At 34.7% G+C, this 72,089-nt stretch overlaps 4 protein-coding genes and 1 long non-coding RNA gene across 5 annotated transcripts; 2 read left to right on the top strand and 3 right to left on the bottom strand.

Moving 5' to 3' along the window:
• Positions 1–9,765: 9,765 nt before the first annotated feature.
• On the top strand, positions 9,766–11,949 carry LOC111996025 (putative disease resistance RPP13-like protein 1). Its single transcript, XM_065778387.1, is given in 2 exon segments — positions 9,766–11,093; positions 11,096–11,949. Coding segments are annotated over 2 exon segments (1,980 nt in total). The 5' UTR covers positions 9,766–9,967.
• Positions 11,950–15,167: 3,218 nt separating this feature from the next.
• On the bottom strand, positions 15,168–16,276 carry LOC136069636 (uncharacterized). Its single transcript, XR_010630871.1, has 2 exons — positions 15,918–16,276; positions 15,168–15,525 (listed from the first exon to the last, which is right to left on the bottom strand). It is a non-coding gene; the product is annotated as an uncharacterized LOC136069636 (long non-coding RNA).
• Positions 16,277–21,072: 4,796 nt separating this feature from the next.
• On the top strand, positions 21,073–54,630 carry LOC111996722 (DNA polymerase epsilon catalytic subunit A). The gene is made up of 41 exons (XM_065778386.1): positions 21,073–21,389; positions 21,806–21,871; positions 22,007–22,066; positions 22,149–22,244; positions 24,128–24,288; positions 24,465–24,553; positions 24,641–24,858; positions 25,770–25,856; positions 26,071–26,205; positions 27,377–27,499; positions 28,891–28,974; positions 30,196–30,360; positions 30,476–30,652; positions 31,275–31,388; positions 31,669–31,773; positions 33,993–34,111; positions 34,210–34,351; positions 34,430–34,524; positions 34,662–34,767; positions 34,856–34,935; positions 35,041–35,217; positions 35,435–35,522; positions 35,662–35,742; positions 35,826–35,969; positions 36,203–36,298; positions 39,946–40,146; positions 41,455–41,509; positions 41,594–41,736; positions 41,827–42,266; positions 43,043–43,190; positions 43,269–43,463; positions 43,577–43,651; positions 45,090–46,246; positions 46,326–46,374; positions 47,313–47,473; positions 47,551–47,617; positions 49,770–49,880; positions 50,024–50,194; positions 50,296–50,508; positions 51,786–51,892; positions 53,849–54,630. The coding sequence occupies exons 1-41, from the start codon at positions 21,231–21,233 to the stop codon at positions 54,207–54,209; spliced, it is 6,621 nt and encodes a 2,206-aa protein (XP_065634458.1). The 5' UTR covers positions 21,073–21,230; the 3' UTR covers positions 54,210–54,630.
• Positions 54,631–56,866: 2,236 nt separating this feature from the next.
• On the bottom strand, positions 56,867–58,110 carry LOC136069643 (flagellar radial spoke protein 5-like). Its single transcript, XM_065778394.1, has 3 exons — positions 57,715–58,110; positions 57,366–57,485; positions 56,867–57,262 (listed from the first exon to the last, which is right to left on the bottom strand). Exons 1-3 carry the CDS (start codon positions 57,811–57,813, stop codon positions 57,080–57,082), a joined length of 402 nt encoding a protein of 133 aa, XP_065634466.1. The 5' UTR covers positions 57,814–58,110; the 3' UTR covers positions 56,867–57,079.
• A 33-nt stretch (positions 58,111–58,143) lies between these two features.
• LOC111996723 (flagellar radial spoke protein 5) lies at positions 58,144–62,733 on the bottom strand. The gene is given in 10 exon segments (XM_024028723.2): positions 58,144–58,372; positions 58,476–58,595; positions 58,825–58,936; positions 59,255–59,334; positions 59,434–59,522; positions 59,612–59,676; positions 60,504–60,620; positions 60,757–60,841; positions 62,492–62,576; positions 62,578–62,733. Coding segments are annotated over 10 exon segments (978 nt in total). The 5' UTR covers positions 62,620–62,733; the 3' UTR covers positions 58,144–58,189.
• Between the last annotated feature and the right edge of the window lie 9,356 nt (positions 62,734–72,089).

Raw genomic sequence — 72,089 nt, 5'->3', positions numbered from 1 at the left:
GTGGTAGGTTATTATTAGCTAATATTTGTATGAAAAAAATAATTTTTTTAGAAAGAGAAAAAAATAATTTAATAGTACGTTAAAATTAAAATTAGTATCAGTTTTTATCACAATATTTTTACAATACTTTCACAATAAATCTTAAGTGGTAGGTTATTATTAGCTAATATTTGTATAAAAAAATAATTTTTTTAGAAAGAGAAAAAATAATTTTAATAGTACGTTAAAATTAAAATAAATATCAATTTTTATTACAATATTTTCACAATACTTTCACAATAAATCTTAAGTGATAGGTTATTATTAGCTAATATTGGTGAGAAAAAAATAATTTCACAATATTGATTTAAGTATGAAATAAACTCTCTTATATGTGCATTGTCCTTTTTGGTAATTTATCTTCAAACTGCCACTTTTATAAATGCTAGTCAAACACTCAGCTTTTTCAAAAAACACTTTTTAACAGTTTTTACCAAACACTCAGCTTTTTGAAAAAGCACATTTTCATTATACACTTTTTGAAAACTCCACTTTTTCGTTATGCACTTTTTTAAAAAGCTGAACCAAACTCACCCTTATTAATGCTTACAAGATGTGTGCTAGTTATTTTAATGGTAGAGTTTTTTTTTTTTTTGGTTGAAATACACATTTATAAATTTATATTAAAAAAAAAATCATTATTGTTACACATTCTATCATTCTATTCCATCTCAAAAAAAAAAAAAAAAAAAAAATCATTTTACTACCATAGATGTGCTGCTATGAAAGAAAGTTTCTAGAGGTTTTTGAGTTGATTGGAGGTTCAAGTCCTAAGCATGAATGCGTCATTTGTGGAGCATTCAAAGGTTTTGAAGCTCAAGAAGCTTTCTAAAGTAAGTTCATCTATTGGGTTTGTAGAAATTAAGAAAAAAAAATTGTACTACATCTTAAACTTCTCTTTATTATAGTAAATTACTTTGGGAAGGTTTTCCCTAATAACTTTTACTTTTGGAACAAATTATTCCATTGGTTTCTCTAGTTATCATATTGTGTATTCTGTATGTAGGGACTCAATTTGAATTGAGTGTTGGGTTTTCAGCCCAATAAGCCCAAACAATAAATTTATAGAGAGTGGGTTTACAGGCTTAGGTGCTAGCCGGCGATCACATGCACAAACTTTTTCTTATAAACAAATGCTAAGTGTTTCCTTCCAAATGGGGGAATGCTCCTCAGCCTGTGGCCGAGGAGGCCTTAATGTTCTCTCTCTTTTTTCCCCCACTCTTTGGCGTTACTCACTTTTCTTTTATAGTTTTCATCTTCCTATCTCCTGCTCCCATCTGTTGATCGTCTATTCGCTTTTCTTCTGTTGTCCTCCCGTCAGAGGCCTTATCGGCACTCAAGTGGCTCACTTTAACCAACGTTATCCTGCCAAGGGGTTACCTCCCATTAATGCGCCAGGGGGGTTAGTTGAGCGATTAAATGGATAGTGACCGCTTACCTTGGGGTTAGCCTCTCCCAAAATCACCTTTGTCAGGCCGAGGACAAGGTATCCTCGGCGTGGATTTAGGAAAATAGGCTCTCCTCCCCTTTCCCTCAAAAATAGCTTGAGCTCCTCGGCATGGGCCTTGGCCTGCTATATGATGGGCCGAGGCTATCAGGCCCATGGGCCCCACAATAGCCCCTCAAAACTCTGCTGCACGTTCCTCGAACGGGAGGAGGGTTTTGATACATGCGGATCCACTGGGCGAATGGCCTTACTTCAGTTTATACTGATGCTGGCGGCTTCTTGACTGCCCGATGCGCGTTTTTAGCATTTCGAGACTTAATGGGTGCACACATTAAATTTTGGCGGCACCACGTTTCCTACTTTCAACGGCATGATCTTCTGCTTTTATGAGCAAGCGGTTTCATTTGGGGAACCTAAGGGGGAGTATAAATACCTGTTTGAACCCAAGGGTTTCATCATTTTCGCGCTGACAATTATTGACGCGTATAGTTTGAATCTGGCTCGACTTGCACACTATCTGAAGGGTATCGTCATACTCTTGTAAGTCTTCTTTTTCTAGTGACTCCAAATTTCCTTGATTTCATTCTTCTTTTTCTCGTTTAGAACTTTTAGTTGTCTTTGGGGAATGGGTAAGTTTAAGAAGTTGGTCGAGTCCGATGAGATGATGAACAAATTCAGGGTTGACTATGGAATACCCAATAATGTGAATTTGAAGTACTGTGAAGAGGGAGAGTGGTACCTCAGGAGGAGGGAAGGTGAAGTTGTGATCCCGATAGTTGCTTTCGTAGAAGGAGGGATGAGAATCTCTATGAGCCGGTAACCCTTAATTACCTTAGCATTTTCGCCTGGCCCCTACTCAGTGTGCCGTGAATGTATTTAGGATATTAGGGTGTGTAGATACCCTGAATGAGAAAATGGGCTGAGACTGACTCACCACGATGTGAACTGGTGTTATAACCTTCATCACCTGAGGGTAAGACATATTATATGAAGACAAGGGACGATAGGGTTCGTCTTATCCAGTGTCTTCCTGATTCCAATAAGGGTTGAACCAAGATTTTCTCATAGTGTCGGGAGAGTGGCACGACGGCTTTCATTGCCCAACGGCAGAGGAGAGCCAGGTAGGGCATCCGAAATACAAGATAATCTAGGTCTCAGCATTTTCAAGTTCTATACCTGTATACTAAATTTGGTTGATTAACCATAGGAATTTCGCTTTTCTTTTCACAGATCCACACGCCTTTGCACGTCATTTCCACCTGGTTAATAAGGCGGATTGGAAACTGTTCTCAGGTTGGACCTTTTCTTGAACGAACCTGATAACCAAGTCAGAGCTGCTCATAAAATCCTCGGGTGCGACCCAGCTCAGATGTCATTCCCAGTTCCTCAGCACGTAATTAGAGCTCGTGACCCTCGGCTTACGCAGATTACCGTGGTGGAGAGCGTTTTTCTTTTACTGGGGGGTCTTACATACTTGAAGGTATTCCACTATCAGGTCCTTCTTCATCCCGGCAAGTAACGGTGGCCGAGAAAGGACCATTTAAGAAAGCAAGGGAGGTGGTTGAATTGAGTTCCTCGAGGACGAGTATAGTGTATTTGACTTAGCTGATCAGCCCGAGATCCTCCCGGTGACCTAGGAGATCCTCACTTGTCCGAAGCCGATCTTCAGTCCTTAAAAGTTGGTACCCAGGCTGAGATGGGTTTAAAGAGACAGCCCCAAACCAATCTTCTTGACCTTTTTTTTTTTTTTTTTTTTTTTGCTGCCAAATCTTCTATACTATCTATATATATATTTTTTTTTAAAATGAATACTTAGAACTTAGAACTCTTATCTTATTCAATCTACTGTAAAACAAAGACTTAGAACTTAGAACATTATCTTTTTCAATCTACTGTAAAACAAATACTTAGAACTTAGAACATTATCTTATTCAATCTACTGTAAAACAAATACTTAGAACTTAGAACACCTACCTGGTGCACCGGCCAGCACCCTAATCCTTCCCACAGACGGCGCCAATTGTAGGGACTCAATTTGAATTGAGTGTTGGGTTTTCAGCCCAATAAGCCCAAACAATAAATTTATAGAGAGTGGGTTTACAGGCTTAGGTGCTAGCCGGCGATCAACATGCACAAACTTTTTCTTATAAACAAATGCTAAGTGTTTCCTTCCAAATGGGGGAATGCTCCTCAGCCTGTGGCCGAGGAGGCCTTAATGTTCTCTCTCTTTTTTTCCCCCACTCTTTGGCGTTACTCACTTTTCTTTTATAGTTTTCATCTTCCTATCTCCTGCTCCCATCTGTTGATCGTCTATTCGCTTTTCTTCTGGTTGTCCGTCCCGTCAGAGGCCTTATCGGCACTCAAGTGGCTCACTCTAACCAACGTTATCCTGCCAAGGGGTTACCTCCCCATTAATGCAGCCAGGGGGGTTAGTTGAGCGTATTAAATGCGATAGTGACCGCTTACCTTGGGGTTAGCCTCTCCCCAAAAATCACCTTTGTCAGGCCGAGGACAAGGTATCCTCGGCGTGGATTTAGGAAAATAGGCTCTCCTCCCCTTTCCCTCAAAAATAGCTTGAGCTCCTCGGCATGGGCCTTGGGCCTGCTATATGATGGGCCGAGGCTATCAGGCCTATGGGCCCCACACTGTATTTTCCGCAACACTTAATTTTGATTACACAATTAGACCTTGCATAATTTGACCAGTAAGTACTTGACCTTAAAATTGGTTAATATGTACTTTTGAGGGTCTAAAAAAAATCTCTATTACACATACACTAATACACTCATTCTTGCACACACAAAAAATGAACTGAAATCGTGAGAGTGTGTATTAGACACTGCTTGTATGTGATATTAGTAAATGACTTGGGCAAAATACTGCACGCTTTTTAATTTCAGGTAGATTCTCAGGAATTTGAAGGTACTGTTGCTTTGTACCATCAAAAAACAACTGAATTTTTTATGCATGAGAATACTTTTATTGAGTGACTTAAAATGTTTTCCCATTCATAGAAATATTGCCCATGATTTTTGAAAGATTTTTAGATATAATTTGAGTAGATGCTAAACCACACTACCAATTAAAAACTCATTATTAGAATATTTATATTTTATTCTATCAGATTCTCTAATTGGAGACTTTGCTTATAAGTGATAATACAAGATGTGGAAAACAATACTTCAATACGAGAAGTCGTTCTATAACACACACAAACAACTTTAGATAAACGATATGTCGCAGATGTCTACACTCTCATTACAAAGTGTAGCTCTTTTCCTACTTTACCAGGTCACCCTCACGCCTACTCTGCTGTTGTATAGTGCTGTATTAGTTTAGTAGTAACTCCTTTTTTTTTTCTTTTTTTTTTTTGAGAAACTACTCTTATTGTACATGTGTCTTATTTATATGCTCTTAAAAAGAAAATCTTTTTTTTTATATAAAATAAAAAAAATCCTCTTAAGATGAATGAAATAATTATAAAAGAGCAATTTGATTACAATTAATAGTAGATACCATATAGCTTAGGAAAAAAAAAGGAGAAGAAAGACAAAAAAAGAAAAAAAAAATCTAAAGTTGATATAATGGGTCAATCTTGGCTGGGCTCTTAGGCCTTTACTAGGTTGTTAGATGCCCCCAAAGGCCCAACTGCATAGGCATGGCCATTAAGACTTCCATTGTCGTGGTTCCTCTAATAAAGAAAACCAAACTATACTATTGAAATTGTGATTATAACTTTAGAAGCTTGGGAGCTTGTGCTCATGTATCAATGTACCAATTACCAAGTGCCCATCAGTGCGTACATTGTATTAAAATAAAGCAACGAAAATAGAGAGAGAGATCAACAATTAATTTTCCTGCATGCATGGCTCCATTTGATTTGATCGCTTAGAAAATAGGAAGGCATATCAATTGTTTCTGCCTATATAAGTGAGAGCTTCTAAGTATGGTGACCTTACAATCCGATTCAAGATCTCTTGAAATCTTAAATTGTTTAGTAATTAAGTGTTCCTAAAAAAGTTGAAATGCATAAAACAAAGAAATTAAAATAAATAAATAAATCGAATCTCAAAGTGCCATGACAAGCATGCATTTTTGCATAAAATGTGTGCATAATAATCCAGGAGGCAATATATTATTTGTGCCATAATCAATCCCCTGGACTGGAAAAACCACCTCCCTCTGCCAGTAGGCTCCCTCAATATGAACATATATAAGGAATAGATTGATGTGGGTCATGAAGTGGATCGTACACCTAGAGAAATCAAACGAAAAGGCATGCACTTGCAAGTTGCAATTAATTTATAACATTTCTGCTACATTATTTCCTCGAGTCCCCTCCACAATAAACAAGCATAAAAAGTGGTTTTCAGTAACGTAAGCATGTAGAAAGATGCTGAGCATGATATTCATGAAAATTTCCAAGAACTTTCTTCCAACGAATTTGATTACTTCTCTGATTATATCATTTATTCTGTGCTAATCATGTTGGCCATATATGTCTCCACCAACCATTACTACTTTATTAATCATTCAAGAATGTTAGGTGAAGTCCAGCTGTTTTTAGTCTATTTGGTCCACATCAGTCCAATTCAGACTATTAAGTCCAATTTGGTCAATTCTGTTTATTTTGGTCCACTTCGATCCATTTGTATTAAGTCGGTCCAAATCAGTGTACTTACTTAAGAATAAGAAAAGACAAGTTTGGGGTGAAAGTACTATCAATTATTTGAGTAATATCAATTTTAATTATATAATAAATTTTGATTATTATAATAATCTACTTAAGAAAATGAGAATTTGAATAATATTTTTAAAACTTAAAAATTTTAGATGTATCAAAAGAAATTAGGAAAATATAATGCATAAAAATAATAGTTAGAAGAATATAGAACATTTAAAAAAAAGAATAATATCAATAAAAAAAAACATTTTAGATGTATCAAAAGAAATTAGGAAAATATAATGCATAAAAATAATAGTTAGAAGAATATAGAACATTTAAAAAAAAGAATAATATCAATAAAAAAAAACATAAAAAGAAATTATAAAATTATATATTTGTAAAAATAGAGTGATGGAAATTACTTTTTGAAATTGTTTAATTATTAGAGAGAACAAATTATCTACAATAAAAGCTATAGATAAATTATACATATTCAATGTTATGAGTTTTGATTATCATGTAAATGTCATTTTAAGATAATGAAGAATTCAAATAATTATTTGAAACTTAAAAAGTTTATTTGTAAAAAAAATTGAAAAATATAGAATACTATAACATAATTTCAAAGAATATAGACTACCTTATAAGGAATAATATCAATCAAATACACCCAAAATAATATAATGATATATTAGTATAAATAGAAAGATGAAAATAATTTTAGAAATTGTTTTATTTTAGGAAAAACAAATTATCTTCAAAAAATTTTAGAAAAAAAATTATAAATTATATAACAGTTATAAGATAATTATATATTCTTATACATCTCATGGTCTGCGACTAATATTTTACATAAAACATGTGCATAATTTGTCCCATAATCAACCCCCTGGAGTGGAAACCAACTCCCTCTACCAGTGGGGTCACTCAATGTGAACAAATTATTCATTGAATATATAGGAATAGATTGATGTGGATTGTGGGTCATGAAGTGGAGGTGGATCACCTAGAGAAACGAAACGAATAAGCATGCACTTGCAATTATACAATTTTTGCCACGTTATTTCCTAGAGACCCTCCTCAATAAATTAGCAAAAGAATTGTTTTCAATAACGTAAGCATGTAGAAATTAAGATGCTTAACATGATATTCATAGAAATTGCCAAGAACTTTCATCCATCGAAATAGATTACTTAGTTGACAGCCAATTTCGAGTGTTTCGGCCGGTACCAGGCGTATCGGCTAGTAGAGAAATAAATATTTTTTTCCAGTTTTGTAATTTTTGAATTTTTGCAAAGGCAGAATGGTAACTTATTTGTACTAACTTATTAGTATTATTTGTTTTCCTAGCCATGAATAATATGTTCTAAATTGAGGAAATGTTTTATGGTAAACTTTTATTTTTATTATAACATATATATATATATATTTATAAATATAAAAAAATAGTGGTAAATCCAAAACGGTACACCAGTATTGACTAATACCAAAATATATTGTTCTATTAGTCAAACCAGTACAACATCCCGTACGAGATTGGCTTTCTTTACTCATAATCAACTCCACTTTGCCAAAATTAAAAATTAAATTAAAAAAACGCCACTATGGTTAGGGAATCCAATGTTTAAGACAATAGGTTTTCTAAAAGATGCTTCTACTGTATAGTGGACCACTCGTTGAATAGTAGAGTCCCCTTTATGCGTCACCATTCCGCTCGTTTTAAAGACTTTTTCTCTCTAAGATAGACAAGGGTTCACATTTTTGAGATTTTTACTACTCAAACCCTTGAATACTAGATTTCTTTGGGAGAAATTATTCTTTGAGGGTCTTTTCAATAAAGAATCAAATTTTGTTTCAAGGTCTATGCAATTGGTTGAAAGCTACTTCCACTCACCGACAAAGATGAATCAGGATAAATTTCACTTTGGCAAAAGTAAAGGCTCAAAGGGATGATGCCTTACACCTAGCCTAGCCAAAAGTGAAGTCTTTCTCTTTTCTTATCCCACTTTTTCTTAATATTTTTTATTTTTTATTTTTTTCATCTAATAATCTAAACTTTTACCGGTTTGTTTGGATATCAACATTTATCGATATCAACATTTTCTTAAAAATGAATAATTTTCTAGAAAGACTTTTTATAAAAAAATATCTTATTTTCTTAGGTTTAGGAGTGACCTTAAAATGAGTTTGAAAATAAATTTGTAAATTCTCTTACTTAGTTTTGCGTGAAATAAAATTGTCTTTTTTTATTTAGTTTACAAGAATTGTTTTTCAAAAAAAATTTGAAAAATAGTCTATCTTATGCTAAGCTAAATAAAATAAATTAAGAAAGAGTTTTTCACTTTTTCTTTGACCAGTTTCTTTTTGTACTACTAATGTAAGAAAATTCAAAAAACAATTTTCACATAAAGTTTTTTATTGAAACAAATTTTTCATTAAAACAAATTGAGAATAACTTGACGGTTTAAAAAAATGATGCTCATTGCTATCACAAAGAAATAATAGTTTGAGTAATAAATTAATAACGTAAATATAATCCATGTGATTACAATCTTTGTATTTGTCCTTTTTATCGCAAAACTTTGGTGAGATTATGTAGAGACCATCCGATAATGAGTTATAACCTGAAACTTACTATTTTATAAGAATTTCTCTTCCTAATAATCATATGGTGTTTCTTTTACCTTTAACAGTTGGTGGGATCTACAATAGCCCTCACTAATGAGGCATCTTTGTGAATTATTGACCCTCCTGGAAGGTGCTATGGTCGTGTGGGGATCTACCACAACGTGCAGTTCACGAACACAAATGAATCAAAAATTCATCCGTAGTGTTTAGTGATGTAAATAAAATGATAAAAAATTTTTTTGCAAGGAATACATATAAATTAGTCAATAATGAGATAATGGATGCACAAATTTTCAGGGCAGTTGTCAAGTTGTATCTTTTCTCCTATGAAAAACTAAGCAAGATCTGTGAATATCTTTTTATAGATTTTTTGTTTTTGTCTTTGTTTTTCTTATTCTTCATTGATTTTATTTTTCAATTATAAATGTCTAAATTAAAATAGATAAACATGTAAAAGAAAAATTATATATAAAGTTAAAATTGCTCAAGATTAATATATTCGACAATTTTTTTATTGATTTATTATTTAATTATAATATCAAAATTAAAGAAGATGAATATGTAAAATTAAAACCACATAAAATAAGTTTGTAAAGCTAATATATTTATATATTTAATATTGTAAAAATAATTAAAAGTAAAATAAATTTAAGAAAAAGAATAATCATATGGTCAATGAGAAATCTACAATAATATGCAGTTTAGTAAGAAGTGAACTTTACATATATATATATATATACACACATACAATTAAATTAGACTAAAGTGAAATTTATATTTTAAAAAAAAAAAAAAATTCATCTATAGGGTGGTAAATGGCCCTTTTTCCTAGAGACCCTCTTTAATTAATTTGGGGGGAAAAATTGTTATCAATAAAGTAAGAACGTAGAAAGATGCTGAAAATAATTTTCAAAGAAATAGCCAAGCACTTTCTTCCAACGAATAGGATTTCTTTTTTATTATATATTCACTCTGTGCCAATCATAATCGCCATGTCCTCACCTGCCATCACTACTTTTTGATCATTCACGCGTGTTGAGTGAAGTCAAGCTGCCGAATAGATTGAACCTCTGTCTATCTAAATCTGCTAAGAAGTTAGTCTTCTACACCATAAACTGTTTTCTGCCTTATTGCACTTACTTCTCTTTACTCTTTTATTCAAGCTTGTTCAACCAAGAACAGAGACTATGGCTGGGGCCTTGGTGGGTGAAGCTGTTCTCTCAGCATTTCTTCAGGTGGCGTTTGAACGAGCGGCTTCTCGCGAGGTCCTAGACTATCTCAACGGAAGGAAACTGATTGATCGTTTGGTGCAAAAGCTGAAGTTAGAGCTGATGTCTGCTGGTGCTGTGCTCAATGATGCGGAGGAGAAGCAAATTACAGACGCTGCTGTGAAAAAGTGGCTGGATGAGCTCAAAGATGCTGTTTATGTTGCGGATGACCTCCTCGATGAGATTGCCTACGAAGCTATGCAATCCAACTTAGAAGCTGAATCCACTAGTACTAGTAAGGTAATGGGTTTTCTCTCTACTTTTGTTAATTCATTTGACAAAAGGATACAATCCGAACTAGAAAACATTCTAGAACAACTAGAATCTATTACAAAACAAAAGGATGTTCTCCGTCTAGAAAAGGTTGCTGCTGCTGAACTACCATCACGACCATTGACGACTTCTTGCCCTGAAGAATATGGTGTGTTTGGTAGAGACAAGGATATGGAGGCGATATTTGAGAAGTTCCAATCAGATGATAATGCGAGTGATGATGGTATATGTGTTGTTCCCATCGTAGGTATGGGTGGGGTTGGTAAAACAACTCTTGCTCGACTTATATACAATGACAAGAGAGTCAAGGAGAGTTTTGACCTTAATGCCTGGGTTTGCGTTTCAGAAAATTATGATTATTTTAGAATTGCAAAAACTATTTTTGAAGAGGTCACTTCATCTGCTTGTAACATTCACACTATGAATTTGCTGCAAAATAAGATCAGAGAGAAATTCCAGAAGAAGAAAGTTTTCCTAGTTTTAGATGATGTTTGGAATGAGAACTACGATGATTGGGTTGAATTACTTAAAGTTTTCAAATGTGGGGCACAGGAGATTAAGATTATTCTTACGACTCGCAGTAAAATAGTTGCATCAAAAGTAGGCACAGTTTCATCTTATATTCTAAATGAATTGTCAATCGGAGAATGTTGGTCGTTATTTGAAAAACATGCATTTAAAAATGGAAGCTCCGGTGAATTTCCAATCCTTGAGGAAATCGGTAGAAAAATTGTCCAAAAGTGTAGAGGTTTGCCTTTAGCTGCAAAAGCACTTGGGGTTTGCTACGGTTTGAAGAAAATCCAAGAGAGTGGACAAAGATTTTGAAGAGTGATATATGGGATTTACCAAAAGGAGACATTAATATTCTTCCAGCTCTAAGATTGAGCTACTACTATCTTCCACCATATTTGAAACGTTGCTTTGCTTATTGCTCAATCCTTCCAAAGGATTATGAATTTAAAAAGGAAGAATTGGTCCTATTGTGGATGGCAGAAGATTTATTACAGCAATACGAAGGAAATGGAAGAATGGAAGAAATAGGTGAACAATACTTTGAGGATTTGGTATCTAGATCATTTTTTCAACGATCAAGTAGCAACCAATCATGTTTCGTAATGCATGACTTATTCAATGACTTGGCAATATTTATAAGCGGAGAGTTTTGTTTCAAGCTGGAGAACATTGAGTCTTGTGTAATCACAAGAAAGACTCGCCATTTGTCATATGTTAGAACTGAATATGATGCCTCGAAGAAATTTAAGTTGTCTTACAAGGCCAAGGATTTGCGAACCTTCCTTGGATTAGATTTGTCATCGTATCGATGGCAATTGAATAAGATATCAACAGTGATGATAGATGATTTGTTGTTGACATTTAAGTGCTTACGAGTACTATCATTTTCTTGCTATAGAAACATGAGGAAATTGCCTAATTCTATTGGCAATTTTAAACATCTACGCTATTTAAATCTCAGTTACACTCCAATCAAACGATTACCAGATTCTCTATGTAATTTGTATAAATTGCAAACCTTGTTATTGGCGAATTGTGACTCCCTTATTGAGTTGCCTACCAAGATGTGGAGATTAGTCAACTTGCGCCACTTGGATTTAGTTGGTACAAATTGAAAGAGATGCCGCTGCATATGGGTAAATTGGGAAATCTTGTGAAATTAACTACTTTTGTTGTGGGCAAACATTCTGGGTCAAGTATTAAGGAGTTAGGGGAGCTCCATCATCTTTCTGGAGCATTGTCCATTTTAAACTTGCAAAACGTTCATCATGCTAGAGATGCTAGGGAGGTTAATTTGAAGAATAAGCAGCACTTATCTGAGTTGGTGTTTCAATGTGGCTTTGACATTGGAAATTCAGAAAAGGAAAGAGATGTTCTTGAGCAATTGTGTCCTCATTCGAAATTGGAGTCTCTCACCATTGAAGATTACGGGGGTACAAAATTTCCAAATTGGTTAGAAGATTGTTCTTTCTCCAATATGGTGTCTATACGCCTTGCCAATTGTAAGTATTGCTCATCCTTGCCTTCACTTGGGCACCTACCTGTCCTCAAGAAACTCTATATTCAAGGTTTTCATTTTGTATTGCGTGTGGATCGTGAGTTCTATGGGGATGCTTCTTCTACAACTAAGCCTTTTAGATCCCTTGAAGTATTAAGCTTTAGAGACATGCCAGAGTGGCAGGAATGGTTTTTATTTGAAGGCGAACATGAAGATGGGGTTGGAGTTTTCTCTACTCTCAAAGAGCTTTGCATAAGTGAATGTCCCAAGCTAAGCGGTGGTCTACCCAGTCAGCTTCCCTCTTTAATCAAACTTCTAATTGCAAAATGTCAGCAACTTGTTGCTTCAGTTCCTAGAGCTCCAACTCTCAATGAATTGCAATTAAGTGATTGTGATAAGGTAGTGTTGAAGGAATTACCACCCAAGTTGGATTACCTCTTTATTAGAGGAGGTCGCATCTTCTTGCAGTCGTTTGCGGAGCTTATGACGTGTCTCGCTGTCCCAGGAAGTGGTGTACCCATTACATTAAAATCACTTTACATCCAAGGAACATTTCAGATCACAACTGGCCATTGCTATCCTTCTCTTGAAAGTTTGAGTATATGGGATGACTCTGATTCACTCTGGTCTTTTCCCTTAGAGTCGTACCCAAAACTCAAATCTCTCATAGTGTATGAAAGTAAAATCTTGAATCTCTTTTCGTATCAAAGGAATCTTACCGTGATCTTAGTTCACTCACTCGTTTGGGTATTTACTCGTCCCCTAATTTTGTATCATTTTTCAGTGGAGGTATCTGCGCCCCTAATTTGATATCGATTTCGATCGTCGGTTGCCCTAAGTTAAAGTCATTGCCTGAAAATATGCGCACCCTATTCCCATCCCTTGAGTATTTGGCAGTCATTCAGTGTCCAAAACTGGAATCATTTCCTGAGGGAGGTTTGCCCTTAAATTTAGTAACACTTAACGTCTCTTACTGCGACAAACTATTTTCCCGGGGATTGCAAGATCTACACTCCTCAGACAGATCACTATCTACGACGATAATTGCAAAGAAGTGGAGTCCTTTCCAGAGGAAGCGTTGCTGCCTCCCACTCTCACAGATATCAGTATTGCATATTTTCCAAAGCTGAAATCACTCAAGGGTTTTCAACATCTCACCTCTCTTAAAACCTTGAGAATTTGTGAATGCAATAACCTCCAGTGCTTACCAGAAGAGGGCTTTCCCACACTCTTTCTTCTCTAATTATTAACAACTGCCCTCTTCTAAAACAACGGTGTGAGAGAGAGAAGGGGGAAGAATGGCCAAAAATTGCGCACATCCCAACATAGCGATTGACGATGAATTCATCGAATGAGCTATGAGTCAACATGCGATTCTGCCCAGATCAGGTAATTTCTTTCTGTAATTAATATAATATTAACTTCCGTCCTCTACTTATTGCTATCACCTAAAATTCCTTTTCAAAGAATTAGTTTTTTTAATAATTTTTTTTTTATAATTTTTAAATTGCAACAAAAAATCTAGGTCTTATCCCTGATTTTAAATTTTTTGCTTTTGTCTTCCCTGCTAATTGAAAATGATGTAATTGATGTCTGATTTCTGTAACTTAAATTAAAANCTTAATGTGCTGAATTAGTTGATGTCGTTTTCTTCTTTCTTTTGTCGTTTGCTTCACTCTGTCGTTTAGCCACAACTTCAGCTTCAACATTTCCTTTTATCTTTTTACCTTTTTTTAGAATTATAAATAAATAGATAACTAAAATGGACAGAGTAATTTTGTGGTGACCAATGATGGAGCTTATAATTGAAATTTCATTAAGATGTGAACACGTGGCAATTATTTGATAAATATCCAAATCCTAATGGATTTAGCGTATTGGATCTAAGCCAATTCCTTTGCACAGAAGTTTCATTCTTAGTCTCCTCATTCGGACTTGGGAAAATTGGTCACTGTTTTTTTCCCCCTTTCCTTTAGAAAGATATACCTTGTATAGTTTATTTTATTTTTACCTTCCTTATTGAGAAAATTTTTAAGTACTCCCCATAACATAGTACTCAATTTTCTCACATTCATGATGGATCTTCCATAATTCCTACAAGCATGAGTTTTTCTTTCCCAAATAGAGGTAGAAATTTTATTGAATAGAATAATGAAAGATTACATCAAATCACAATAGTACAGGACGGTGCTTCCCCTTGCCATAGTTGTGCTTGTGAGGGACTTAATATAGTGGTCCTTTAATGTTTTTAGTCAGGTTGAATTTAAGATATATATTATTCATTCCTATGGGATGACACATACGAGTGAACAATTCGTTGAATACGTTGTCATAATTCATGACTTAACTTTCGTATGTATTTGATTTTATAGATATACACACGCACACACTTAAAGATACATATAACAAAAATTTGTGGCAATTCTATCTTCACTCTTACAAAAATAGCAAAAATGGCATTAATGTCTTTATAAAGAGGTTTAAATCTTAAAACTCTAAAATCTTCCACAACCAAAACATTGGAAAGAGTTCCCAAAAAAAATACTGAAATTTTTTTCCTCTTTCAAGTTGTGAGAAATGGAATGATGATATTATTGTATTTTCGTTCCATACGTTGGATAAAAATTAGCATTAGCCAAACTAGACTCTTTGAGAACATCTTACCAATAAAAAATCTTGTCTATTCAACTCAATAAACTCTGAAGTCTAAACTAAATATCTCCATCAAATATCCTCTCTCTTGCTTTTGATGCCGGAAACATCAACATAAATACAACTAAGCATTCAAAATGGTTTAATCTAATATTTTGTCCATTCAACTCAATTGGACACCAATTATTTCAGTCACAAATAGTTATAAGGTTCTCAATTTTCATACTATATGATCAAGTTGAACATGAAATTTAGTTGTAGAAAGGTGTAAAAATAAAACCAAATATATAGAAAGGTAGAATTTTTTTTTTTTTTTTTTTTTTTGGGTACTAGTAACATGTTTTTCCCAATTTGTGAAATAGTTTTAAGAGCAAGTAGAAATGCATCTACAGTGGACCCTGTCAGTATTCCGATCCAAAGACCCTTTCCTTTCAACTGTACAACGAAGGCCAAAACAACACCTACTAGAACCCCAACCAAATAATATACCTCAAGATTTACATAGGCTCCAATATCCTGCCAGCCACTTCCTCTAGGGACCCTGATGCATATATAGCACAAAATAACTTTGTCAGTTAATGGCAAGCAATATCAAGGAAGAATCACAACTTCTACATTGGTATCATATGTTGATCTATTTTGAAGAAATATACACAATATGATTATGATGGTTATGACTATGGCATAACTACTACATAAACATTTCCTAATAAAGATATAAGGCTATTTTATAACCCAGAAAGAAGATTACTTCCAAGAGTAAGCTTTTTAAATCTTTACACTCCATTAGTCAACTTTTTAATTGCAAAGAAATATTCTAAATGAATAATAATGTGTATTTGATAGTATAGCTATAGTATCGCATGAATTGACAAGAATTAAGAAGTTATAAGTTTCAAAAGTTTAGCTCCAACTCAAATGTGAGAAAGTTACCTGAAAGATGACTATTGAGAGACAAAGCAAAGGACCCATATCTGCAATTTCCTACTGCGAAAGGCATAGACCAAAACATGATGGCAGAAGAAGAGAATCAGGGCTACAATAAATCTCTGCAACTACAAGAACCATTATAACAGTCATTTAGCTGCTTGTGCATTCCAAGCTCCCAACTCAACCTTGCTGCTGCCGCAAATCCGTATGGTATGTAGTAGTACAAATTAGTAATTGTGAGACTGCATGCAGTGAAAAATTAGAAACATTTTATTGTAATCTCATATAGTAAATATGGAAAAGAAGCATACCATAGCGAAAGCACTAATGTCTCCAATTTTGGATTAGGTAAAAGCCCAGAAAGCAAAATAAGACCCTCAATCGACCACCATCAAGAGGATTAGAATGGGAGATGGCAAGTAGTATATGTGGGAGACTGGCATTGTTTTATAAGGTTACAGAGCTATTCTCAGGTACCTCATATCCTACAGCTAATCTTTTTTTTCCTAAGGTGTGTGAAATAAAAATAGCTTTGAATTCTTGGTTCACAAGCCCAAGTGATATGATTAGGAGTATGGCATTTAAAATGTTAGAAAAATTTGACTGTTATTGGAATGTGATTCATGGTGTTATGGCTGTGGCAACCATTTTAGACCCAAGATATAAGATTGAATTGTTGGAATATTATTTTCCTCTTATTTATGGTGACGAAGCTGAAAATGAAATTCAAAAGGTTAGAGATACTTGTTATGAAATGATTCGTGACTATACTTCTAGGAGAATGGGTAGGGAAGGTACTCGTGGCACTTGTGTAAGTGAGGATCCACAAGTTGATGACTCCCTTATGGACTTTGAAAGATATCTTAGTCAGAAAAAAAAGGGTGGGAATATTAAATTGGAGTTGGAGCATTACCTTGAGGATGATCTAATGCCAAGAACTTTGGAGTTTGATATTTTGGCATGGTGGAAATCTAATGGGCCTAAGTATCCTACTTTGCAACGTATTGCAAGGGATATCCTAGCCATTCCAGTGTCAACTGTTGCTTCGGAGTCAGCATTTAGCACAAGTGGTAGGCTGCTAAGTCCACATCATAGTAAACTTCATGCAAAGACTATGGAGGCATTGATGTGTGCTCAAAATTGGTTATGGGCTGAAATCAAAGGTAATCAAATTTACTAGTTAATCTATTTAATGATTTATGTTGTTGCATTCTTCATTGTATTTTTCAATTGTTTGATTGAATTTGTTTTACTTTTTTAGGCCTTTCATCTATTGTAGATGGAATTGAAGCTAATACATTCCAAAACATCCTTAATGATTCTGATGATGAAGAAGAAAGTTGTGTCACTACATTGGGAGAAAGTGAAAATCATTCTTAAAGAACTAGTCAATTTTTATTTTGTTATGAGACAGTGTTTATTTTGTTAAAGAACTAGTCAATTATCCTTGGTGATTTTGTTCATGCAAAGACAATGTTTATTTTGTTATAAGAAATTTTGAATTATGTTGTTACGTATTAGACTATTTAAGTACTTGGTTTATTTAAATGCTTGGATTTTAAAACATTTTGTTTTGTTGTGATTTATATTATTGTAGCAAAAAATTTATTTATATATATAAAATTGTATTAGGGGTGGGGCGGGGCGGGTCCCCGCGGGGCCCAAGGGGCGGGGATGGGGCAAGGTAGTATGCCCCGCACCCCGGGGCGGGGCGGGGATGGGGAAGGGCAACAACCATGCGGGGCGGGGACGAAGATCCCATCCTCCGGCCCGCCCCGCCCCATTGCCATCCCTAGTGAGGTTATGATTACTTTCTGGTTAGTGCAGCGGGCAGTCTAGTGTTATTGAACATAAGTGGGTGGTTAGGTGGGAGTGGGAAACAATGAATATGGCTTCGGAACTTGGTTCCCACTTCCACAGATATGCTCGGCGGAGGCGTGCAGAAAGGAACAGCCGGGCATACCCTGCATGTTATGCTCGGTTGCTGTCCGCGACAGTGATCAGTAAGGATTTACCGAGCGTAAGCAGGAGGCGAACCTTGAGCCAGCGTTCTGTAGAGTTTCGGGATGGGTCTGCAGAAAGAGAGAATAGGCGTATGGGCCGTATCTTCACATGAGGATAAATGGCCCAAGTGGGACTGGGTACGCGTGCCGTACAAGCACCATGAACATAAACATTAACATAACCACGAGTACGTATGTTTTTATATTATTTTCTATTTAGAAGCATAAGTCATTTCTTTTTTAAATATAAACATGTGATAAATGTAAGGAGAAAATTTAGGGATAACGAACATAATTTACATGTTAAATTAAATGAACCTATAATATGATAATAATAAAATATTTTAAAAAAAAATCTCATATAATGTATTAATTTAAAATGATAACCTATATCTTGTTTTTAAAAAGAGACATGTTTACTTTCTCAAAAAAGTGAAAAATTTATCTCTCCCCTCCTCTTATTTCCATACGTTAGAGAAGACCCATTCCACCCTCATGCTTCTCTTTCCTTTTCATCCTAGGAAATTCAGGATTTCCAATTCATCATCTTTACTCTGAAACTAATTATGATGAACCTAATTGCACCATCAGAAAAGTTGTTCACGATCGAAAAATCACTCAAAATGCTTCAAAATTATGGCTTGAATTTGAAATCTTTGGTTAATTTAAGTCGTCGTGAGCATCACAGGGCTCATATACAAGATCAAAGTAGGCTTAATTAAATTAACCAACAATTTTGAATTCGAGTCATAATTCTGAAGTCTTTTGAGTAATTTTTCCGCAAATAAGATTGTAGCCCTTCTTCTTAACCAATTAAAACAGAGTCCTCCAAAGGCAACACTAATTACTGTTATTATGTTTGTAAATTACCTTGACTACATCTATCATCCACCAGTGTTGGTGCACCAAGTCAGAACAATCACAAAAGAATGTCATCACAGTGGGACAGACAATTTTTATAAAAAGCATATGACTATCAAAACCACAATACTAAAAAAAGAAGTGGACCAATGCATGTTGATGCAAAGCATATGGAAGATGAATATTTAAAAGCACTTGATTATCTAAAGAGGATTACTGAAAGGAAGCCTAAATGTCCATAAGCTTGATTATGTCATCAAATCATCAAACTTGGTTGATTACGTATAAATTGGTATAATGCCTTTGATTGCAAATGGTGCAATTCACCCATTTGCAATGGGGACACTGCCTTAGATTGTTTAAATTAGAATTCAATTTGTTGGAATATTAGAGATTCAATATTATAATTAGTGGGATTGGTACTACGGAAAATTGGCTATTCAATCTTTAAATTAATCACCTTATAAGAATAATTGATTTGGAGGATATCACAATTTTTTTTTTCACTGTTATCTCAATTTGAGCACACTTAAACTCTATATTTGTTTCCTTGAAACGAATGGAATGTTAGTAGAGGAAACCTGGATGATATTTAACATAGAGTCCTCGAGCACTAAAAGAAGCACACGCTCCTCAAATCTAGAAGAAGCATATGTTGCAATTTGAGCCTCCGTTTAAAGGATCTTCCAGCTTAATCGAACATTCTCCATGCAAAACCAAGAAGCATGGTGATAGCAACAATCCAAATGATGCTTTTAAATTAAGCCAAAGCAATGAGCATAGTTATAGCATATTTAATGATAAATTGTTATTTTTTGGGGTGAGGAAAACAATTATATAAAAGCACCATGAACATAAACATAAACGTAACCAAGAGTATATATGTTTTTATATTATTTTCTACTAAGAAACATAAGTAATTTCTTATTTAAATATGAACATGTGATAAATGTAAGGAGAATGTTTAGGGACAATGAACATAATTTACGTGTTAAATTAAATGAACGTATAATATGATAATAATAAAATAATTAAATAATTAAAAAAACTCATATAATGTATTACTATAAAATGATAACCTATGTCTTGTTTTTAAAAAGAGATATGTTTATTTTCTATAAACATTGACAAACTTATCTCTCCCCTTCTTTTCTTTCCATATGTTAGAGAAGACCCGTTCCAGTTAGAGAAGACCCGTTCCACCCTTATGCTTCTCTCTCCTTTTCATCCCAGGAAATTCAGGTTTTCCAATTCATCGTATTTACTCTAAAACTAATTATGATGAATCTAATTGCACCATTGGAAAAGTTGTTCACGATCGAAAAATCACTCAAAAAACTTCAAAATCATGGCTTGGATTTGGAATCCTTGGTTACTTTATGTCGTCGTGAGCATCGTAGGGCTCATATACAGGATCAAAGTAGGCTCAGTTAAATTAACCAAGGATTTTGAATCCGAGTCATAATTTTGAAGTCTTTTAAGTAATTTTTCCGCAAATAAGTTTGTAGCCCATCTTCCTAACCAATAAAAAAGAAGGCCTCCAAAACCAGCACTAATTATTGTTGCCTTGTTTGTCATTACCTTAACTACATCTATCATCGACTTGTGTTGGTGCACCAAGTCAAAACGATCACGAAAGAATGCCATCACACTGGGATAGATACCTGCAACAAAACATACGATTATCAAAACCACAATACTTAAAAAAGAAGTGGACCAATGCATGTTGATGCAAAGCATATGAAAGAGGACTATTTAAAAGCACTTGATCATCCAAAGAGAAATACTAAAAGGGAGCCTAAATGTCCATAAGTTTGATTATGTCATCAAATCATCAAACTTGGTTGATTACGTATACATTAGTATAGTAACCGATAAATTTAGAATAAAAATGCAAAATTTATCAAGTACCAAAACATTTGCAATGGCAAATTACTCCATAACACATTGAAAAAGTAAAAAAGAAAAAAGAAAAATTCACACTTAATTAAAAAAATTTAAAACAATAAATTTTAATTATGAAATAAGATAATATTGAAAATCTACCCTTAAGTAAATGACAAATTAATACACAATATTTTTAATATTAATTTAATAAAGTTTGTTCAATTGGAGGTTAGGGGGAAAATGTATTTTTCTTTTAAGCTTGGAGCGGAATGTTATTTCTCAAAACTTCCGAGGGCTGTAATTACAAAAAGAAAAAAAAAGGGAAAAGAAAAGAAAAAGGGAAAAAAGAAGAAGGAGAGGGGCATTTGTGTAATCAAAGCCCAAAATCAGGCTAACAAAAGCGCGGGAAAAACATTCCCATGTCTCAGACATCAGTCCCGCCTGCCCTCATTTTCAGATTTACAACTTCAGAAAAGGGTTTCGAAACCCATCTCTCTCTCTTACACTGACATTTTCTCTCTCCGTCTTAATTTTTCTGATCTGAAAGCTGCCGGAGAGAGTTCAAATGAACGGCGAAGGAAGGAGGCGGGACCGCCGTGACCCGCGGAGCTCCAAGAAGCAAAAGCTAATCCGCACCGCCGTGGAGGAGCTCGAGTCCAAGTTCGGCTTCGATCTCTTCTCTGAAGGCGACAAGCGCCTCGGATGGTTGCTCACATCCTCTCCCGTAAGTCAATTTTGGTCTCTATTCATCAATGTCATCTCCATGTATATATATATCCTGTTAGTCAATTTTTGGATGATTATGTTTTTATCTGCTTCGATTTGGTTCATATCATTAGCTATTTCGCCTTTATTATCGGTTCGCGATGAGGAAATTGCAAATTTAGTTGCATGGAACTATATTTGTGTTGGTATGAAAATGAAATTTGATAATTCAATATGAAGCTCAAAATATTTAGTTGCAAAATGAGTAATTGGTTTAGTCACTTTAGTTGTGCTATGTTCATATCTCAGAGAATGAAAATGACTTACAATGTGATATTCAGTTTGCTCTACTATATGCCCGATTTTACTAGCAACACACAAGTACATGAACTTTTGTCACGAGGAAAATTATTGATGCGTTTTTGTGTTTTGCAGTCGTCTTGGGAGGATGAAGACACCCAACACGTCTGTAGTTGTGTCGATCTTTATTTTGTTTCGCAGGTAAACTTTCCCAACGCAGTTATATTCTTTACGTGTACAGATAGTGGTTCCTTACTGCACTTAGTCGAAATGTGTTTTCCTGCGTGGTGGTTGTTTGGCTTGTTTGATTATATAACAGTTTTAGTTTAATTGTAGGATGGTTCGACTTTCAAGTCAAAATACAAGTTCCGACCTTATTTCTATGCAGCCACTAAGGTATGTATGTTTAACTTGAAATATTTAGCACTGGCCAGTAGTTGTCATAATGGTGGTCACATTGATGGAATTGTTATTATAGGAAAAAACAGAAGTAGATGTTGAAGCATTTTTGAGACGGCGCTATGAAAGCCAAATTGCTGATATTGAAATCATTGAGAAAGAAGACCTTGATCTTGTAAGAATTTTTTTTTTTTTGCATTACTATTCTTATAATTTTTCTTGTCCTAGAGAATATTAGAAATGTCTTACAATTGTACTGCTTTCCTTCTTATGCTTATCAGGCAAGTTTTCTAGTTTCTACCATTTTTAAGTGATTACCTGACTACTTCTTGGGCCTACCAAAGAAGTGAAGTTGTTTGAATTCAGGGTTGGGGGTAGAGAGATCTCAATGATCCCATTGGCAATGCTAGAAGCTCCACTTGTGTTTGGGCAGAGCTAGAGCTAGTTTCATTCTATAACAATTGATGTTACATAATCATTATGCAAGTGAATTTAGTTCAATTAAATTGGGAAGCATATTAATATGCCCAGCCTTTCGAAAGTTTAGTTTTTTGAAGCAAGATCTTCCCACAGAATTTAAAGTTATGTTGGGATGGTGGGTTAGACATAAGAGTGGGACAAAGGTCTTGTATTCTTTTGATTGCTTGTCAACCTACTCGCATGGAAATGAACACAATGCTTGATTGACGCCATTGTGTGGATTACACTTTTTTTTAATAATTTAATTCCGACATGTTGTAAAAAAATTATCTCAGATCCTTTTTTTTTAAAGTTAGTCTCCATCTTGTACTTGTCCCGATTCTCATTTCTTAAGTGAAAGGCACATCAAGTTGATTTGGCAAAATCATAGTTTTTGGTGAAAAAGGTAAACCGATCTATCTAATTTTTGGGGAGTCACACTTCAAAAGTGTGGAATATGGTTCCAGCGTGTCTTATGTGGTTAATTTGGAAGGAGCGCAATTCCAGTACTTTTGAGGAAATTGAGACCTGTAGACTGTGTGAAGTCTTTGCTACTTAGGACTTTGTTTGAGTGGTCTCGGATTTGGGGGTTTACGCATTGTCATTCTTTGTTTGACTCTCTTAATTCTGTTAGTCTTTCTTTTTTATTGGTTTGTATTCTTTTCAGTGCAGTGAGTTTGCTATCGTAAATTTATTGTGCTTTTTTTTATCAATAAAGCTGTTATTACCTATCAAAAAAAAATAATTTCTAACTTTGACTAGGAGAGTTGATCGCCTTCTATGTTATCCTACTTTATAAATAACCCCTTCCTGCCAATCTACACACCCAAACCATATTGTCTTTGTCTCACTGCATCTTACATGGTAGTATTATTGACGTGTTTTTACTGAACTGGAATATAGTTTACTAAGTTAAATGGTGATTATCAAATGATGACTGGTAGTCATTGAAACTTAAATCTTCAGAAAAAAGAAAAAAAAATGAGACGGCTTCCTAAATGGTCCCTTTCCTTGCCATATGTCCCTTGACATTAGCGCAGATGGATGTAGCACACTTTTGACACAATAAGCTCGTTATCCTACCCTGGTGCATCACATTTTTTTTTGTTTTAGTAAAACTGTGGGGTTTACATTAATCCAGCTGCTTTTGGAATCAGCAAACCACCATCTGGATGTGGCTACATTCACCTTTGTCCTACTCATAAATAAGCTAGTTTGTACAACTGAGGCATTTGCATAAGGCTTAAGGATTTCCACCCTTTTGTTATCTTTCCTTGTATGCTTCATGATTAAAGAATCATTATGTTTTGCAAAAAAATACATCAAATTTGCAGTTAGGGTGTATAGTTGTCTATTCAACCCATTTTCTTGCTAATCATCTTTTCTGGAGTGTTAGGTCGTACCATGCTAAAATAATTGTTGCAGATAATTTTATAATCTATATCATTCACCTGCAGACTTAATTTACTATAGTGGGCTTGTTATGATTGGTTATTCAATGGTCATATCCTTGCACATCATTATCATTATTTATTCTTGAGTCGGATAATTCTGTATCCCTATATATGCATTCTGATATCTTTGTATGCTTCTGGACAGAAAAACCATTTGTCTGGCTTGCACAAACCTTATTTGAAGCTATCTTTTGACACGGTTCAACAATTAATGAATGTGAAGAGTGACCTATTGCACGTCGTTCAAAGAAACCAGGAAAAATTTGATGCCGCAGAAGCATATGAGTCCATTATAGCAGGGAAAAGGTAAGGCTCTATTCTTCATTCAGGTTCCATTTGCGTTGAACCAGCCATTATTGCCCTTTCAGTGAAAAGGTTATTGTTTTCTTTCTGCAGTTCTACTCCCTAGCACTGACCTTTTACCTCCTCTTACATGTGGTATCTCTTTACTTATTCCAAAATATCTGGTACTTGATCTGCAGAGAACAAAGGCCTCAAGATTTTCTAGATTGTATAGTTGATCTCCGTGAGTATGATGTTCCTTATCATGTTCGATTTGCCATTGATAAAGGTGATTTCTTGTTTCTTTCTATTTCTTTTGAGAATTCATTTTTATTTTTCCATCTCCTTTAGAGACACTGAGAAATTCATGACTCAGATGTACGATGTGGGCAATGGTATGACGTTAGTGTATCCAGTACTGGTCTTATGCTGGAAAAGAGGACAGATCTTTTGCAACGTGCTGAAGTGCATGTTTGTGCATTTGATATTGAGACTACAAAGCTTCCTTTGAAATTTCCTGATGCTGAATACGATTTAATAATGATGATCTCGTACATGGTTGATGGACAAGGGTACCTGATTATTAACAGAGAGGTAAACATGATTGGCTTAAGCTTAGTGCTCTTTCAGTGAATTCTTTATCTGTCTTGCAATAAGATTTTGTGATTCCTCTGGTCTGTCTTATGTTCAAGTATAATAGTTGCTTAATTTTATAACTAGTTATTTGCATTTGATGCTTTTTTTTTTTTGGGGGGGGGGTGTGTTGTATGCTTCTCCCCGTTCCCAGTATAACTGTGATTTATCAGCCTAAGATGTATAAAATGAGTATTATCTGGTTTTTAATTAAGAAGTTTGGGACATATTGGTAGAGTTAATGGCTCTCACAGATGCATGTTAAAGAACCTGGGGGTGAGGGGCAGGGTTGGGGTCGGGGGGGGGGGGGATGTATTTGTAAAAGATGACTGCATAGGAGTTTAACTCTTAGAAACTTATTGTTTCATTTTACTACTGATTTTTGGCCAGGAGATGTTATATGAAGTCCTTTCTGTCAGGCTCTAGTATGGATGTCTCTAGTGAATGACAGCCAGAGCTTTCCTTTTTATTTTATTTTTATAAGTAATATATCCTGACTATTTTGGTAATACTAATTCAGTTCAGTGAAAAGCATTGAAGATTATCTCCTTACAATATCTATGATTTACTCTTCGTTACAACAGATGTTATATTCTCAAGTTCCAATATTATGTTACCTTTGTAATTAATTAACCAAATCAATGATTTTTAAGATTGTGGCCAGTATATGTTCATAAAAGTTTGATTTCCTCCAGTGATTGCTGATGAAAATAAATTATTATTCATTTCTTTTGCATCTATGTAAGCCTCCTTATTGCCATTGCTTGTTATTCATTGATCCCCTAGCCATGATTTTGTTCTGTGTTGATAGACTCAATCCTTCATTGGCAATTGTTAATAAATATCTGCGACTTTTTTGTGTTTATTTTCAGTGTGTTGGAGATGATATAGAGGACTTAGAGTATACTCCAAAACCGGAATTTGAAGGGTATTTTAAAGTGACAAATGTGAGAAATGAGGTAATGATACACAAATCTTTATATGTCTGTATAGATGCATGTATTTAGTTAGGTATGTATTTATATTGCATGTATACGTGTTTGTGTTCCAGCACGTGTGTTATTGTTTGTCCATATATATATGCATGTGCATTTATATCAATTAGGTTTCCTAGACTGCTTTAGGATGCTTATGCAGGATAATTTTTGTTAAGTGATCTGATTGTTCTTGCAGGTAGAGCTTCTTAGACAGTGGTTTGCCCATATGCGAGAGGTGAAGCCTGGTATTTATGTCACGTACAATGGTGATTTTTTTGACTGGCCATTCCTGGAAAGCAGAGCAGCCTATCATGGGTTAAAAATGAGTGAGGTGCGTTGTTTATTTCTGTTAGTTGAATGACTAGAATATCAGCCTAGACTTTTACCTTCTTTTTATTACCTAGAAGGCTAGAACATAAATATCATTAGTTGTATTGAATTACCAATTGTTCCAAAAGCTTAAGTTGTTAGGAAATGATGAGTTTAATCACTTAACCATAATTCTAAGTTTCTAACACTCCCCCTCACTCGTGGGCCTAAACTTCCTCTTAGTAAGTGGGGGCTCAACAAGTGGGAATTTAACATTTTAAATGGGAGGTAGAGTGAAGACAGGGATCGAACTCAGGATCTTTTGCTCTAATACCATGTTAAATTACCGATTGTCCTAAAAGCTTAAGCTATTAGGAAATGGTGAGTTTAATTACTTAACAATAATTCTAACAAGTTGCATGCATAAATTTACCCTGTATCATGATCAATGGCTATAAATATGTTGTTATAGTTAGTCAGTGATCTACTGCTGGCTAATGGCTTGTGGCTTGTAGCAAAAGACTTCCGAAATCATTTTGCCACTAAAATCTTGAACCAAACTTTCATATTGTTTAGTCTATGTTTTTGCCTGTAACATGTTGTGTTACATCAATTGTGTCTATATTCAATTGAAGCATTTAGATATAGAGTGCTTTACAGAATATTTAGTTTTCTGTTGTTTAGCTCTCCAAAAAATTCAACTGAAATTACACATACATGGAATTTTTTGGCTTTTCTGTTAGTAGTGGGATTGCATGCATTTTACTTGGAACTTCTTTGAACTTTCATTTTTTTTTTTTTTCTGTATTCATATCATATTTTAAATTACAGCAACAGTAATTGACAAAAGTTACACATTTCAAATTTCTTTATGTTTTATTGGACCTTGATGCTATCATGCCAATTATGAAAGAAGTTTCAAAAGCATTGTTAGCTAAAATTTTCTCTGCTTCTCAATCTTTGATTAAATGCGTGCAAACCTATTGACTTGATGCCGAGTTTAACATTAATTATTCTAGTAAGAGTAGTAATAGTTGAATTGTTCTTATATACACGTGATCTTCGAGATATTCTTATTTCAGTTGTCATTGGGATATCTTGGTTGCTCCATGTAAAAGTATAGCTTTGTTCTTTTTAATGTTTCTCCCCTCCCTGTTGAACCTTCCTTTTTTTTTTTTTTTTTTGGGGCTCAGGAGGTAGGATTTCAGTGTGACAAGAATCAAGGGGAGTGTCGTGCTAAATTTGCTTGCCATCTGGATTGTTTTGCTTGGGTCAAACGTGATAGTTATCTCCCTCAAGGAAGCCAGGGCCTAAAGGTACAAACTCCCAACTTGGGTTCAATTTGTTTGTTATTAGTTTAATTTTTATTCATTACAAGTTCTTGTATTTCTTTTCTTTACCCAGAAAATATTCTTAATTATGGCATGTACATCTTGAGAGTTAATGGTTAACAGGCTATTAATTGTTTGAATATTAACCCCTTCATTTCTTATTACAATTCTATGATAGATGAAAGAATAAATTTTCATATTATTGTTGTATTATTCTCTTTTCAAGTTCTCAAATGACTAATAGAGGTAACACATAGCAGTGATATTCATTGTTTTTATTTTTATTTTCTGAAAATTTGCGTTTACATCTACATGCAACCATATTTAGATAGATTCTTTAATTGGTAAGTGATAACTTTACTTTGGTTCTTGTTGATTGGCATGGTCATTTTTTAGTCTTGTTTCTCATTCTTTTATCATGTCCATATCAAAGTGGGATTCCAATTTTATGCTTTCACTAAAATCTACAACATCCAAAGGCCTAATTATTGGCTTTAGCATTTCCCACATTTCTTAATAAATAAATGCTACAATCAGAGAGTTAATTCTTTACATGTTGATAACCACTCTGCGTGATTAACGTGTTATTTATATTGGTCAAACAATGGCTAGTGTTCATGGTTTAATTTATATGAGCAGCCATTTTCAAGTATATATGCTGAGTGTTAGGACTGTATATTTGGATCTCCCCTCTCAGACCCTGCAATGGCAGGACTAGCATGAATTTACAAGTGTTGCCATCTCTGAAAGTAGAAACTTCAATCCTCAGAATCCAGTTTGGGAATATATATTTTCTGAATTAGACCTGGTAATGGATGCATTATGGTTTGGATACATGGTGGTGTAGCCTTTGTAAAATTGCCAAAGCTTTGTGTAATGATGGGTTTATGGTGGCTTGGGTTTTGGTTCGAGGGGAGAAGTGGTGGCTTAGGCTTGGTTTGGTGATTGTTATGATGGGCAGTGGTTAGCTATTTTGATTGATGGAGCTCAGTCTTGTTTTTGTCTTGGTTGCTGGAGTTTGTTGGCAGTTGTGGTGGGGTTGGTGTGGCGGCAAGTGAGAGAGAAGAAAATGAACATATTTACATATAAACATAGGAGATACTGTGCAAAATCTAAATGACAAATGATCCTCTTGAATCTTGATTAACATATTGACAAAAGAATAACTTCACCTTGTGTGGTACATCCATGCTCTTACCTTAGAAATATTATAAATTGATTTAGGAGAAAAAATTATGAATGACATGCAACTTCAATATCATAATCATAATGACAGAATTTTATTATTTGTGTTGTTAGTTTTTAGTTTTCCAGTAACATGAAATTCCTTTTTAGTAGCTGTGCTGTGCATTTACATTTTCTTGATCTTATGTCAGGCTGTTACTAAAGCAAAGTTGGGTTATGATCCCCTGGAGGTGAATCCTGAGGATATGGTTCTCTTTGCAAAGGAAAAGCCTCAGGTATGAGTGACTGGAAATGTTGTTCCTGATGTAGCAAAATTGACTTGACATGGTGTGCCAGTTATAGAATTGGAACATGTTATATGATAATGATGATGGGATGTAAGGACAAAAGGATCACTATATGAACTATTGTAGATATATAAAATGACAGCTGTATGTGCATATTTGTGTGTTAGGTCTGAAATATACCTCTTTATTGGTCTTTTGGAGCAAGTGGCATGTAAGTTTATTTGCTTGGCTGAGCTTAGTATCATCCACCATGTTTTAATTTGTATGTGGACAAAGATTAGCTCCAAACCAGATTGGACGAATCTCTTCCAACCCACTACGTGGCAATTTATAAGACTATTCATGTGTATTATTTAAACAAGTCACATGATTCATTAAAAAAGTCATGTGATTATAACTACACATTGATGGTATCTTCAATTGTCACATAATGGGTTAAAGGAAGATAGCTCCAAACTGGTTTGGAGCTAATCTTTTTCCTTTGTATATGTAGGGCAATACAGAAGCAGATGCATAAGCCAATCTTGCCACTTTTGACATTCCCAAAGTTTGATTCTAATATGTTCTAGTGAGAATTCATTTTGATATTGAAGAGGGCCTTACTGGTTAGGCAACCTCATAGATGTGCTGCTAATAACTCATAATTGATTAGGTTTTTTTGAGTGAAAAGCAATTAGGGAGCTAGTCATATGCTGGCTTCTATTACTAACCCTGTGGCATTCAGGGGGAAGGGGAGAGAGAGTAGCTCAGCAATAAAATATCATGCTTTTGCTTTGGGTTGAGGCACCAGAAGTTATGTCTATATGGTTATTTATAACCCTAGTTATGAAGAGAACCCACAGCTATGAGTCTTCCTGTAATACATAGACACATGCACACAGACATTATATAAATATGATGTATGTGTCGAAGTTGCTGGCTGCGACCACATCAGATGCCCTGATCCCAAGTGCTGCTACTGTTGTCTCAGGGTTGCTTGGCCAGGGATGTTATATACCACAATTCTTTTTCTTGGCAGTCAGCATTGTCAATTTTTTATCTTTTTTGAAGCGCATTGTTGATATGTAGTACCTTTTAGTTGAGTTTTTCAGTTGAAACTTCTGTTTGGTTTTTGCCCACCTTTATTTATTAATTATTTGTACATTACCTTCTTGGGATCATTTCTAATGATAGTATATATGTATTTTTTTGTTGAAAATATTATCACAGATGATGGCCTCCTATTCTGTTTCTGATGCTGTCTCAACTTACTACTTGTACATGACGTATGTTCATCCCTTCATTTTCTCTCTTGCTACTATTATACCTATGTCACCAGATGAGGTTTTACGCAAAGGTAGTGGGACCCTTTGTGAAATGCTGCTTATGGTTCAGGTGTGTTTTTTGTGTGCATGCATTCTGAAGCTTTTACACTTCTTTGTAAAGCAAATTCTTCCAACACTATGCTATCAAGTTTCTTCCAGTTTCACATGTTTTGCAATCTTTACAGGCGTACCAGGCTAATGTTATCTGTCCTAACAAACACCAATCTGACCCAGAGAAGTTTTACAATAGTCACCTTCTTGAGAGTGAGACTTATATAGGTGGCCATGTGGAATGCCTCGAAAGTGGGGTTTTTAGATCTGATATTCCTACTAGTTTCAAGCTTGATCCATCTGCCTATGAGGTATGCAATTTCTTCTTCTGTTTCATGTACTGTTATTATTGACCAGACGTTCAGTTACATCATTCGAAAATGACTTCTGGTTTGATTTAGTGTTCATCCAGTATCTCTACATTGTCTGCTGTTTATAACATTCATATGCCACTGTCTAGCGAATTTATTCTATTTTGTCTGACATAGTTTGTCAAAACAACTAAATGTGATATATCTATTTGAAATGAGTGTTTATTTCCTCTTGGTGGAAATATTTTAACATACACCAAACAGCAATTTGTGCGTGCTTGTGTTGAAAATCTTACTATTGTTCTTTAACCTTGTAGTCTTGGTTCATCGAGGCATTCAGTGTGTGGAATATTGTTTTATTTGCTGCATCACTTATCTTGTAATGTTATCCTTTTTATTCCTATATTTTTCAGTCTAACAACTTCCTTCAAGATTGATCCATCCTTTTGTAAAATTTCCTGGAAGTTGCTTTACTGAATTAAAAAAAAGAAAAAGAAAAAGAAAAGAAAAAGAATCTACTGTGCCTAATCAAAAGCTACTCAATTTAGGTTTCCTAATATGAATCCTTTTATTTCTGCTTTGTGAATATACTTGATTCACTCTGGAGTATTTTGAAATACAGCAACTGATCAACAACCTTGACCGGGATTTGCAATATGCTATAAGAGTAGAGGGTAAGATGGACTTGGAATCGGTGTCCAATTATGATGAAGTGAAGAATGCTATAATGGAAAAGGTACTGAGTATTTCTATTTCAAGCATATGATTTATGTTCCAGTAATGGGGCTTGGACTCATGTCCAAATATGTTCAGTAAATTTTCTTTTAATAATATGTAATGCATTGTATAGTAATTTGCATTTAAAGCTCATAACCACTAAGCTTGCAATTCTTTTTTTATTTTTATTTTTTACTGTATTGTTCTTCACCTAAATATGGTGTTAACATCTGAATATTTAAAGATATATATTTGGGAAGAAATTTTTTTCATTAATTATTTTCTTCCCTCATCTGTAGCTTGTAAGACTGCAAGGCGAACCTATACGCGATGAATGCCCCCTTATTTATCATCTTGATGTAGCTGCAATGTATCCAAATATTATTTTAACAAACAGACTTCAGGTACGATGTTAATAAATGCTTTAAGTAATTGTGGATGATATTCATTTTTTTTTAAAATTTCTTTTTAAATTTTGGTTTATGTTTTCCATTTGCTTGTAAAATATGTTGCAAGGATGGAATGGTTTTGATTTGAATACGGAGAATATGACAGTGGGACATCATAAGATCTGTAAGGCAGTGTTCTCTGATAAAGATTAAATTCATAAATTAAAGGAGAAACTAGAAAGCCCAAGTAAATTGGAAATGTACAGAGCTTCTCCTTAGTTATTACAATCTAAACTTTAAAAAGGTCAAGGAATTTTATAAATGCAGCCTGTAAGAGTCATCCAAGTGTTTAAAAATCCCAATAATAATAGCTTAATTGAATTATGAATGAGCTCAACACCATCAAATGTTTGACTATTTCTATCTTTCTCTCTCTCCCAAATGCCCATATAAAGATTTAATGGAAAATTATTTCATATCTCTTAGTATAAGCCTATGTCAAATATACTTCCTACCTATAAAAAAAAAAAAAAAAAAAAAAAACTATACTTGCTTTGATAGCAAGCAAGTAATTGGATCAAATTCCTTGGCATCGCTCGTATAAACAAGTAACTGAGGCTCTCCTGCCGCCAAACAATGAAGTGTGATCAACTTGCTCCCCCATTGATTTTACACATCCAACACCAATCAACTATAAGAATTTCCTTGTTATGAAGTTTGTCCACCATCATATCTTCTCCAATGCAGCCATTCAAACAATAAAAGAGGCCTTCTGATGAACCTTTGCACTCCATATGCAATTCCAAACCAAATAGCCTTTTCGGGCATCATGAAGAGAACGAACATCTAGCTTTATGGAGCTGACCTTTTCAACCTCCAATGCACTCTGGAAAATTAGTTTACAGATGAAAAATCCAGCAACTAATTCCAACCCCTAATTGATGCGGGAGACGCAAGAAAATTTTTATTTAGTATTATTTATGTTTGCAAGTCAATTGTATTTTTATATTTTAGGTCCTATTAGCTTATTGGACTATTAGTATTTTAATTTAGAAGCAAGGTTATTTTTGTAATAAGGCAATTAGGATTTCCTAGCCAATTAGAACTAGGGTTTAGCAATTCTTTATAAGCAACTTATTGTACTCCTTGAGAGTTAGTTGATATTTTAATGAATAAAAAAATGGCCGTTTGGTTTTTCTTTGGTCTGGTGCTGACTCCAGGTCTACCCTAGGTGCTGACTCCTAGTAGTTTCTCCGCTTGGTGCTGACTCCAAGCAAGGCTTAGGTGCTGACTCTTAGGTCATATATTTTATTTTTATTATTGTTTCAATTTTGTTCTGGTTGTCTTGCGTCACTAATACTGGAATTTGACCCAAAAAAAAAGAAAGAGGATTCCAATGGTGTACTATCTCTTTTGAACAACCCAAGTATGAGGCAACATAAGTATCCTTGTCCATATCTTGAAGGATTAAGTCAAGAAACTGATATCTTAAAAGAGAATTACCACACCACAGCTCATGCCAAAAGCAAACCTGGTTCTTATCCCCAACAAATTTAATGTTCAGAAAAGAGATCCCAACCACTTCTAATACTTTTTCCATTGGAAATCCTTCCCAACATTTATAATTACTGCAAGTTTACTTACTTTGATATATTAAACCAGTTTTCTTATCCTTAGCAAGGAAATTGTTGTCTTTTCACAAGTTTTTGTAAACAACTTTGCCTTGTTTGTTACTTATCAAAAAAAACTTTGCCTTGTTTGTCACTGTAATTGCTTTTATAGCAAAGGTCAACCTAGTTCTGTACTGTCCCCAAGCAACAGGTGACATTACATTACCAGGTTGGCCTAAATACTGTTTGTCACAACCCGAGAAAGCGATAGCCACATTTGTGCTATACATCAAATAGATTAGTGACAGTTGGAACTCTATGTAGTCATTTATATATCCCAGATTGACCTAGTACACGCCCGCTGTGGGATCACATTGCTATGGTAAGGTTTTGTGTTCATTAACATGCTTTGTTGATGCCTCTTAATTATCTTGTTTCTTTGAGAGTTATCTCCTGATTAGTGCATTACAATGTCTTTTCCAATTTGAGCTGATATATTAGTGGTTTTAAATGTTTATTTTGTTTTGTACATCGGCATCATCAAATAGTTTTTGTTGGTCTCATCCCCCCAATTTGTACCTTTGCTATCAATGTATACCAAGGTTTCTTCTTGTTTTATTTCAGCCACCATCAATAGTTACAGATGAGGTCTGCACTGCATGTGATTTCAACCGTCCAGGAAAAACTTGTCTACGAAAGCTTGAATGGGTTTGGCGTGGAGAGACATTCATGGCAAAGAAAAGGTTTTTTATTACTAGTTTTAGTCTTCCCTTATTTCTATAGGTGCATCAATAAAAGACTGACTGATGATTGTATATGCACATCTCCTTAATAACTTCAGTGACTATTATCATTTGAAGAAGCAAATTGAGTCTGAGTTCGTTGATGGTACTGGTGGTCAGTTGCCAAAATCTTTTCTTGACCTACCAAAGACAGAGCAACAATTGAGGCTAAAAGAGCGTCTAAAAAAGTACAGTCAGAAGGTATATTTCTCACTTGGTACTAGTAGATGTTTTTGCTTAAGTAATGGCAGAGATAATAAATTTTACTGTCTTCTGCAGGCATATAAACGGGTACTTGATAAGCCAGTCACTGAACTCCGAGAAGCAGGGATCTGCATGCGGGAAAACCCATTTTATGTTGACACTGTTCGTAGGTGAGCAGTTAAAATTTTGTTATGCTATAAATTCTGAATTTGTAATATTCAAAAGGAAAGTCCTTTTGTGTGCGTCTGTGTGTTCCTGAATTACATTTTCTTTTCACTAAGTCGCATTTCTTTTGGTCTTGATCAAGCTTTCGGGACAGAAGGTATGAATACAAAGGACTTAACAAGGTTTGGAAAGGGAAGTTGTCAGAAGCCAAGGCTAGTGGAAATTCTATAAAAATCCAGGAAGCACAAGTATGGAGATTATTCATCAGCTTTTGGAACAATTGGAATATAGTCCATTTGTGATGATGAGTTACATAGTCTCGTATTGTTTTTGCAGGATATGGTAGTGCTTTATGATTCATTACAACTTGCCCATAAGTGTATACTTAATTCCTTCTATGGTTACGTCATGCGCAAGTGAGTTTGGTGATTTCCATTTGGTTTGAAAACTAATTGTATGGAGCCTGTTGTTACAGTGGCTTCTGTGTTTGTGTTATCTCTCAAACATTTATTTTTTCCCAGGGGTGCAAGATGGTACTCAATGGAAATGGCTGGAGTAGTTACGTATACAGGAGCAAAAATAATTCAGAATGCTCGTGTATTGGTTGAAAAAATTGGAAAACCACTTGAATTAGATACAGATGGTATCTGGTGTGTGCTCCCTGGATCTTTTCCAGAGAACTTTACTTTCAAAACCAAGTACGATTCTGCTCTTCACGCTTTACATAGTTATTGGTGTTTGTTTTTTTATGTCAACTGTCAAAATCCTCATCACTTATATGACATTTATTTTAATTATACCACTTGCATGTAGCCAAATTTAAATGCATCATCCAAGGTTTTGTTCTGACTTGTGAAAATATTGTTATTGAGTATCAAAAGAAGCTGACTATCATATGGGAAATATATATTTCAGAGATTTGAAGAAGAAGCTGACAATCTCATATCCTTGTGTTATGCTCAATGTTGATGTGGCCAGAAACAATACAAATGATCAATACCAGGTTAGCTTGGAACCTTATTGATTGTTTAATTCCTGATGTATTCTGTATCATTCTGGTTATGCTTAGTGTATTGCAACATGACTCTGGCTGTCTATGTAACTGCAGTATTTCTTCAAGTTCTAACTACCATGTTTTACAGACGCTAACAGATCCAATCAATAAAAGATATACAACTCATAGTGAATGCTCGATTGAATTTGAAGTCGATGGACCATACAAGGTAATGTTGAATAGTTACTAGTTAATTTAACAATTGATTTGTTCTTCATTACATTCATGCAAATCATCTGGTCTTCCGTGTAGGCAATGATTATTCCTGCTTCTAAGGAAGAAGGAATCTTAATTAAGAAGCGATATGCTGTTTTTAATGATGATGGAACCCTTGCTGAGCTTAAAGGTTTTGAGATCAAGCGTAGAGGTGAGCTGAAGCTCATCAAAGTTTTCCAGGTAATGTAATACGTCCCCGCTTTTACCTGCCATAGAATTGGCTTTGTTTTTTCTTCATTGTGGCATGTCTTGATAAAATTATGTTGATGTTATATGGAACCAAATTTTCCTACCAACAGAAAGAAAAAATGAGCCAACTTTATATTCATTTTAGTAGTTAGTCTTGATGCATCTGACTATTTTTTTTTTCCAAATTATCTCCTTCTGTATGTAAAATACTATCTTGTTTGCAGGCCGAGCTCTTTGATAAGTTCCTCCATGGGTCCACCTTGGAGGAATGCTATTCAGCTGTAGCTTCTGTTGCAAACCGCTGGCTCGATCTTCTTGATGTACGTAAATAGTTCGATGTATTGATTTTGATTTTGCTTTGGTCACTAGTTTGAATTTCCCCTTGCTTTGTTTAAAGTATGGCTCTAGGGTTCCTTGTACCAACCCTTTTTCTTTCTCTTTCTTATTTATTTGTAACAGAGGATGTTCATAGTTTCATGATTAGTTCAAGTTTCAAAACAGGGTGTTAGAATTATGGTTAAGTGATTAAACTCACAATTTCCTAATAGCTTAATCTTTTGGAACAATCGGTAATTAATATGGTATCAGAGCAGAAGATCTTGAGTTCGATCTCTGTCTTTACTCTACTTCCCATTTAAAATGTTAATTTCCCACTTGCTTGACCCTCACTTATTAAGGGGAAGTTTAAGCCCATAAGTGAGGGAGAGTGTTAGAATTATGGTTAAGTGATTAAACTCACTATTTCCTGATAGTTTAAACTTTTGGGACAATCGGTAATTTAACACAGGGGTTGCTCAAATTTCCCCATATCTTTTCTTTCATTTCTTATCTCAGAATCAAGGAAAGGATATCGCAGACAGTGAGCTGCTTGACTACATATCTGAGTCAAGCACTATGAGCAAGTCCTTAGCTGACTATGGTGAACAAAAGTCATGTGCAGTGACGACTGCAAGACGCCTTGCTGATTTTCTTGGTGATGCAATGGTTAAAGATAAAGGACTCCGCTGCCAGTATATAGTTGCACTAATGTCTCCAATTCAAAGAGCTTTGCATAATTGAATGTCCCAAGCTAAGCGGTGGTCTACCCAGTCAGCTTCCCTCTTTAATCAGACTTGAAATTGAAGAATGTCAGCAACTCGTTGCTTCAGTTCCTAGAGCTCCAACTCTCAATGAATTGCAATTAAGTGATTGTGATAAGGTTGTGTTGAAGGAATTACCACCCAAGTTGGATTACCTCTCTATTAGAGGAGGTCGCATCTTCTTGCAGTCGTTTGCAGAGCTTATGACGTGTCTCGCTGTCCCAGGAAGTGGTGTACCCATTGCATTAAAATCACTTCATATCAATGGAGCATTTCAGATCACAACGGGCCATTACTATCCTTCTCTTGAAAGTTTGACGATAGGGGATGACTCTGACTCACTCTGGTCTTTTCCCTTAGAGTCGTATCCAAAACTCAAATCTCTCTATGTATGGAAAAGTAAAAATCTTGAATCTCTTTTCGTATCAGAGGAATCTTATCGTGATCTTAGTTCTCTCGCTTATTTGGGTATTTACTCGTCCCCTAATTTTGTATCATTTTTTAGTGGAGGTACCTGCGCCCCTAATTTGATCTCGATTTCGATCGTCGGTTGCAACAAGTTAAAGTCATTGCCTGAAAATATGCGCACCCTATTCCCATCGCTTGAGTATTTGGAAGTCAGTTGTTGTCCAAAACTGGAATCATTTCCTGAGGGAGGTTTGCCCTTAAATTTAGTAACACTTGACGTCTCTTACTGCGACAAACTATTTTCCCGGGGATTGCAAGATCTACACTCCCTCAGACAGATCAGGATCTACGGCGATAATTGCAAAGAAGTGGAGTCCTTTACGGAGGAAGCGTTGCTGCCTCCGTATGTTTGTTTTCACAACTTCTCAATATCCTCTGTTTCAAGTCAAATCAACAACCCTTTTGCCTAGTCTCAATATCCTCTGTTTTTTGTTTGGCGTGGCAGAAGGTTCGAACTTGCTGGCTACTGCTACATGAAAGTCAATTCATTGATAATGATTCCCCCCACTCTCTTAATCATTTCCTGTAAAGAAAGAGACTCACACAGATGGAATGAAAGTTCTTGTATTACTTCAATATCAGAGCAACAAGATAATTAGCTAACTATATCAATATATAGCATAACAGGGCAACAAGAAAAAGCGCCAAAACAGCAAAAATAACTAACTCCTAACAACTTAACTAACAATCTAATTCAACTAATCAGTGCTTGACAGCTGGACTTCCTAACAGACTTCTTTCTTTCCTTCACACGTGCTAACTGTGCTGAATTAGTTGATGTCGTTTTCTTCTTTCTTTTGTCGTTTGCTTCACTCTGTCGTTTAGCCACAACTTCAGCTTCAACATTTCCTTTTATCTTTTTACCTTTTTTTAGAATTATAAATAAATAGATAACTAAAATGGACAGAGTAATTTTGTGGTGACCAATGATGGAGCTTATAATTGAAATTTCATTAAGATGTGAACACGTGGCAATTATTTGATAAATATCCAAATCCTAATGGATTTAGCGTATTGGATCTAAGCCAATTCCTTTGCACAGAAGTTTCATTCTTAGTCTCCTCATTCGGACTTGGGAAAATTGGTCACTGTTTTTTTCCCCCCTTTCCTTTAGAAAGATATACCTTGTATAGTTTATTTTATTTTTACCTTCCTTATTGAGAAAATTTTTAAGTACTCCCCATAACATAGTACTCAATTTTCTCACATTCATGATGGATCTTCCATAATTCCTACAAGCATGAGTTTTTCTTTCCCAAATAGAGGTAGAAATTTTATTGAATAGAATAATGAAAGATTACATCAAATCACAATAGTACAGGACGGTGCTTCCCCTTGCCATAGTTGTGCTTGTGAGGGACTTAATATAGTGGTCCTTTAATGTTTTTAGTCAGGTTGAATTTAAGATATATATTATTCATTCCTATGGGATGACACATACGAGTGAACAATTCGTTGAATACGTTGTCATAATTCATGACTTAACTTTCGTATGTATTTGATTTTATAGATATACACACGCACACACTTAAAGATACATATAACAAAAATTTGTGGCAATTCTATCTTCACTCTTACAAAAATAGCAAAAATGGCATTAATGTCTTTATAAAGAGGTTTAAATCTTAAAACTCTAAAATCTTCCACAACCAAAACATTGGAAAGAGTTCCCAAAAAAAAATACTGAAATTTTTTTCCTCTTTCAAGTTGTGAGAAATGGAATGATGATATTATTGTATTTTCGTTCCATACGTTGGATAAAAATTAGCATTAGCCAAACTAGACTCTTTGAGAACATCTTACCAATAAAAAATCTTGTCTATTCAACTCAATAAACTCTGAAGTCTAAACTAAATATCTCCATCAAATATCCTCTCTCTTGCTTTTGATGCCGGAAACATCAACATAAATACAACTAAGCATTCAAAATGGTTTAATCTAATATTTTGTCCATTCAACTCAATTGGACACCAATTATTTCAGTCACAAATAGTTATAAGGTTCTCAATTTTCATACTATATGATCAAGTTGAACATGAAATTTAGTTGTAGAAAGGTGTAAAAATAAAACCAAATATATAGAAAGGTAGAATTTTTTTTTTTTTTTTTTTTTTTTATCACAATTTCCTAATAGCTTAATCTTTTGGAACAATCGGTAATTAATATGGTATCAGAGCAGAAGATCTTGAGTTCGATCTCTGTCTTTACTCTACTTCCCATTTAAAATGTTAATTTCCCACTTGCTTGACCCTCACTTATTAAGGGGAAGTTTAAGCCCATAAGTGAGGGAGAGTGTTAGAATTATGGTTAAGTGATTAAACTCACTATTTCCTGATAGTTTAAACTTTTGGGACAATCGGTAATTTAACACAGGGGTTGCTCAAATTTCCCCATATCTTTTCTTTCATTTCTTATCTCAGAATCAAGGAAAGGATATCGCAGACAGTGAGCTGCTTGACTACATATCTGAGTCAAGCACTATGAGCAAGTCCTTAGCTGACTATGGTGAACAAAAGTCATGTGCAGTGACGACTGCAAGACGCCTTGCTGATTTTCTTGGTGATGCAATGGTTAAAGATAAAGGACTCCGCTGCCAGTATATAGTTGCATGTGAACCTAAGGTATGTTCCTTTTTTTCTTTTTAGCTTCAGGAATGTGAGCTTTATGGATCCTTCCATGTGTGTACTTAGCCAGTGAAGTTTCTTCTGATATCATATGGTCATTATCAGTGCAAAAATCAAGGGAACAATCAGAAATAGGCTTCAGTATGGACAATATAGATCCATTCATAAGAACGAAATAGAAATTCTCTTGGATTAGGTAAAATACCATTGGCTATATGATGGCAGCTCTTGGTATATTAATTGTGATTAATTTAACATTTGGCATGAATTTTGTTAGCATTGATGATATATTTATCACCTTTGTTGTCCTGGAAGGGTATTCTCATGGTAGGCTTGGGATTTTGTGGCTGTTGTTGTCTTTCACCCAATTTGTGTTGCTGATCTACTTTACACTTGAAAGATTGATAAGCTGAGAAAGACATTCCAAATCGCATAATGAAAGAGCAATTTTATACTCTTCAGGATCTTGGCAGTAAAGCCAACGATCCTATTATAATGGGTTTGCTGCCCTTGTCACCATCAGAAACATTATTGTTAGTGCCAACCTTTGCCTTTCCATCAACGTGTTTGACTCAATTTCATCCATGCCTCTGACCCCAGCTAAACTTTGTATAATGTCAGCTTGATTTAAATTGCTCTTTTCCAACTCTTAGGCTAGCATAATCTATTCCTCATGTGAAAAGCCTACTTGATCAAAGTTTTAAATCAATCACTCAATAATACATCCTTTATTTCATCCTCTCATATGAGCTATTGATTCTCATTGAAGTGTATTTTAACATGGACAAGTTTTCAGCCTATCATCATCATGTTTAAATTTTCCCTGTGAGGTCAAAGGTGTTGTTAGCTTTGTTGGATGCTGCACATATCAATCTCTCCTATTATCATGCATATACAAGTATGGATATATCAGAAACAAAGCTACTTTGATTTGAGGATGTCTGAGATAGCAAAAACAATGGGAGATTCTTGGTAATTAGGAAGAAATAGGAGGCCGGGCCTCCCTTTGTTTTTGCTATCTCAGACATCCTCAAATCGAAGCAGCTTTGTTTCTGATATGTCCATACTTGTATATGCATGATAATAGGAGAGATTGTTTCATCTCTTTGTTTCAGAAACATAGGAGAGATTGTTTCAGAAACAAAGCTGCTTTGATTTTCCCTGCTGTGCTTGTTTCATCTCTTTTTGCTATCTTAGATACTGTTATTGTACTAGACTTGGCATATCTATTTTTTAATTTTCAAATTCCTTTTTTTTGGGTGGGGTTATTTTAATCTAAAGATTGTTTTTGTGTTATGTGAGTAGGGAACACCTGTAAGTGAGCGTGCTGTTCCTGTTGCAATATTTGAAACTGATGCTGGTAAAGTTCTGCCATGGTTTTCTTTAATTTCATTTGCTTCTTGTTTATGTACTAAAGAAAGCATGTACACATTTGAATTCACAGAAATAATGAAGCATTATGTGCGGAGATGGTGCAAAATTTCATCAGATGTGGGCATTCGATCCATTATTGACTGGTCTTATTACAAGCAAAGGCTTAGTTCAGCAATTCAGAAAGTTATTACCATTCCTGCAGCAATGCAAAAGGTTTTGTTGCTTGTTCATTGTTATTTGTTGAAGTCATCTATCTCCCTTTTTCTTTTGTGTGCCTCATGTAAGATGAGTTGAAATTTTCAGGTTGCGAATCCCGTCCCTAGGGTAGTACATCCTGATTGGCTGCATAAGAAGGTTCGCGAGAAGGAGGACAAGTTTCGACAACGCAAATTAGTTGATATCTTCAGCTCGTTGAACAGGGATGAATTTTTGAAAAAGAATAGTGATGCTGCAGGCGCCAATGGTGTGATGAATGAAGAAATTGTTAAAGACTTGGAGGACTTTGGAAACAAAAGCAGAAATTCTGTAAATGGACCTAGACCAATTGTTCGTTGCTATGAAGTTAATAATAGACAAAACTCTGTCAAGACAAATGACCAAGTAGGCTGCCTGCAACAACAAACTGATCATAGGCTACCTGCCCTTTCTTCTGAAAATATTGACAAAAATGTAGATTATCGAGGATGGCTTGAACTGAAGAAAAGAAAGTGGAAAGATACTCTAGAGAGAAGGAAGAGGCAAAGGTATGCTCTTTGTTTCCTATGTACAAAGGCCCATCTGATGGTTTTAGAACTGTTCATACAGATTGGATATTGTACAAATGTGATTCACAATTTGCCTAGTACATCTTTTGTTTTGAGTTTTCTTCCTTACAATAGATCTGATTAATAACATTGAAAGAACTAGTTTACATTTTATTATTTATAAAATGATATTGTTTTTCCATTTGGAGTTTGGCATAGAATTGTGTAACTAAAAGGTCACTCTTATATACTCACCATCTGGACGTTCTTTAAGGAATTGCCCCTTGTTATCACTTCTGAAGGTTGTTAAAGGGAGCACAAGCCATACAGATGACCCTAAGATTAGGCTGACCAAAAATAGGGCCTGTTTTTATTTCCCATGGACAATGAATTGTTTTGTTGTTTATGTGATATGATTTTGTGAAAAAATATATTGTCATCAATGAAGCAATTCAAAAGTGGCAACCATAAACATAAAAAGCTAAATAAGGGAGTTTCTTAATTTCTTAAAAATTGATCCACCCCAACAACTATGGTGGATGACTCCACATCATTTAGGTGGTATGAGAATATAACTGTTCACTTTTCATGGGACTACAAACAGGTCCGTAGTAAATTTTATTTGATTGGCCAAATATGTGGTTCTACCCACCAACTAGATGTAGAACTTCAAATGAACTGTGATATGTATGCAAGTCTCTTAATGTGAGCTTAGATATTTTTTCCTGATGATGTTGCTAATCTACTACTTGGTAAAATGGCACTGACTTTAACAGATTGGGCAATTCAAGGACCCCACACCATGGTAAAGGTGTTCTTGAAGTGCTGGGTGATGTGACAAATCGTAAAGATACTCAGGGCAGGTCTGGTGTCAGTTCATATTTTAAGAGGCATGAAGTAACTCTAACACGCTACCACTGGCAGGTATTGGTTTTAATTCGTTTTAAACACTTAGATGGAATGGTTTGAATTGAAGGTTGATCTCTTCTTTCTATGGTTCAGATTATACAGCTAGTTCCGAGTTCAGGTGGCCAATTTTTTGCTTGGGTTGTTTTAGAAGGAATCATGCTTAAGATTCCAATGACTGTTCCTAGGGTATTTTACCTCAACTCAAAAGCACCTGTAACAGAAGAATTTCTGGGAAGGCGCGTAAGCAAGATTCTTCCTCATGGAAGGCGTAGCTTTAACTTGTATGAGGTATATTTACTGTTAGCTCTTTTAAAGTTACAATAATGGTGCTTTTACCAGATTTTTTCATATGAAAGGTATTTGAGGTTTAATTTTCTTCTTCTTTGAGGAGTTATTAATAGGTTATAATTGATGAAGATCAATTTAGAAAATATAGCAAAAAACTTGCAGCCCTCCTTGCAGACCCTGAAGTTGAGGTCAGTATGCTAACCTATAATCATTTAAGAAATTGAAAAAAGCATATATGGTTCTTGTTGCATACCTTGTGCATGATTTCTTATATAGTTATATTACTGTTCTTCACTTCCGTTTAATGTCACAAGTTTCTTAACCTTTTTTTTAAATGGTAATTATGCTTGTGTTATCATGTTGGCTACCAATCAAAAAGAGATTAGTTAGGAAATCTCCTATATGGTTTGAAGTTTGATGTTTTCTGCTTGTGCATTAACAGCATTGTGGGGTATTTTATTTGTAGTTTGCGAACTATCAAAACTAGATTAATTTAATGTATGAGGTGTTGCATCAGCAACTTTATATTTTTTGGCACTTTATATTGTCTTTTTTCAGCTGGCAAAGAGACAATGGGTACAACTTACATCAAACATAAAATTTTAGACTCTATGAGTACTACTTATGATTTCATGATCAGTTGTGTAAGTTGCATCAAATAAGTATAGCAAGTTACATCTACTTTTGTTTAAGATGACATTAAAATTGCTTTAAGGCATTATTGAGGCATTATAGGCATTCTTTTTGGGTCATTCTATTTTTGGAAACTGTAGATATCATAGGGATAATGTATATGCAAGATCTCCCAATAGTGCTCAAATAGTGTGGAAGTTTTTTTTGCATGCTATGTAAAAATTATATTACTTATTAATCCTGTCCCTCTACAACGCTAAGTTTTAAGGGCTTTTATGAATTTCCTTCTTAGCTTTGAAATGTGAGTATAGGCAATAGAGATTTCTTGTAAACTTATTGGTTCCAAGCATCTTAAGTTACTCTAAACAATGGGATTTCTTTCCTGTATTCTTTGCTGTAACACATTTGGAAAGGGTTTAACTCTTAGATGAATGATCCTACTAATGCATTTGCAAATGTAAGTGCACATGTTTGTCTCTTGATTTTGTTTGCCTATTTTTCATCCTTGTTGTGTGTTAGAATTATGGTTAAGTGATTGAATTCCCCATTTTCTAATAATTTAAACTTTTGGGGACAATTGGTAATTTAACATGGTATTAGAGTAGGAGATCTTGAGTTTGATTCTTGTCTCTATACTTCTCCCATTTAAAATGTTTAAAATCCCATGTGTTGGGCCCCACATGTGAGGGGGAGTGTTAAAAATTATGGTTAAGTGATTGAATTCACGATTTCGTAACAGTTGAAGATTTTGGGACTAATTGGTAATTTAACATGATACTTGTGAGGTGATTCTGAGACATAATAGTTCCCCCCTCTATGGTTATTTGTCTATTTATATGTATTTTAACGTCCACTCTAACGTCCCACTCTAAGGGTTGGAATATTGAAATTCAGAACTTGGTTTGTTAATAAGGCTAAAATGACTCATATGCTACCAGTTTTATTTGAGATATCTACTTAAGTGGTTTGACTGGAATGCAATCCTTTGATCAGGGGATATATGAAACAAAGGTGCCATTGGAGTTTAATGCTATCCTCCAGATTGGTTGTGTCTGTAAAGTGGACAAAACAGCTAAGAAAAGAAATATCCAGGATGCCTGGAGTCTGAGTGAACTACACATGAAGACAACAACTGAATGCTCTTATCTGGAGCAATCCATCTCCTTCTTTTACTTGTATCACAGCATCTCTGAAGGACGAGCTATATACATTGGGTATTTTCCTGCATCAAGAACAATATCTGTTGTGGTGGTTAATCCTTATCAAAATAAAGATTTGTCACCATCTTTTCTTGAAAAACAATTCCGTGAAGCTTGCCAAGCTCTATCTGTTGAACCACCTCCTCCTAGAAATGGTGTAATTTTCAAGGTGGACTATGTTGGATATATCATGGATGCTGAAAAGATTTTGCAAAGAGAAATAAATGAGTACAGACATGAACATCACGGACCTACAATTGCTGTTATTGAATGCCCAAACTCTCAATCAATGAAGTCAGGTATACGAGCTCTAGATGATTTCCCATGTGTGACCATTCCTTCCAATGCTCGTGATAGTCACTATCAGGTTCTTGGGTGGCAGCAAGTGGCTGCGAAAATTGGAATGCAACGTTGTGCTGCATCGTCCCAGTGGTTGAATGACAGAATCTCTCTGTCAAGATATGCCCATGTACCAGTGGGGAATTTTGAACTTGATTGGCTTGTATTTACAGCAGATCTCTTCTTTTCAAGAGCACTACGTGATCAACAACAGGTACTTTGGATATCTGATGATGGTGTTCCAGATCTAGGTGGCATTAATGAGGAAGATACCTGTTTTGCTGATGAGGTCCATCAACCTGTTCTCACATACCCTGGTGCATATAGAAAAATAACAGTGGAGCTAAAGATTCATCACCTGGCTGTAAATGCTCTTTTGAAAAGCAACCAAGTGAATGAAATGGAAGGAGGTGCTTTGTTAGGATATGACCAGGACATGCATTCTGGAGCACCTGTTCAGAATGAACATGTTGGCTTTGATGAGGATACCGCATGTGCACCTGCATTTCGTGTCCTAAAACAGTTGATCCAAAGGTGCCTTGCAGATGCAGTTACGTTTGGAAATGTATATGCTGATGCAATATTGCAACATCTATATCGATGGCTCTGCAGGTTGCAGCATCTTAACTCTGATTTGCATGCCGTCTTGTTTTTGGATCATATAATTACTAGTTTCATTTTTATGTTGCAGCCCTGAATCAAAACTTCATGACCCAGCTCTTCACCGCATACTTCACAAGGTAAATACTTGTTGGATTGCATAAGATTTCCTTGTAACACCAGAAAGTAGTCTAGGCTGCACATAGAGCTTTAAGGTTACTCTAATATACTTTTTGTTTTACTTTGTATGAGGTTTTGTTACATGGCACATTCCTTGAGATTATCTTTATTTAAGCTTCCACCTCTTTAAAGTTTAGCATTTATGTCAAAGTATTAATTAATGGAAGATGCGTATATTTCAATGTATTTATTAGTAAAGTTCAAAGAATTTGTATGACTCTCTCTCTCTCTCTCTCTCTCTCTACACACACACACACACATAAAATTTACACCCTATAATTGTCATTTTAGTCCATCAAACTTAAAGTTTTTCATTTTATTCCATTTAACACCTTAGTAGCCTAAGGTTATACCATGTAACGCATTCTTAGAGAAAAACAAATTTAAACACAATCCAACAAAAAGAATTTAACACACAATCAAGAATATAATAAGAATAATTATGTTCTTAAGTTGGAAAAGTAATTAAATATTTGCCAATTTATGCAAGCAATATTACAATAGGTTCATATTCTAAATTATATTAATCTTAAAAATTACAATACTTAATGAGTATTATAAATTTCCCTTTTTTAATGGCATGTAAATAATTGAAGCTTATTTCTCAAATATTATATTACTTAACAAGTATTATAAATTGGTCATAAAAATAATTTCTTATAAAATATTTTGAAATGAACTTATAACATACGTGCGTATCGCACAGGACATCAGCTAGTTATAATAATGATTTGAATTCTTTTATTTGTGAAAAAAAAAAAGATCTTTCACAATGAATTGGATTTCTCATAATTGTATACCTTGCGAGATATGGTGATTCATTTAATATGTGAATTTTATCTAAATCAAGTCCTAATCAATTGATCTGACTTCTTTTGGTTGTTTTTAATATCTACAGGTAATGCAAAAGGTGTTTGCATTATTGTTGGCCGAGTTACGGAAATTAGGTGCCACAATTATTTTTGCAAACTTCTCAAAGGTTATTATAGACACAGGCAAATTTGATCTCTCTGCTGCCAAAGCTTACTGTGATAGCTTGCTTAAAACTCTGCAAAAGAGGTTGGTCTTGACAAAGAATTTAAGTAGATTTATTGCCATTGTCTTCTGTCATGTAATTCATCTTTGCTATTTTGTAGAGACTTGTTTGAGTGGATTGAGCTTGAGCCAATGAACTTCTGGCATTCTTTGCTTTTCATGGATCAGGTTTGTTTACTTTCTCCTTGTTTATAACTTAGATTGCACTTCCTAGGATTTTTATGGCTTTCTCATTATTCTTTGGTTGTCTTTGGTCTCCCCTCCCCCTTTTGTTTTCCATAAATTGGTAAAAGATTATTTCTTAGATCTTACATAAGTATCCATCTCATTGGGTAGTTCACAATTTATTTGCCACATAATTCTGGAGGACCTTCAATTTTTCATAAATTGTCATATTAAGAGGCATTTGAGGTACAGATGCAAGAAATTAGTAAAGCTAAAACTGACCTTTGGACGGGCTTTTTGCTTAGCTTGAAATTCGGTAGGCCTTGCTAGGTTTTAGATTGCATAAACCCTAGTTAAAAAAAAAAAGCATTTAAGTCATGCTTTGATGCCTCTTATCTGTTTGGTGACTGGTCAGTCTTGTGTCAGTTTCTAGACTAGAATTTGAAGATCCTTGTGCTGGAGTAAACATCTTAATTATAAAGTCGCTTTTTTGATCTTTTGATAGAAAATCAAGTTATCCACATGATAAAATTACAAGACGATAAGAATATGAAAAATGAAAACGAAAAATGTGTCATCTATCAACAACAACAAAGACTTTTGTCCCAACACTTTGGGATCTGCGATGGATCCTCAGCAAACTAATTTGGGAGGGCCAAATGTTTTCTTGTCTGCTAATATATCTTATCCAACTTCATAGTTTCTGTCATGTCCTTAATAATCATGTCCATTTTGTTACTTCTTCTATGCTTTTGATCCCCCAACTTGAATCAGTTGACTCTTTCTCACTAGTGCATTAATAACTCTTCTTTGCCCTTGATCAAACCATTTCAAATGACTTTCCCTCATTTTCTGATCAATAGAAGCCATCTCTTTAAATGGATTTCTTCATTTTGTATCATGTCTTTTCTTGTTTTCTACGTATTCATCCTAACATTCTCATTTCAACTTTACTCATTTTATTAACATGTTACTTCTTAGTAGATCATCATTCAATACTATATAACATAGCTGGTCCTATAACAGTCTTATAAAACTTTCACTTTAACTTGAGGTATTCTACAATCACACATTATTCCTGATGTGTTTCTCCAATCTCCATTTCATTCACCTTACTCTATGTTGTGATTCACATCCTCTTTGATCTCTTCATCCTTACGAATTTTTTTATCCAAGATAAAGAAAGAACGCAATCTTTGATATCTCATGACCATCCAGTTTTATAAGGCTTGCATCTTTGTTTCACTAAGGCTATGTTTGTTTGGGCGGAAAGGGAGGGAAGAGAAGAGAAAAGAAAAAAGGAGGGAAAGGAAAAAAGAAAGGGGAAAGAAAATATTTCTTTTATGTGTGTTTAGATGAAGAGTGGAAGAGAAAGGAGAGAGAAGGAATAAAAAAATAATAATTAAACTTTATTTTATAATTGGGCTTGTAAATTATAAATTCGTAATTAATTATGAGGATATAAAGGTAATTTCACAAAAAAATAAAAATTCTTTAAGGCTATAAGAGTAATTTTAAGGATTTGGAGGGAAAGTAAAAAAAATAAAATATTGGTGGATCCATATAAACAATTTGTCTCCACACTTCCTTTCTCTCCTCTCTTTCCTTCCAATCAAATGATGATAAGTCCTTTCTCTTCCCTTCTGTCCTTCATTTTAATCAAACATGTAAATGTACCCTCCATGTTCTCTGTTTTTGGTCCTACTTAACCTAAAGCATTTAGATTCTAAACTATCCTTCCAAATCTTTAAAACGATTTTGATTCCATGTTATCCACTAAAACTATATGATCTGCAAAGTGCATATACCAAGGGAAAAACTCAAATATTCTACATTCTTATTCATACCAAGGGAATATACATAAATGAAAGTTTTGTCTTATACCTAAAAATTTTATTCCTCAAATATTTATTTGAGTGGATGGATGCTTCAAGTCTATTCTCCTTTGCAAGTTTAATTAAAATTCTTGACGGTTGTAATTTCAAAGTTAAATGTTGATACTTCCTGTGTACATGGGTTGTACCCCTTTGTGTTTATCTAATGAAATATTTACTTATAAAAAAAGTTTATTCTTTTTTTTCTTTATTACCTTAATCATATTCATTAGCAAACTAGACTCCATTTGATTTATGGTTGCTTTAACTTTTAATGATAGTATAACTATGGTGGAATTCCGGCCAAAGCTGATGATATTGTACCTGATGAATCTCAAGTGGATATCGTGTCAAGCTGGAATATTGCTGAATACTTACCCAAGAAAATTCAGGTAAGCTTCCCAGTGATGTTTTTACTTACAGTGAAAGGAAGCTAGGGGAATATCAATATCAGTATCATACAAAATTTCTATTTTTAGTGCATTCATATACTTCCCAGACTGACTGGTTCAGTCATTTTGTGTTCTTCCTGCAGGATCATTTTGTTTTTATCGTCTCTCAGTTTATGTATATTCCCTGGAGTTATGCACAAAAGCAAGCTGCAATTAGAGCCTCTTTGCAGGATGGCAACTTGTCTACTCCGTCAGTGACTGTTGCAGGTGCTGAGAATTTTGAGTCACATATGACAGAATATCTAAAAGGGCAGGTATGAATAAGAATGCTTGTGACCAAAGGTTGTATGACTTTTGATTCCTCAATGTGGGTAAATACTAATTGGATTTATGTATTTTTATTAATATTCTACAGATCAGCTCTTACTTCACAGACAAACTTTTGGGTATTGTTCGTGATACCATTCTTCATATGAAGGGGATGAGCAAAACTGAAAATGACCAAAACATATCTTCTGGGTTCCCACAATTTGCTGATAAAACCCACAAAGGGGATGCTGCGCTTGAGTTCATTAAGCATGTCTGCGCTGTTCTGGCCCTAGACCAAAATGTTCAACATGATGTTCTGGTAATACTTTTTCTATTGATTCAGGCATTATACTATGTATATAGTGTTTGTTTGGCAAAGATTATTTTTGCCAACTTATTTTATTATTCAATTTATTTTTGGTATTATTCATAGGTTCTACTATACTATTTCAGTTAACTTTTACCTTTGTCTATAGTACTTTCAGCAAAATGTTTACAGTTTCAGTAAAATAAGCGAATCCCAAATACACCCATAATATGTAGACGTGATATTTTTACTTAGAATGATATAATACAAGGGAATGTTTGTCCAGTATGCTTAATATAAACATTTGCAAAGTAACCCAGTAAATAGATGTTTGATCCAGTGATTTGTGGGTTTTACTAGTTCTCTATTCTTTTTACCCTTTTCCCATCGGAATGCTCTCACTTTCTAGGAGTAATTGTTAAATGGTATAAGTTTTGGTGTAACCTCATAGTTTTTTATTTCATATATTCCTTTTATTTTGTTTTTTTTTGCTCATTTTATCTGTTTTGCTTAAGGTTTTCAATTATTTTAAGATTTTACAATATTAGATTATCAAATTTGATTTAGTTTTCTATTTCAATATTGTAGAATCATATGATTTTCAAGTCACTTTTGAAGACCGTAATATCTTTTCTGGAATTCTGGTTCTAACAAGGTTGTTCTCACCTGAGATTTTTAACAAATAATGCATAAGCTAGAGCTTTAGCATTAAAATTTGATGTATTTTCATGAGTTTGATCACAGAGCCTATTTTGTGATTTCATCATTGTAATACATCTAAGATATATAAATTAAAATGTTACACAGATGAACTAATGGTCATGACCACATGCCATGAAACATTAATTTTAACTTAGTCATTTGTCATCTACCCAATGCAATTCCTGATTCTGCATCATATTATAATTATTATAATAACAATTTGCATGCTTGCTTCTGTTGGCTGACTGGTTGACAATTGAATGATAGGGCTCTAGATATTGAAAATTGAGGAATATGAATCAGGTTACTGATGCATCAATATGCATATGTACATATACCTATCAACAAAAGAAATATGCAGATATACATTTGAGGTTGGAATAATTGGAATTTTCTTTTCTCATGCAACCTTAATATTTCGCTGGTTTATGGTTTAAACTGTGTATTATGTGCAACTGAACTCTTCCACACTTACTCATCTTCAAAAGCTCAACTCTTCTGACAATTGGTACAGGTTGAAATGATTTTCCTTACGGGTTTCCTTGGTCAGTAAAGTGATATCTTGTTCATGTGCCCATATTCCACAGGTGATGAGAAAGAATCTTTTAAAATTTGTGCGTGTGAGGGAGTTTGCTCCAGAAGCTGAGTTTCATGATCCTTGCCCATCCTTCAATTTATCAAATGTCATTTGCAGGTAAGAGATTTTCTTAAGAGGTTGCCAAAAAATCCAGTGCTTTATTTTTCCTTCAAGTTGTACTATTGGGAGTCGATAGGAGATAATTAGTGATTGGAAAAGTATACAAAAGAGGGAACATGTCCATAAATAAAAGAAAGCATACAATGCCTGTCCAAATGATATACAAATAAAGTTGGTAATAGCACATACGCCCAGTGGGTTTTGATCTTGCAACCACACCCCCAACCTTGTTTTTAGATTTAAGATAGAGCTAATTGGCCAAACAGGCCTGTTATCATGACCATAATGACCTTACTCACCCTCTCTTTAATGTGAATAAAAAAAAATGCAAAGCTATCATTTAAGTGCTTCTAAGTTGAGTACAAGTGACTTTGACAAGAAGAGGTTGATGCTAGAAGCACAAAGAAATTTTTGTTTTGTTTTTGAAAGTCAACTGTATTTTATGTTTAATATTATTAGTTAATTAGGTTACTAGTAATTTTTATTTAATTTTCTAGAGTTGCGGTTAGTTTTGTAATTGAATAACTGGCTTTCCTAAGTTAACTAGAATTAGGGTTTAGTCCTAGCAGTCTATATAAGCTTGCTATTTTATTCCTATGGATATATGTTTGATTGATTTATAAAATCTCTCTGGAATTTTTCCAACAGTCCAGTGTTAATTCCAATTGCTCTAGGTGCTGACTGCTAGGTTTGTTCTCCCATGCTTGGTGTTGCTCTTAGGTTATCTATACTCTCTCTCTCTCTCTCTCTCTCTCTCTGGGTTAAAAAATTCATTAAGATAAAGAACATTGGTCAATGTTTTTTTGGAATATATCTGATAGTATGGGAGTGGGGAAGTAAAGGTGGGGGGGTATTTGAATGCTTGATATCTTTGTTGGAAACAATAGGAGATGCTAGTTGAGTTGCAAGGCTCTTGGTAAGAACATTAGTCAATTATTACAACCATAAATAGGTTTAGAGTGAAAATTAGAAATCATAAATTATTTGATGATTTTATGTCTAAAACATAGAAGGTGGTTCTCTGTTTGCTAGATTCAGTTAGACTGCATTACTCTCAGGTTACTATGATACATCAACTTTGCTCATTTACCTCAATGTTGCTACATTTGCAATTTAATCTTATGAGTATCAAATGAACATGACCATATTTTGCATTGATTTTGGGGATCAAATTTCTCCCCAAATGATATATTTCATTTGGATAATTGAAAGGACGAACTTTACACAAAAGGATAGCCAACTTATGGGTGTGATGTGTAGCTAGACTAACATAAATGGACATAAGAACTGTGATGACTAAGTTTCCCAGGTCTGGCTTCACCTCTTGAATTTCTTTCTGAATGACATTGTGAATATTTGTCTGACAAACCAAAGTAGGAAATAAGGTTGGCTGAAATGATTTGCAATATATAGTGAATTCTGAAGGCCCAAATCTGGAAAACCGTTAAACATCACAACTCACTCAAGTGTTTACTATTGCATTGCTACTGGAAGGCATGTAAGATATGCTCTAGATGCTAGTACTTCTGTCTTGGTACAAGCTAGTACCCGCTAGTGAAAGCAATTATCACAAAAAGAGTGTAAAGTTTGTTATGGTATCCTTTAATGACCCTTGCACAAAATCAAATTCGAAAGTTAATTTAATCAATATATAGGAAAAGGAGCCATTCTATGAGAAAGTCATGACTGTACAATTTGTCATAGTGAAACCAGAGTCTGTATCGTGACAGGGGGGGCTGTGGAAGGCTGGATTTCGTGTATTATGTTAAATATATCTGGTAGCTTGTTTAATTTATGCTCTTAGATGCTTGATCCTTGATTGATACACTAAAAAAGTAATAATTTAATCTTTCTTTCTTTTCATTCTCATTGAACTTGTTGGATCCAAATATCATGTTTAACCTTTTCCAAAGTTCAAACTGATCACTGATAAACATTCATTTTTGTGGACAGCTACTGCAATGACTGCAGAGAACTGGACTTATGCCGTGACACAGCTCTACTGGCTCAGGAGTGGCGCTGTGCTGTGCCACAATGTGGCCAACCTTACGATCGTGAGGTCATGGAGAATGCTCTTCTTCAAATTGTACGGCAGAGAGAACGTCTCTACCACTTGCAGGACCTGGTGTGTCTTAGGTGCAATCAGGTGAAGGCTGCACATTTAGCTGAGCAATGTGCATGTGCAGGCCCATTTAAGTGCAAGGAAGATTTGACTGAATTCCGGAGTAAGATGCAGATTTTCTTGAAGATAGCTATTCATCAGAAATTTCAACTTCTCCAGGAGTGTACCTCATGGATTTTAGAACTTCAATAACTATTAACCTATAGTCTCCTATAAATTCAATTGGATGAGTGACCAATGTGGGCAGTTATTAAAAGATGCCTGAAATTGGTGAGCTTAAATTATAATGTTAGGGTTGAAGCTATTGTAGTTGAAGGGAAAAAGAAATGAGGTTTGTATCGCTACTCATGACATAGGCTTAGGAATTGGTTCCTCAATGGGTAGATGTTGATCTCTTTTTTTCGCTCTAGTAAAACTCATGACTCACATTTTCTATCCCCACTTTCCTGGGGGTGGGGGGGATTGGGGTTGGCACAAGATCTTTGGTTAAACGATGTATTGCAATTTTGTTTTCTTTTATTTGTAGATTGTGTATAACGTGTTATATCAGAAACTTGTATATAACTTTGAAATGATTCATTCAATCAATGAAATATAATTTGTATTCAGTGTACAATCCCTGACTACCAAGTTGAGTTGAGTTGAGGCTTTGACAAAAGCAAATGATTTGAGGTGCACACTTTGGATGAAGCTGACTTTAAATGGTTTGCAATGGATACTGGCTTTAATGATAGTTTAGGCAAACTAGATGCTTAACGGTATCCAATGAAAAGGGCTCATGTATCATTTGCCCCTATAATAAGTCCCTTTTAGTTTTACAGATACATTAGTCAATGCATGTGGATATCATGACCTAGAGGTGACGAAGAGTGCAGAAGACTGCTACAAAGAGAATAGCTGAAAATCACCACGGAAGAGATATTTCTTTGGTGGCTCACCAGGTGGACCAAAAGGATTGCAGAAGATCAGGAGAAAAAGTAGCTAGGAAACCATAAAAAGAGACTTGAGTTCTAGATGGCTTTCAGGGTTTTAAGCTTTTTGAATTTTGAGCATTTGCCTAACATTTAAGCATGTGTAGTTGCTGTAACCCGAGATTACCACTTCTGAATATTAAAGAGTTCAAGTTCTGATATCTTCTCATAAGGAAAAAGAAAAAGAAAAAGAAAAATTGTTCTTATTATACAATATTTGATTTGGCTGTTTTATTTGCTTAGTTCTGTCCTTTAAAGGTGCAAGGTTGATGTTGATCCACTTGGTTCTTACCAGAGGCCAAGTGTCACTCAAGCTTTCTTAGAGTACTCGCATCAGATGTGCTAAATGTGCTAAATGCCAAATTTTTGGCACATTTGGCACACCAAACACAAAAACGGAGCTTTATCAGATGTTCCAAATGCCAAAAATTATGCTACATATGAACAGTACCGTTGCAAATTTGCAACGGTACGGACGAAAATGGTATAAGTTTTATTAATTTTTTATTCTCTTTTCTCTCTCCTCTCTCTTCACTTTATTCTTTTCTCTTCTCTCTTTCTCTTTCTCTCTGCCTCTCCGTCTCTGTCTGTGTCTCCTCTTTCTCTTTCTTTCTGATTCTCCCTCTCTTTCTTTGATTGTTGATCTTTCTTTGTGGGCCGAGTTGATTTCGTGGGTGGTGGTGGATCGTCCTTGTTCGTGATTTCATGGGTCTAGGTTGATTTCATGGTTCGGTTGTTCGACAAGTGTGATATGATTTTGGTGGGTTTTGTGGTTTGATTTCAGTGGGGTGATTTGATTTTGTGATTTGGTGGGTTCGTGGGTCTCTGATCGGCGTGGGTCATCGACTAGGAGATCTGTTGGTCATTGGCTTGGGCATCATGGTGGTTGTTTCTAGATTTCGTGTGTTTGGGTTGTGTGAAATGTGATTTGTGGCTTGGTCGGTGGTTGATTTGTGGGGGTGGCCGGTGGTTGTGGCTGTGTAGTGTTTGTTTGAGTTTTTTTTTTTTTGGTAGCAATGGCTGATATTGGTGGTGGTGGTTGATCTATGGGGGTGGCTGGTGGTTGTGGTTGTGGCTGTGTAGTTTTTTTTTTTTTTTTTTTTTTTTTTTTTTTTTTTTTTTTTTTTTTTTTTTTTTTTTTTGTAACACTGGCTAATATTGGTGGTGGTGGTTGATCTGTGGAGATGGCTGATCTGTGGAGGTGGCCGGTGGTTGTGGGTTGTGGCGGTTGATCTGCGAGTGTGAGTTGTTGTTGATGGTGATGATAGGGAGGAGATAATATATTATTTTAATGTGTAGTAAATATTATTTTAATGTATAAAATTAAATGATAAAACATCTGATAAATGAGATGTTATAAAATGATATGGTAAAATAATAAAGTAGGTCTTTGGTATGACAAAATGGCATAAATTTTAACACGGCTGTTGTGGATGCTCTTAGTTCTTACCTCAGTTGGGTATTGCACCTGGCACGCAATACTTCTAATCTTGGCTGTTAATTTAATCTAAGTGTCACTCAAGCTTTGATTTGATTATTGAACTTTTAACTTAGAGATTTCCAAACCTTAAAATTTTGGATGTTTGATATCCAAATTAATACGTAGAATTTAAGTAGTGTTCCTAAGACATGATTTATGTATAACACGAATACTATTGAGTTTCTGCTTTAGAGATATCCAAAGGTTTGGATGTCTAATATCCAAATTGATACGTAGAACTAAAATAGTGTTCTTAAGACATGATTTCTACATAACATGAATTCTGTGATTTTTTACCTTAGAGATATCTAAATTGATATGTAGAACTAAAATTGTGTTCTTGAGTTAAGACACGATTTATGTATAATATGACTACTATTAAATTTTTGCCGTAGAGATATCCAAGTAGAAGGTGAAGCAAATGATTTTATTATACGCCCATGTTCTACTCAATAACTTCGAAGCTCATAAATTATAATGTTATTATTATTATTATTTTTTTTTTTGAGAGCCAAACGGAAAAGGTAAAAGGGGGTTCAAGTATTTGTAGGATCATTTCTTAAGGAAAAAAAAAAAAAAAAGCTCACGAGAAGGACATGCGATTCTAAGTCTCAACGCCTATATTCATCTCCACAATCACCAATCACTCTAAGAAGATCTTTCCCTTTTTTCGAGATTTCTTGTATGCTGTTTACATCATCATTGTCAAGAACGAGAGAAAAGACAGCATTTGACTCTTGAATATGGTCTGACAGCCCAAGTCTAACACCTATCATCGATCCTGCCACTGCTGGCTGCAGTTTCGCAAATCAAACTAATCAAAGGTGACTTCACAATGTGGCTTATCGAAAGTCAAATAGATTCAAGCTTATAATAAAGTGGGTGAATCGATTTTACCTGATCTAGTATATATTTCACGGCAACAGTTGGGATTGAGACCCCATGTTTAGAAGCTACTTTTTTAAGTGTTTGAAGCAGTACTTGGAACTGGCTCCATCCTCCCCAGGCATCAACCATCTGCAATATATTGCAAACTTTCTATCAACATCATGCACAACATTTTAAATTCCCCTTAAAACCACACACACACACACACACACACAAACCCCAACAAAAAAAGAAAAAGAAAAAAAAAGACTCCCACTCCCCGAATAGTATTACAAATTTCCAGATCACCATTATTCATCCAAAAAAATAAATTCCAAGATCACTATTGACAGGATATTTCTGTTCAGGAACATCATACCCTTTTATACTTTTGGAGGGAGGGTGTGTTTAATGAAGGGCCAGCAAAAGGAATGGACAAGTTGGTGTCAAGGAACTTCTCAGATAACAAACCACCCATTACTGTTCCATACCTGCATCAGAATTTTTTATCTTAAAAAAGAGAAATGCAAAAGAATGCTTAGTTGTCTGCCAGAGACTAAAATATTTTACCAAAATGAACATCGAAGTTGGTCATTCCCTCCAAGACTAAATTTAGATTATCACACTAACAAGGAATTTTTGGCCAATTAATGAGCAAAAAAATGCAGGAAGAGCCAAACTTTTGTTGTTTTTTCAGAAAAAAGACTCATGTTATATTACTGACTACATCCTATAGTAGAGGGTAATGATTGATAGACAATATTACTCTGTGCATGTGTATTGAGAGAGAGAGAGAGAGAGAGAGAGAAAAAAAAAAAAAAAAAGCTCACGAGAAGGACATGCGATTCTAAGTCTCAACGCCTATATTCATCTCCACAATCACCAATCACTCTAAGAAGATCTTTCCCTTTTTTCGAGATTTCTTGTATGCTGTTTACATCATCATTGTCAAGAACGAGAGAAAAGACAGCATTTGACTCTTGAATATGGTCTGACAGCCCAAGTCTAACACCTATCATCGATCCTGCCACTGCTGGCTGCAGTTTCGCAAATCAAACTAATCAAAGGTGACTTCACAATGTGGCTTATCGAAAGTCAAATAGATTCAAGCTTATAATAAAGTGGGTGAATCGATTTTACCTGATCTAGTATATATTTCACGGCAACAGTTGGGATTGAGACCCCATGTTTAGAAGCTACTTTTTTAAGTGTTTGAAGCAGTACTTGGAACTGGCTCCATCCTCCCCAGGCATCAACCATCTGCAATATATTGCAAACTTTCTATCAACATCATGCACAACATTTTAAATTCCCCTTAAAACCACACACACACACACACACACACAAACCCCAACAAAAAAAGAAAAAGAAAAAAAAAGACTCCCACTCCCCGAATAGTATTACAAATTTCCAGATCACCATTATTCATCCAAAAAAATAAATTCCAAGATCACTATTGACAGGATATTTCTGTTCAGGAACATCATACCCTTTTATACTTTTGGAGGGAGGGTGTGTTTAATGAAGGGCCAGCAAAAGGAATGGACAAGTTGGTGTCAAGGAACTTCTCAGATAACAAACCACCCATTACTGTTCCATACCTGCATCAGAATTTTTTATCTTAAAAAAGAGAAATGCAAAAGAATGCTTAGTTGTCTGCCAGAGACTAAAATATTTTACCAAAATGAACATCGAAGTTGGTCATTCCCTCCAAGACTAAATTTAGATTATCACACTAACAAGGAATTTTTGGCCAATTAATGAGCAAAAAAATGCAGGAAGAGCCAAACTTTTGTTGTTTTTTCAGAAAAAAGACTCATGTTATATTACTGACTACATCCTATAGTAGAGGGTAATGATTGATAGACAATATTACTCTGTGCATGTGTATTGAGAGAGAGAGAGAGAGAGAGAGAGACGTTATAAGTTTGACTCCTGTAAGCTGACAAAGCTCCGCCATTTTCTGTTGAGGACGCATGTCAACAATTGAATGTTGCACCTACATTACCCATATGTATTATTACAACAGAATATATGATGTAAGGGAGAACATAAAAATATTAAAAAGTAAAAGCATACAATTGTATCTAGCATATACCTGATTGCTCACAATGGGAATCTTGTTTTCTAGGATTATTTGCAATCTTTCTGTATCGAAATTTGTTAAGGCAACAGTCTTGATTTTACCTGCAATCCACTTGCTGAAATGATCTGATCAAATCGAGAAATGCAATCTGAGATATTAAACTTATTTTAATGAGAAAAATGATACTAACCTTCTTCTTTCAGATCTGTAAGGTGTTTTAGAGCATCGAGGTAACCAGGATTTGAGTAATCCCACCTATTTAAAGTAGAAATTGAGAAAAATGCCATCAGAGAATAACAATTTTAAAATCAGTTTAATACTCTATTTATTGTCTATTAGTTCGGATAAGTTGGACCTAATACAAGGAACATCAATTGTAAGGAACAAAAATTGTATTTTTGAGGTAATAAAGTAGTACAATGTACAAAAACTATAATGTATGGAATAGTAGCAAGAAAGAGAAAAGATAGTGAAAATAGAATTTATTTGGACATGATTGTATACTCTGCCCACATGGTAATTATTTATATTGGAGTTTCCTTGTTCCACAAGTTATAAGTGTCTGACAATGCATGATTTGTCAAACCTTTTGTCTTATGAACTGAACAGTCTGAACCAATACTTACGCAGGGTTAAATGGCATAAGTTTCCAATATAATTACAGTCAAACCAACTTCTATGGAAAAGTACATCCAGAAAATGGTTTCAAAAAAATCCTGCTAGTATCTGGTTTGATGCAGACTGGAATACTCTGTTCTATGTGAAAGTTACCCACCCTGACAACCTTGCTTGCCTCAACAAACATCAATACTAGCATATAATCTATTCCACATACAAATTTTTGACAAATGGAGCCTTTTTCCTCTCTCTCTCTCTCTTTTGGCTGAAAAATGGATCCAGATCAAACAAAAAATTTCATCGAATTTCCAGCTCCCTATTCAAATATAGCATGATCATTTATTGTATATTGGATTACCTACCAAGCACTAAAATAATAGGTATTCTCATCACTAAAAATTATGCAGCCATATCATCAATTATCACATTATGTTAGCTGAGTAGGAAAAAAAAAATATTTATACCAATGAAACTGAAGCATATCCAAGGAAGCCACATCCATTCTCTTCCGAGAAACATTAATACTCTCCCGGACATAGCTACTTGTCATCTTAACAGGTGGAGGCACCCATTTAGTAAGACTGCATCACATAACAGAAGAGGCAAACACACTGTAAGGGTTCCCTTTCTATATTGTCCAACAAAAAGGTTTTAGTTTCTTTCTATTCAACCAAAAAGATGCAAACTGGATTAGTATAATAAGTAGGAGGCACTCACCCTCTTATCTTCTCCAAGAATTCAGGTGGGCGCTCTTGACGAACTCTATTGATGAAGATACCATAAAGATCTTCAGCAGGCCCATCTACAACATCATAACAGTCAAAACAATAAGAAAACAACCCATAATTCCCGAACTTAAATCCAAAAGCAGTTGACTAATTGTCATGAATCCATACATTATGTGTGTGTTTGCCAACAGGTTTTTCTTTTTAACTTTTTAGTTTATTTGCTTACGTACAACCTTTTTAAAGCTCACTTTTTTAAAGTATAACTATACTTAAATCAACTTTCGACAAATAATCAAATAAGCTTTCAGCAAAAAGCTACATCCAAACGAACACTATAATGTGTTGGAATTCAATTGGCACCTTTTAGTGTTTCTAACAGAGACATTGACGGTTCAAATCCCCCGCCCCTAACTATCTAATTATCATAAAACATAAAAGACAATCCAAGAACTACAAAGCATGATTGACTTATTAACTATCTAATCTAAGACATCATTCAAAGTTTTAGACATTCCATAAAATTAGCCAAACAGTAAGTCCCTCTGCATAATAAAAACAGTTAGAAGTAGCATTAGTAGTATACATATATCAGCCATATCAAAAGTGGTGAGTCCAGCATCAGCATATTTAAGCATAGCATCAGTTGCATTGTCCTGATCAATTCTACCCCAGCCGCCGCTCGTCTGCCACATCCCATTCACGACCCGGCAGATATCCAATGAATCCTTCCCATTCTTGACTACAGTTCTTCGATTCTCTTCACTTAACACACACCTTATTGGTCCCAAATTCAGTTTTCGAGGTCTAGTACTGTCTCTTTTGGTTTTTGTTATTGTTGAGTTGAACGTGAAAGTGAATTTGCTCAAGGAATAGTGCAACAACTCTGCCATTTCAAATAAGATAGAAGCAGGTTGTGAAGGTCTCTGCTTTTCTAGCATATATCCTTTTAAACACATACCATGTACAACTAATTTTTGTCCTTATCTCCTACTGTCTCTGCGCCTTTACTTTCTACAAATGTTATCAATTCTGTAATGGTCCCAAAGTTTGTACCAATTTTGCATATAACCCCTCTGTCTCTTTCCTTTTTAAAAAAATATAAATAAATAATACATCTCACATAGTTATTAAACCTGAACTGACTGAGCTAGTTGGGCCAAATCCTTGATACTTAGACGGGTTTGAGTCCGTGCATAAAAACCCAATTAGACCCCCATGAATTCTTTGTAACCCGTTCAACCCGAGTTCTTAAAAAATGTGTACTTCAAATAACTTAAGATTTCAGTTATCAGGATGTTTTAATAGTATTGGTTAATACATTATTTTAAGAAAGTTTTAATACTAAATTTATAAAAAATATAAAAATTTGTCAAAAAAATCTAAAAATATTTACTAAACTAACTTTTTCCCATAACGAATATATCTAATTTTTAAATTTATTTTCATAATAAGTAAATTAACATTTTGGGCATTTTGAGAAAAAGAAAAGAAAAGAAAAGAAATATTATTTCAACAAACAAAACTAAAAAGGTACAAAAACGTAATTAAATAGGAATAGAGGGTTCAAAGTTCAACAAAGCTGAACAGGTGACAAGCAAAAGGCCACGTGGTTTATTTAAAATCCAATAAAAAGTCAGAAAAAGTTTGACACAGCCCAATAGAACCTGCCACGTACAAAGAAAGAAAGAAAGAGAGAGAGAGTTAGGGTTTTGAGTAGTGCTCACAGTGATCGGCCATGTCGAAGGTGGAGAGGCCGGAGTCGGCGTAGCGAAGCATAGCCTCAACGGCGTCGTCTCGATCGATTCGGCCCCATCCCCCACTGGTCTGCCACATTCCGTTGAGGACTCGGCATATGTCGAGGGAATCGTTCCCGTTGGCGAGCGTGACTCGCTGAGTCTCCTCAGTTCGCACGGCGCAGCACTTCACGCTCGCTCGGGGCTGAGTAGTAGTGGTGGTGTAATTGATATGAGAGAGATTGGCAAAGACAGGTTTTACAGTGGCTGCCATTGCCATTGCCATTGCCATTTCCACTATTGTGTGGAGTTTTGTGTTTGTGTGGTGAGGAGTTGGGGATAAAACTCATTGCCCTTTGGATTTGGCGCCTTTAATATATACGTTAGGCTTTTTTTTTTTTTTTGGGGAGTTGCTGCAAAGACACTTATACCCTTACATTATCTTTTCATGCTAGGAAATATCAAATATGAGAGTTTTTATTTATTTTTATAAATTAAATCTCAAATTTATGAAACCGTTTTAATTTGAAGTCCTAATCATGGTTGTTGGAGCATTTTAATATTAAATAATTAAAATGAATAAATGTTATAACATAAATGTAAAGATGTGGGAGATGAGGAGTTAGTGAAAAATGTTTAATCCCACGTTGAAAATGAGAGAGACTATTTTATTCTTTTTAATTGTGGTGATTAATAGGTTAAAGTGTAGTGACTCAGATATTGGGCTAAATATATGCGCAAGGGGGAGGTGAAGAGTGGAGGTATCTTGTAACACCCACTACATCAGAATAATGGACCTAATTAATCAGAATAAATTGGGTAGTAATTTCGTGAGGCCCATTGAACCTACAAATAGACTCATTTAGACTTAATTCAAGTTACTGCAATTATAATATACACAAACAAAAAATAGAGAGATTCTTGGTAAGGAAAGGTGTTCACTCTGATGGAGTTTTGGGCTTGAACACTTTGTGCAGAGGTTGTTCTAGCCATACGATATTTGTTGGGTTGTTGTATCCTGGGGGAGACAAGTCAGAAGGTCTGCACCGGTTACAAAGTTTAGTCAACCAAGGGCTTGAATCTCCTTAAAGAGAGCGAGTGCCGCACCTTAGTCCAAATAGTGTTGTGTAATTTCTCTATTTACGTTAATAATATTCAGAAGTATTTTCAGTTTCTCTTTGTGTTATTTCTATTATTATTGTAACTGCACCAACAATTTTAAAGAAATTCAACACAGAGCCTACACAAGAGAAACCAAATGAGCCTGTTGGAGATCTTAACAAGCCCTTTTGCTTTAAGGGAGCCCACTTCAAGAGGTGGAAATGAAATGTCCTCTTCTACTTGAGTCTTCTCAAAGTCTCCTACATCCTCATAGACAAGAATCTATCAAAAGTTCCTACCGATGAGATGAGTGATGAAGAATATATTCTCCATCAAGGAAAAATAAATAAGTATACAAAAGATGAGTATAATTGTCGCTCTTATCTATTGAATTGTCTTGCTGATCATTTCTATGATTATTATGATACAACTTACAATTCTGCTAAGAAAATTTTGAAAACTTTACAAAGTAAGTATGATATCGAGTAGGCAGGTGCAAAGAAGTATGTTGCTAGCAGATTTTTCCGTTACCAAATGGTGGATGAAAAATCGGTGGTGGATCAAGTACAAGACTTCCAAATGATTGTGGCAGAATTGAGATCCGGAGGCATAAAGATTGGAGACAATTTGGTGGTAGTTGGCATAATTGACAAACTACCATAATCTTGGAGGGAGTTCCAAAAAACTTTGCGGTACAAATAAAAGGAGACATCCTTAAAGACTTTGATCACATGCATCCGTGTGGAGGAGGAGGCTAGAAGACAAGATGCACTCATGACACAAGAGAGCAATGGTAATTCCACCACAAAGGTAAACCTTATTTCAGCTAATAATAATATGTCCAAAAATAATTTTCCTAGAAATAGTCAATTGAAGCCTAAAAAGAGAGCCTTTAAAAATAATAATAGATATCAAGGAAGGGGAAACCTGAATAAAAATTACAATAAGAACCAAAGACCCATTTCACAAGATCAATTTAATAGATCCTATTTTGTCTGTGGCAAGAGTGGGCATATTGCTCGATTTTGCAAATTTCGGAAACGTGAATCTGTCCTGCAGGCTAACGTAACCGAAGAGCCTGTAGTGGCTATGATTACAGACATCAATATGGTGCAATATGTTAAAGGGTGGTGGGCAGATTCTGGTGCTAATAGGCACGTTTGCTATGACAAAAATTGGTTCAAGTTGTACACTCTTTTTGAAGAAGAAAAAACTGTTATGCTTGGTGACTCTAGCAAAACCAAGGTTCTTGGGAGTGGTGAGACTGAATTGAAATTCACTTTTGGACGCGTGCTAACATTGAAAGATGTTCTTTACACTCCGTCCAAAAGGAAGAATTTGATGTCAAGTTTTTTACTTAACAAGGCTGGCTTTAAACAAACTATGGAATCTGATAATTATGTAATTACTAAAAAAAGATTATTTGTGGGCAAGGGTTATGCTTGTGATGGAATGTTTAAATTGAATGTTAAAAATAATAAAGCATCTACCAGTTTAGTTTATATGCTTTCTTCTATTAATTTTTGGCATGCTCGTTTGTATCATATAAATAGTAGATATGTGGGAATCATGAGTATTTTATGATTAATTCCAAGACTGTTAAAAGATTTTGAAAAATGTGAAACTTGTAGTCAAGTTAAAATTACAAAAAAGCCTCATAAAAGTGTTGTAAGAAATACCAAATTGCTTGAGTTAATTCACTTTGATTTATGTGAATTTGAGGGAATTTTAACTCGCGAAGGAAATAGATATATTATCACTTTTATTGATGATTTCTCAAAATATACAACTATTTATTTGTTGAAAAATAAAAGTGATGCTTTTGAAAAATTTCAAGATTTTTTAAAAGAAGTTGAAAATCAATTCGGTAGAAAAATAAAAAGAATAAGAAGTGATAAAGGCCGTGAGTATGAATCAAGTGCATTTAACTCAATTGTTCAGTCTTTGGGAATTATCCATGAAACTACTGCACCATATTCACTTGCTTCTAATGGTGTGGTTGAGAGAAAAAATAGAACTTTAATTGAGTTAACAAATGCCATGTTAATTGAATCTGGTGCACCTTTACATTTTTGGGGTGAAGTTATTTTAACTGCATGTCATGTTTTGAATAGGGTGCCACATAAAAAGTCACACACCACACCTTTTAAGATGTGGAAAGGACATAAGCCAAATTTGGGATATTTGAGAGTATGAGGTTGTCTTGCTTATGTAAGGCTTATTGACCCTGAAATGCCTAAATTAGGTATAAGAGCTACTATCTGTGCTTTTCTTGGTTATGCGATTAATAGTGCAGCCTATAGATTTTTTGATCTTGAAAACAAAATAATTTTTGAATCTGGTGATGCAATTTTTCATGAAGAAAAATTTTCTTTTAAATTGAAAAATAGTGGGGGTGAAGAAAATATTTTGTCACAGCCTAGTTCTTCTACTTCACATTTACAAAATCAAGAAAATTTTGAAATGGAACCTAGAAGGAGTAACAGAGCTAGAGTTGAAAATGATTTTGGTCCTGATTATTATGTTTTTAACATTGAGGAAAATCCCCAAAATTTAAAAGAGGCTTTAACATCACCTGATGCTATATTTTGGAAAGAGGCTGTAAATGATGAGATGGAATCTCTAATTTCTAATAGAACTTGGAAATTAGTAGATCTTCCATCGGGTTATAAGACCATAGGTTGTAAATGGGTACTTAGAAAAAAGTTGAAACCGGATGGATCAATAGATAAGTTTAAAGCTAGACTTGTTGTAAAAGGTTTTAAATAAAAAGCTGATCTTGATTTCTTTGATATTTTTTCTCCGGTAACAAGAATTACATTTATTAGATTGTTAATTGCTATTGCTGTAATTTTTGACTTGAAAATTTATCAAATGGATGTAAAAACTGCTTTTCTAAATGGGGACCTTGAGGAAGAGATTTATATGGATCAACCCGAAGGCTTTGTAGAGCTTGGACAAGAAAGCAAGGTATGTAAGCTAATTAAATCCCTATATGACTTAAAACAAGCACCTAAGCAGTGGCATGAAAAGTTTGATTTTCGCATGACTGAGAATGGTTATAAATCAAATGAATGTGATAAATGTATTTATTTTAAATCATGGAATAATTTATATGTTATTATTAGCCTCTATGTGAATGATATGTTGATTTTTGGCTTAAATATGCATGTTATAAATGAGACAAAAAATATGCTTAAAAGCCATTTTGATATGAAAGATTATGGTGAGGCTAATTTTATTTTGGGCATGAAAATTACAAAAGCATGTGATGGAATATATCTTGATCAATCACATTATGTTGAGAAAATATTGAGAAAATATAATTTTCATGATCACAAAAGTGTAGCTACTCCTTTTGATTCTAATGTTCATTTATTTCCTGTGAATAATGATGATGAGATTTTTAATCAAAAGGATTATGCTAGTATTATTGGTAGTTTGCGTTTTGCTATTGATTGTATTAGACCTGACATTGCATCTGCAGTAGGAGTGCTTAGTAGATTTACTAGCAAGCCTAGTAAAGATCATTGGCTAGCTGTTGAGCGAGTCATGAGATATTTAATTGGTACAAAAAACCATGGCTTATTTTATAAAAAGTACCTTGCTGTGATTAAAGGTTTTAGTGATGTCGATTGGAATACTTTGTCAGGTGATTCTCTCTCTACCACTGGTTATATTTTTACCTTAGGTAGTGGTGCTATTTGTTGGAAATCTAAAAAGCAAACAATAATTGCTAATTCAACAATGGAAGCTGAATTAATAGCATTAGCTTCAGCTAGTGAAGAGGCAAATTGGCTTAGAGATTTGTTATATGAAATTCTACTGTAGGAAAAGCCAATTCCACCTATATTAATTCATTGTGATAGCACTGCCGCAATTGGTAGAGTTAAAAACCGTTACTACAACGGTAAATCCAGACCTATAAGAAGAAAGCATAGTACCGTGCGATCTTATTTGAGTGGTGGCATCATAACTGTGGATTATATTAAATCTAATGATAATCTTGCAGATCCATTTACCAAGGCCTTGGCAAAAGATAGAGTCTGGAATACATCGAGGGGGATGGGACTAAAGTCCATAGAATCATGAGCCATGTATGAGGATACCCAACCCGAGGACCAAAGATCCTGAGAATTGGGTTCCATGGGAAAAACGAATCATACGATAGTCGTAAGAAATGCACAGTTTATTTTGTAAATAATTTTTTAATTGTTCATTCCTATGATGTAAGTGCATTTATTCTGTAATGTGGAGAGGTTGAGTAAAAAACTCTTAATGAAATTTGTAGCTTGTATGAGTGGGGTGTCAGAATTACAGGAGCACCCTTGACAAAATTTCACCTATGTAAGTGTAGGGGTGGGGCCGCTCCCTATGAGATTTGGGCTTAGTCTCAAATACATTCATGAAACCGGGATCAGCACACAGCCGTAAAGTGCTAGCTATAAAAGCTCATGTCAACACTTGGGTTATTATGTGTAAGCAGTGATGCTTAATTTCCCTAAAGCTGTCCTAGTTCAAGTCAGAGACCATTATGATTCTGGAGTTGAGATCGCTGTTTTACTAAGTGAAGGTTCAATGCAGAGCACACCTTCATGATGCATAGTGACCCGTCTTTGCCTGGTAATCTCTTTTTAACTAAAAAATTTAATATTAAAATGAGTAGGGGATTGTTGGAGCATTTTAATATTAAATAATTAAAATGAATAAATGTTATAACATAAATGTAAAGATGTGGGAGATGAGGAGTTAGTTAAAAATGTTTAATCCCACATTGAAAAGGAGAGAGACTATTTTATTCTTTTTAATTGTGGTGATTAATGAGCTAAAATGTATTGACTCAGATATTGGGCTAGATATGTGCGCAAGGGGGAGGTGAAGAGTGGAGGTATCAAAATTGGAAATGAATCAGTTTCTCTTTGTGTTATTTATATTATTATTGTAATTGCACCAACAATTGCTTTCACCAAGATCACTCCAACATCTCTATGTTTAGTTTTTCATCAAAATTTGGAGGAAAAAAAATTACTTCTATATTTCACATAATTTATAAGTTACTCTTTAGGATTGCTTCATCCTTGGTCAAGTACCAAACACCCTCCCCGGAATACAAAGAGGATTAGGGAGCTGTCTACCTGAGAAAGGTGGCACATTTGAAAAGTTAGAGGAGATAACTTGTAAGCTCCACAACAATCACTTCCGCATTAAATGCACTTTACCTACTAGTCAAGCCGCATTTAGTATAGAATGATCACCGGAATAGTGTCACACACCCATGCTTCCACCCACATTCATCTCAAAAGAAGCAAAAAAAAAAAAAGAGATGCGACAAGTATCTTTCCTTCCTTTCATCCACCCTATAGACGGACAGTGAGGAAGGGACTTCAACCCCTATGAATAAGATCTGAGCCCCAAAAGGAGGGGGATCCATAAATTCTTAGTAAAAAGTGTGAAGGGAAAAAAGTGAGCGAGAGAGAAACAATTGTATTCAAAAGTCCATCATCCGCATGCCTAAGTACCCATTGTGAATAATATAACTTGAGCCTCCTTCCTTTTTAAGATTGTATTGCCATTCTTGCTTAGGATCTCACTCTTTTTAGATTCTTTTTTTTTTTTTTTTTTGCAAAAGTTCTTGGCCTATATTAACAAATTAATTGTGACGATCATATTCTTATTTCCATGGTAAGATTTTTTTGATCCACACACTATAGATTTGTAAAAAAATAAAAGAAAAGTAGAGAGTTTGTTGGAGATAGATTGATGTTCTAATGGAGTAGAGAAAAAAGAATTGTTTATAAAACTTTGTGTTTTACTTAGGTACTCAATTTTAGTTTTTTGGCAATCATTATCTCTTTCTAAGCAAACATTTCTCTCTTTAACAAAGCTTTCTCTCGCTACTCTCATGTGTGGTAGCTACTAAATTAATTTATAAACAACCTTAAGAGAAACGCAAAGTTTAATAAATTATTTCCCACTTTTATTTGCTATATTATTGCCCATAATCTTATAAATGAAAAATGGAGATGTACATAGGCCTTAAATTGAAACAATTTCATAAATTTGAAAATTTAATTAACAAAATTAAAAACCTGAGATCTAATATGAAAGTATGAAACAATCAATCAAATGAAATGATTGAGAGGGTGGGGCATTGATTATGTGAGTATTTCGTGTGAAAGATGAAATATGATAGAAAAAGAAGGAAATGAAAGAAGGAAAAATCTAAGAGTTATTTTGAAATTATGAAAAATTTAAAGGTATTTTAGTGAAGGACAAAATTTAGGTACAATATTTTAGGTGTTGTTATTTAAGTTTCTCTTTTAAGATTTTGCCACGTGGCTTCTTAACTAAAAAATACATTTTCATCCCATGAGGAAAAATCCACATGACAGAATATTAAAAAGGGAACCTAAAAAACAATACCTAAATACTGTATCTATGTCTTGCCCTTTAGTAAATATGTCCGAGGTGTGGTGAAAAATCTGTCTTGCCCATCCCCAATGGTTGGAGCATATATTTTGATTACCTCTGATATCATTTGTCACGATCCAAGGAAAACACTAGTCATATTTGTGCTATATTTCAAAAGAACTAGTCAAGTTAACATTAAAAACACTAGTCATGTTTGTGTTGCATAGCACCCAATATGTGGCTCAACACATGTTTGCCCAACTCATTCATCCAATTCTATCCACATATCCGGGATATTACAGAAGACCAAATGAGAGTTAAAGGATGAAATTAAAAAAAAAATTAAAACTATAGAGACAAAAATAAAAACATGTCAAACTTAGAGATAATTCGTAATTGAGTCTTAATTGGTTTCTCCCCCAAGCCAAACTAGGAATAAAGCAACATATGTCTATAATATTAAAGTTGTACAGGGGAGAAAATGGGTAAATGCCCCTTTAAAAAAAAAATTCTAGTATTTTGCCCAATTTCCCAAACTAATTAGGGAAATGTCCCTTTTTTAAAACTCGATTTTTTTAAAATCAAGTTATAAAAAAAAAAAAAAAAAATTCTAAAGCCCTATAGTGGCGTTTTTTAGGAGTTTATAGTGACGTTTTAAGGACCTATAGTAGCGTTTTGTAACTCGATTTCCATGAAGTTGAGTTACATGCAAATTTTTTTTCTTTTTTTTTTTATCTATAACTCGACTTCATGGAGATCGAGATACAAAACGCCACTATATGTCCCTAAAATGTCATTATAGGCTCTTTAAAAACGCCGCTATAGAGCTTAACTAGATTTTGAGAAAATTAATTTTCAAAAGAAGGGTATTTCCTTAATTAGTTTGAAAAAGAGGGCAAAATGCTAGATTATTTTTTTAAAAAGGGTAAAGGCCAATTTTTTCCGTTGTACAGGGTTAAAAGCAAGGATGTCTAACCGATCTCCTAAATCTAAGAATGCGTCATCATGATTCATGAGCAAAGCACCTCAATCCATCAGCGGAAAAAAACAACTCTAAAACTACGGGTACAAAATTTATAAATGTGCCAAACTTAGAAATATAATTTGATTTTGAGCTTAATTGGTTTATCCCCCAAGCCAAATTAGGATTGGAGCAACATCTGTAGATTATATTAATGTTGTACAGGGTTGAAAGCAAGAAGGATCTCTAACCAATCTCCTGTATCTAAGAAAGCCTAATCATGAGCAATGAAAGTAAAGCACTTCATTCCAACGTAACACACACACACAATCTACTCTGGTTTAATCCATCATAATTTAGTCTGTTAAACAATTTATCTCCATGTGGGTTGGTCCAACAACAATTTAGAATAACAAAAGCCTTTCTCAATTGCAACAATTTTAGCCCCTAAAGTTTGTATTAAAATGAAAGTATTAGTGATAATTTGAATGGAATCTTAATCGTTTCATTTTGGTCCAAACTCAGGAGATCAAATGTAACAATTAAAAGTTAGTGTACTATAAATTGTGATAGAGCCAAACCACAATGACGTAAATTGTAAGGATTTGCTTTATTTTTTTGCAATTTAATACCAAAATGCTAATAATTTTGTTAATTAGCATCATTTCCAAACTATTTAAGAAATTAACATCTTGAGTCACTTAGACTCGAGTTCACTATAGCAACACAGCCTTAGAGACTCGAGTTCTATCTTCCGGCATAGTTGGGGTGGAAATTTTTTCCACATGGAACTCAAGTCTTTAAGATTTGAGTTCCCTAAACAAAACCCAAAAAACACACGCTCTCATCTTCTCCCCAGAACCTAGCTCTCATCTTCTCTCAACAAATCTAGAAAACACACTCTCATCTTCTCTCAAGAAATCCAAAAAACAGTAACAAAACAAGAACCAAACCCCAATCCTAATCCCAATCCCACGCTCTCATCTTCTATTAGGCAACCGCTTTCAAAGCTATTGGCGGCGGCAGCGAGGAGAAGGAAGAACAGAGAGTTGGTGTCCAGCAAAGCTGAGAGTTGCAATTTCATAAATTACTTGCCCCAAGACGAGGCGGAGGTGG

The sequence above is a fragment of the Quercus suber genome, unplaced genomic scaffold (assembly GCF_002906115.3).
Source record: "Quercus suber isolate HL8 unplaced genomic scaffold, Cork oak 2.0 scaffold_182, whole genome shotgun sequence".
Classification (NCBI taxonomy): domain Eukaryota; kingdom Viridiplantae; phylum Streptophyta; class Magnoliopsida; order Fagales; family Fagaceae; genus Quercus; species Quercus suber.
The sequence above is the reverse complement of the archived record's forward strand: the minus strand, read 5'-3'. Positions and strand labels throughout refer to the sequence as shown.

What these genes read in the sequence shown, in the direction of transcription:
- LOC111996722 (XM_065778386.1), top strand. Translation starts at nt 21,231, where the DNA reads ATGAACGGCGAAGGAAGGAGGCGGGACCGCCGTGACCCGCGGAGCTCC. An exon ending in TCGATTTGCCATTGATAAAG is followed by an intron (nt 24,554 to 24,640) that starts GTGATTTCTTGT and finishes TTCATGACTCAG; the next exon opens with ATGTACGATGTGGGCAATGG. An exon ending in ATACAAATGATCAATACCAG is followed by an intron (nt 35,523 to 35,661) that starts GTTAGCTTGGAA and finishes CATGTTTTACAG; the next exon opens with ACGCTAACAGATCCAATCAA.
- LOC136069643 (XM_065778394.1), bottom strand. Translation starts at nt 57,813, where the DNA reads ATGGGTGGTTTGTTATCTGAGAAGTTCCTTGACACCAACTTGTCCATT. An exon ending in CCCTCCAAAAGTATAAAAGG is followed by an intron (nt 57,486 to 57,714) that starts GTATGATGTTCC and finishes AATATATTGCAG; the next exon opens with ATGGTTGATGCCTGGGGAGG. An exon ending in TGAAATATATACTAGATCAG is followed by an intron (nt 57,263 to 57,365) that starts GTAAAATCGATT and finishes GCGAAACTGCAG; the next exon opens with CCAGCAGTGGCAGGATCGAT.